Consider the following 72,089-nt stretch of genomic DNA (forward strand, 5'->3'; position numbering starts at 1 on the left):
CTTCGTGACCTCTGGCCAATCTTGTGAAGCTACAACCTGATAATTGGGTTGGTGGACCCAACAAAATGAAATGATAAGTTTCGCGTAGGGCTAAGCTGAAAGAAGAACTTTGTGAATATGAATATTAATTCAGAAGCTAGTTATGAAATAATGAAAGAAAATCATATATTACTGCTGCGATGGAAGGGCTGGAATCTTCCCCTGGATGTGGGTGAGTAACGTCAGCACCAAAGATGATAGTAGGTTTGTCACTGACAAGTGGCATTCTTCTTGATAATGCATCGACTAGCACTGTATTCCTTCCCCCAACCTTGACATTAATCTTAAGAGCTACATTAGCCAGATACTGTTTGCTCATTTTAAAGACATGTTTCGTCAGGCAACACTGGGACACAAGTCCAAGTTCTGTCTCACATATGCGCTTCAAGTCACCTGCAAAAAGGAAATTACAAAAACACGACAAAAGCCAATGAATAGCTTCAGTACTCATTTTAACAAGATAACGATTAGCTAACCAAAACTAACTTGAACAAAAAAAAACTAATAACCAAAAGCTCAGGTAGGGCGGGAGTTCCACACCGTAAAGTGACCCGTTGTTGTCGGGTAAAATCACGATCAGCAAGTTAAGCTCTTTGCCTTGTGGTTTGAGTTTACTCCTTGCTTCATTGTAAAGGGACTTCAAGGCGCGCTCAACATGATCGGGACGAGCACTATAAGCTGGAAGTATTGGCTCAGGGGCAAATGCCTATTACATAAATCAGCCAACATACAAAAGTTGAAAAGACTACCAAGCAAAGCGAAACTAATGTTCATTGAGACATTATAGAAACAAGGATTTTGCACCATGCCAGAGATATAGCACATTTGAGCAAGCTCATGACAGAACCCACGAGCCACACTATCTTGCACATTACGCGAAAAGTTTATGCAGCACCAGTTATTCACAATGCCACCATTAACCATTTTCTGCAATTAAGAGATTGAAAAAAGAATAAGGAACACGACGGTTAAGCGCAAAAACAGACAAATGGTACCATGAGACAAGCAGACGAGCCAAATCAGATACAAAAATAAAATGGTTAATTAATTCTACACAGACAGAACTCCAATCAGTTTAAAATGCAAGGTTTATACACCTTATTCATCATGTTCCATTGGCCAATATGAGGCAAGCAGTCTTTCTCTCTTCCTGTATCATGGTATTTAAGCTGCAGTGAAACAGAGGCCATAATAAGCACCAAAGCAAAACAAAAACATAAGGCAGTTATAGTATACGAGAGCACTGAACAAAGCAATGAAATGAATAATGCTTCTTTACCCGTGGAGGAGGAAGAATGCGTGCTTCAACTGAAGCAAGGTTGGCACTGATTTTGATGCCAAACTCCTTTGCGTAAGGATCATCGTTGTAAGCATTGTGTCGAACAGTCTAAAGGCAAAAAATTATCAATTTGAATAAATAGCGAACAGGAATTACAATAAAATAGATACAACTAAGAAAACAACAAATATGCTCGATCCTCTTGGGAAACTTTTCATATATAGGGGCAAAGCTAGATGTATGTCCCATAGTTTTCAAACAATACAGTGGCGTCCTTAGAGGTCCCATATTTATTTGAAGGCCGAATTATCATTCCTTCATTCTTTTCACCAGAATAGTCAGAAAATCTAAATCAAAGAATGAAAAAAATATAGTCAAATAGCTTCATGCACCTCAAGGCTTACGCCACACAAAGGAATGAAATTTCATCTACCGAAATTTTTTGGTTAGTGGGAAAATTTAACAAAACCACGACATTAATAGAAATATTATGGAATATAACAATAGTTTTAACCATATTGGTGAAATCGTATATAAAAATAGTTGTTAACCATAATGATGCTGTAAGGGTCAAAAATGAGAAAGTTAACGGATTTGTAACAGAACTTGTTATTTTAAGGGGTAATCTGCAATACCACAGTTTGGTCGGGTAAGTTGAATAATTTTAACTTGGACAGTTATTTCAAAGGCCAAGTTACTCAATTAAAAAATTATGTAGAATTAAAGTAAAAAAAAAAAGCCAAGGAATATAAAAAATGATGAACCGTGAATACAACAAAATATGAAAAAAAAACATATAAGGGCCTCGAAGACCAAAATTGTTGCAGTTTCTATCTTCTTCATCGTTCACCTATGCCGTTATTTATCTCTACGGTTTCAACTGTGAACCAGCTTAGAAGACGAATCTCTTCAATTCTCTTAGAGTTTCAATCAAAGAGATGATATATATTCTTTTTATAAAAGAAATGAAGAAGAAATTGACCTCAAATCTTATATTTCCACCATAGTGTCAGCCAATATGCAGTTCAGATTTTATATTATCAAGAAAATTCCATAAGCCCACAAATAAATGAACAGTAACAGGTTACGCGCAGAATATAATACTACAATCACAAACAAACTAAAGTCTACAAATAATACCTGTAATATATCAAGCTCCCGATCACGTGGACGCTGACAGGTCACCTTCAGCAATGCAGTAATCTGCCGCTCATTTAGTCTTTTGGAGTACCTCTGACCCTCCACAATTTTGCAAACCTGAATTAAAGAAATATAAGAAAAAAAAAAACACCAAACTAGTAAAACATAAAAAGCCAAGAAGAATATTTGAAGAAAGTTTTAACCTCCATGGGTAGATAATTAGGTCTCTGCTGGTTCCCCACTTGTAGACAAGGCCAGTGTGTATGCTGAATAACAAACCCATAGGTCTCTTGGAAATATTGGACAACAGATTTCATTGTCCCTCTCTCATCCACTGGGAAGCTATGAATATCAAAACCAAGATGGTAAAACAATTAAAAACATCCAATACTACCACTTTTAAATAAAAGGAATCCAGATACATGAAAATGCAACATAAGAAAGAAGTTAAACATTATTAACACTAGAAAAGTAGAAAAGAAATGACACAGATTGGCTCAAGTTCAAACACAATTTGAAGTAAAGCCAAGAGAAATTGTGACATTACGTCAGCTCACGCGTCGCTTGAGATGTTAAGCCAAATATCCGGTACTTTCTACGCATAGTTCCACGATGAGTTACTTCAACCTTTACACCTCTAAGGGCCTTCTTGATCTGCCAAGTCACCCAGAAAACCGATTATCCAAATGCAGATATCAAAATTTAAAAGAAAATGGCAGTCAACCATTACACACCAGACGCTGCTAAAGCTACTACAATTAGCTTTCAAACCACCCTTTGAGCAGAACATTGCCAAGGGCCGGGCACCTAACCTTTCTGGATTATCTATCTCTTGGGAAGCTTTGATTGCAACATTGGAATTTTGGGTCTAGTTTGAAACTAAGTCTGCTAGGTTAGGATCCTAGCCCTCGTTTTCAATTTCCTTCTCTTTTAATTAAATCAAACAGTTCGAAGAAAAAACAATTCTAAATAAGTTAAACAACAGGAACATCCATTGCAGAAAGAGCATTATTAAGTTAAGTATTGGACACCTTTCAGTCCAAAAAAGCCTCAAACTAACTTGCTTAGTACCAACAGAAACAACAACAGCATACCTTTACACGATCAGCGTCAGATAAAGGTCGTGCCAAGGCATCCCGGTTCAAGAGCTGAGATACAAAGTCAGGGACAGGTAATGGCTCAATGAAAGCTGTGGAAGACATATCTGCAGCATCATAAAGTCAATATCCTCAGCAAAGAAATAAATAAATCAAAAGAAACAAGTATTGACTATCTGCAAAACAAAGAGATGAACCAAAATAAAGAACCAACCAATATTCAGTGAGAGGCCCATCTGAGTAGGGCGAATACTCTGGTAGAAACCCCGCCAACTTTCCAGCCCCTCACCCAGTGATTGTCTTCTCCCCAAGTCAGGGGAATAGAAAGACCGAGCAACAGGGGAATACCTAAAACCAGGCAGGTTTTAGTTCAAACAACGTGACTATCACAATTAAATCCGATCTATACAAAATGAATAAAAAAAAAAGCATATTGAGCACCTTGAGGTTGGAAGCTCTCGCAGAACAATGTCAAGAACTTGAAGAGCTTCTTGTGGGGCATCTGCCTGTTTGCCCTGTAAAAACAATCCTAAGTGGTGTAGATCAGCACGAGCTGCATATTTAATAACAACTCTGAATTGTCTCTCGCGTCTGCACGAAAACGATATGATTAAGTTCTGAAAATGAGAAAATGTTACGAGTAGAGAGATATTGGCTACAACCACAACGTGTACCTAGGCGCACCAGTCCCATCATCCTCGTCAACCAAAGTTATTGAGAAATCTTTAGAAGAAAAAGGTAATGGCCCCGCAGTATAAAGACTCTTTCTACCATCATAAGCGGGAAGACGCCTTCCCAAATGCGAAATTCTGTATAATTTCACAAGTTGCTCCATAACAGCTCGGTTAACACCTCTTGAAGTACCTTCGGGTGTAATTGAGACCTGATAAACCATCAATCAGTCAATACGAAAATATCGAACACCAGTAAATACTAAAGAACTGAACGCTTACATCATATTGATGTAGATCTTTGTCTGGTAACTCAGCAAAAAAATGGTTGGCCTTGACTATGCATCTGACTCCTGTGCTGCCCTTGCCAGGTCTAAGAGGAAACCTCATAGATTTACTAGACGCTGGTTGAATTGCCTGACTGGCCACCACATCCTGCTGAAGCGAAAGTTCTTCGACCTGCTGTGTTATTTCTTCAGTACTCGGCTCCGGCTGCAACTGAGACGGAGAACCAACTTCAAATGATGATTTTGGAGGAGTAGGTGTCGCTTGATACGGGACCTGGGTAGCTTGGTGCAGGTCGGCAGAGGCTCCTCTCGGAGGGCCACCGTAGGAAGGGCCACCGCGACCACCGCCACGGCGCCGACCACCAGATTCATGAGCAGTACCACTGGGTTGTTGAGGCTGTGATCCTCTTAGCTGCTGCTCATGACCTGCATAATTCTGCGTTGCACCACCACGTTGTAGAGGAGCCATTGACTGTTGTCCACGATCTTGATGGTCGTGTGTTTGTCCACCATGTTGTGGACGAACCATTGACTGTTGTTGAGGAGTCATTGATGGTTGTCCACGGCTTTGATATTCCTGCATTTGGCTGCCATATTGTTGAGTCGTACCTCGAGGACCACCACGTCCTTGGGGCTGAGGGTAACCCCTTCCACCACCATATCCTCCTCTTCCACCTTGTTGAGATGGTTGCTGAGCCCAGCCTCTTCCTCCTTGGTATCCTCCACTTCCTCCCTGTTGGTGAGCAGGAGGTGGAACCCTCTCAGTTTGTTGCTGGGGCCCCTGTCCGACACCACTACCCTCTTGAGCACCTGACCCTTCAGCACTTCCCGGACCTTCAGTTCTTCTCTTCCTAGCCATGACGAAACCTAAGCACAGCAGAGACACAAAAACAGCAAAAAAATACTTCTTAAAAATGAAATTATCGAAGGTTCAAAGTGAAAGAAAAAAAAAATCCTGACTCGAACACAAGATAAATGCATCAGAAACTGTTTTAAAACACCAAATACAAACAATAAATCGCCCCCACTTAACTGAACAAAAAAATCTGGTATGCTAAAACTTCGAAGATTTAACAATTGTGACAGAAGCCAAACTCTGAAAACTACCAAGTACTATAATAAAACACGACACAACCGGAAATAAGATTAAATGAAAAATCCCCTACATATACATACCTCAAAACTGCTGGTCAAAAATAGCGGAAGAAACTAAGTCAAAACTTTAATACCAAAAAATTATGAAAATACGAAAGAAACAAAAATTTGATAAAGCCCTAGAAACACATAATCTAAAATCTATGAACTATTGTAAAACTTCGATTTCAAGATAACCGCAAGAAATTAGCAGCATGTAATATCACTAGCCGATTAAAACAATTTATACAGAATGCCGTTCAACAGTAGAGGAGAACAGTAGATCGGCTACAATCGGACCAGAAACGAAGATAAAACTGAAGCACATCTACTGAAACCCTAATCCATACACAAAATCTCAAAGAACATTTGAAAACGAAACGAATCGGACGAAAGAATCACAAAAAAGAATACAAGTAAACGAACTTTTAAGAACTTTGTTACTGATAAACATATCAAAAAGAAGAACTCAAGATGGTTACCAAGAAAACTAAAGAAGACTCACAGTACATAAATACACTAAACGAAGAAGAAAACCAGTAGAGTATGAAGATCAAACCCTAAATCAAACATAGGAAACAGCATTTACCAGAATACCGCTACTGAAACCGCTCTTCTTATCGTAAAACCGCTTTTTCTTTTGGCTTAGTGAAGAAGAAAATGTAATCTGGGTTTTGATTTTCTGAAAACTTATAAAACAAAAGAAGCACAAAGTTATTACGGCCTCTTTATATAGGTGGAGACGTCGAGAAACGACAAAATTTCTCTCTCTTCCGATCTTTCTTCTGATCTGACTCGTGCTGACTGGGATGTTGATGTGGACAAGTTTTACTGATGTGGCAATACCGTCGTGGCATTATATTCCCTCCATTTTTAGAGCAAGAAACGAGGCAAGACTTAATTACATGATTTGGCACGACTGATCTCCATAAAAGACAATTAGGGCTATATTGACTACTTGTAAAGCCTGGTACTACTCCAAAAATTGAAATTAAAATGGGTTAGTCTCAAATGAGATTCTCTTTTTTCTTATTGAGATCATTAAGATCTCCAATTCAAAGACACATATATTGTGCAACATCTAAAAACCTAATAATCACTTAAATTTCATTTTCTAAAAAGATAGATTTGCTTTTATTTAATATATGAAATATGAAATATGAATGGAGAGGCATGACAGTTAAATGATTATGAGCCCTAAAAATTAACATAGTATAAATGCTTGAAATAAAATCTAAATTAAGGCACAAATGTATCTGAAATTGAATTTCATACAAAATTAAAAAAAACATTAAGGGTGTGTTTGGTTGCAAATTCCTACTAGAAATGAAATTTGGTAAGAATCACGATTTCTTGGTATGTTTCGCTACCAAATATTCTCGGACTCCTGAATTCTAAGGATTCGTAAGTCCAAAATTTGTATTGGTCCAAATCTCACTCTACCCTTTAAGATTTGGTAGGATTTTGGTTAATAAACCCCAAAAAAAAATCACACTCTTTTCCCAAAAACCTTTTTATTCAAAAAAGAATTTCTAAAAATCGTTTATTTATTCAAAACCGTTTTTTTTTTTCAAAATTGATTCTTTCCACGTGATGACTTTTGTCATGCCCAGATGATTATGCACTATAAATAAATATTTGTGCACAAGATGTCTATATTCAACAATTTTCTCCACACGATGAAGTATGTTGACAAGCACGGGAATGTGAGCATATCACGCGAAAGAACTTGATCAACTCATCATTTCAACTAAACTACTATCTGCAATCCCCATTTTCTGCAGCATTAAAATTAAAATCACATTTGCTCCTAACCAAAATTTTATTCTCTTTTATTGGCTCCCTAAAGTCATCTTGTGTGCGAGTCTCGTGACATTGTAATGTTCATGTTAAACTTATTATAATAGATAAAATTAGACCCACCTGAGTTGTATAGTCTCTCATCGCTCGCGAGAGTGTCCAGAACCTGGGCTATAAGTGTACGCTCAAGCTTAGTAAGTGTCGAGGTCTTTCGGGGGGTTCGTGGAGCCTTCGCCAAGAACAAAACCCCGTACATGTGTGAAGTGTCTAAAGCGGGGACAATATCGACAACTGCTAGGACTTGGAGCGTCACAAGTGGTATCAGAGCCGAGGGCAGCTCTTCGCTAAGGGTAGGGGATTGTGATAGTCCCATATCACTCACGAGAGTGTCCGGAGGCTGGATTGTAGGTGTACGCTTAAGCTTGGTAAGTGTCAAGGCCTTTTGGGGGGTCTCGTGGAGCCTTCGCCAAGAACAAAACCTCGTACCAGTGTGAAGTGTCTAAAGCGAGGACAATATCGACAATTACTAGGACTTGGGACATCACATAGGTAGCTTGAGTAGCCTAGTAGATACATTGGCCACACTTTCAACAAAAAAAAGACACATTACCCACAATTTACTTATATTAGATGTCATAATCAGTGTTTTCTTAATACTAATATTTATACATATTTAAGATGTCGTAAGTCTCCTTTGTTCCCCTATTTGTGGTCAACATAGCATTTTGGCCCACATACAATTTGTTTTTTACTTTTTAATTTTAGCCTTCTGATTTTTATTTTATCTCTACATTTCTCTTAACAAATCTCAGGGTTGCCCCCTTCTCGAAATATACAATTAGGAGCGTTACCATATTCAATGTTTGAACAAAACACCCCTTACTTGCACATGTGTGATCATACTCACAAATTTTTATCTCTTTCGTCTCCCATCTTTATATTTTTATTCTTTTACGTCCTCTTTATTCCTCTAATCTCTCTTCGTCACAATCTCTCTCTCTTTCTCCGTTTCTCTACTAAAAAGAAACGAGAACTCGAGTAGATTTCTCAAATCAGAAGTTCTCTTCGCTTTAACATTTCTATAGTGAAGCTGTTGATTTCTCGTTTGTCATTAAAGGGATAATCACCCCTTTCACCGATGAAGAGTTCCAGTGAAGAGACCTTCTCATTTTCCAGATGTTGTTGTATTTTTCTTTTTACTAAGAAATAAAGGTGAATAAGATGAAGAGGATGGAGAGAAATATGAATGTGAAAGCAAGTATTACAAAAATGGAGACGAGAGAGGAATCAGACGAAGGCGAGGGCTGAAGATTTGCATCCGCAACCAACTGATGTGCACATAAGGCAGTTCCCCAATTGGACATTATGAGGGTGGTGTCCCTAACTGAACCTTAACAAAATGGTGGCTCTAATTGCACAGTAAGAAGAAGGGGCTATCCTAATTTTTTCTAAATGAAATAAGATAATAATACTACAAAGATAAACTAGGACGTAAAAAATAATTTGGAAGACGGAATAGAAATCATGACACATATAATACCTGTTGGGCAAAAATAACCGGTAAGTCCCAAATTATGGGTTAAAGAACAATTAACCCATTAAAGTTTAGGTTTTGTTTCGGTCTAAGCCAATGGGACATTACGCCTTACCAGTTGAGCTTTGAGACACTTAAAGCCAATGACAAAAATACAAATACAAATGAGTATATAATGGAGATCCTAGTCATGTTCCATTTCTTATAATGTACTAGTATATTATCACAAACAATAGTAATCACAAGTTGTTTAGATTAACAGAATAATGGAAGTCCATGTTTTTTGTCACTTGCTACCAATATCATATCCTCGCTTAAACGAAATATTATGGTGGTTTATTTCACATACAATATCAGGACAACTATTTCGATGCCTAGTGAACAATAAAATATCATGATTTGCCCCTTGTTGTTAAGATTAAAGGCAAAAAGAGTACGGAAGACAAAAATCTATGTTGTAATACCAATACAGAAGAAGAAATTTGGGTTGTTTTTCATCAGTTAAAAGAAGTTTTTTATCGGCTAAGTAAACTTATTGTTTCACAAATTAGATGTTCTTATAAAAAAAAGTATATTTGGGTTTGTTCCTTTATTGTTTAAGCATCTAATATACCTAATGGTTCTCTCAACAAAAAAAAAATATATATACCTAATGGTTGATATTGTGGTTAAACATGCTTCCCTCAGATAATTTGAAGGACAAAATCCACCAACTAGACCATCACTAATAATTCTACCTCTATTATTCTTTTTTATTTGTTTTCTTATCTATCCAATGTTTGATTTTATCTCTTTTTCATATATGATAGATCTTTCATTTTGACAAAAATAAATAAATATTTAATAGATCTTTTAAGACACCGTGTACAAGGAAATTCTTCCTTATAAATTGCTGAATTTGGAGACTGCTATGACGTTTTTGACCAAGTGAAGAGCTATCACATGATAGAAGTACCACTATAGCCCCCACTATACAAAACAAAAAAACAAAAATTTGTTTGGTTCATCTGGAAAGCCTGATGTGGTTACTGCTTCCAACAAACAATAGTTTCACCAAAACATGTCATCAATCAGATTAGCGCGTTCCCGATTTTTAATGATATGCATACCAAGAAACCGAAATGGTCACCCCCTAAGTTCCTTTATGTCAAACTGAACACGTATGCATCATTTACTAACACCAATGAGATAATCGGAACTAGTTGTATTATTCATGATCATAAGGCTCACTTTATTACAGTAAAAATTGTCACCTGTAGAGTTAGAAATGCCGAAGAAAGCGAAGCAAAAGTTATACTCAATAGTATCAAATGGACAACTGATAGTAATTACAAATACATCCAAGTGGAAAGTGATAATCTAACATTGATTAACCATCTTATAGGCGCAAGAAAGACGATTTAGTGGCAATCTATATCACACACCAGAAGCATTAGAAAACTACTTCCTTAATTCCTCAACATCAAATTCTTCTACATCTCAAGAAGAAACAATGCTTTGGCAAAATGGACTAGGATTCACAAAAGCAATAGAAATATAGAATATTTACTGTTATACCTTATTTCCTATTGCAATTATATTGTAACAACACTGTTATTTAGTAATACATTAGTTCTTCTTTTTTGCTGAAAGTAATACATTAGTTCTTGCAACAAAAAAAAGTGACATTCTACTATCTAGCAGTCCATACAAGTCACATGATTAAATGGTGAGACTTTTTTTTTTTTTTTTTTTTTTTCTGCAGCGGTCGCTTCAGCAAATATGTATGAATTTTCAGAGGGAAGTTGTGTATTTAGTCAAAATTTCTAGAGTACAAAACTGTAAAAAAAAAACTGTTTATTAATTGAGAAGATGTAAAACATAAAAGAATTGAAGGAAAAAAATTATGAATTTTCAACTCTTGATAACTACAAAAGTATATCCACAGTGAAGCACCACTGAAGTTTCACGACCAGGTCTGAAGCTTCAAAACCATAGTGATAAATAAAGGAAACACTAAAAGAATGATGTTGACATAAACTCCAAACCCTAGAGGTTTAGGGTCCACTTCTTGGATTTGCACTTCGACCGGATCGAACCTGGAACCTCCGCATTGCGGAGTAGATGCACTTATCAACTGAGCTACCAGTTGTTGTCAGTTATATATTGTTTCTATGTTGTTAGATATGATCTCCCTATTTCAATGTATTTCCTACCCTTTTAATTTTTTTCAACCGTGATTAGAATATAATCTCAAAGCATTATGACAACATACATTTGAATTCTCTATCAACTTATTTTCTTTTCCCTCGAGAAATAAATTTATTTTTATTACTAATTCTTTCCAAACGAATCAAACACAACATGAATGAAATTTCACAAGCACTAAATTCAACAATATCTTACAGAATTATGTTATGTGTATTTCCATTTTTTCTTCATATATCAAAATTCTTTTTCCTTTTATAATGGTAACTACAAATAATATCTAGTTTTTATACAAAAAAAGAAAGAAAGAAACAATGTTGCCTTAAATATCACCGTCGATACACTCTTATGGTTTTTTATGGCCAGCGCTTTGGGGAAAGCTAAATAGTTTCCGGGGTGTGAAGACTTGGTCAAAAATTGGTCAATTTTGTTTGACAATTTTATTTAGGGGGAAAGCAAAATAGCTTATCCACCTCAGCTCTCTCTCTCTCCACCTCACTTCTCTCCCTCCACCTCACTTCTCTCCCTCCACCTCATCTTCTCTCTCCACCTCATCTTCTCTCTCTCTTCTCCGATAGGTCGCCGGCCGAAAAATTTTCCGGGCGGCAACCATGAAAAAAAAAAAAAAAATTCACTCACTCTCTCTCTCTAGAAACTCCGGCGAAGGGGTTTCCCTTCGCCGGAAAACCCCTTCGCCGGAGTTCCGGTCTGTTCTTCAACAGACCGGATCTGGCCTGTTGAAGAACAAACCAGATCGGTCTGTTCTGTTCTTCAACAGACCGGAACTCCGGAAAATTTTCCGGCCGGCGACCTATCGGAGAAGAGAGAGAGAAGATGAGGTGGTGGAAGGTGAGGTGAGGTGGAGGGAGGTGAGGGGGAGAGTTTTTTATTTTGAACCATATTCCCTATAAAATTTATTTCCCCGGAAAATTTCTAAAATTCTACATATTCCCTTTAAAATTTCACACCCCGGAAATTATTTAGCTTTCCCCAAAGCGCTGACCTTTTTTATTTGATTTGTCAGCGGGTTGAAGGGCCCGACCCTTCTAATGGTATATGGTGATTGCATAAGTTGGGAAGCTCTGGGTTTTCGATCTATTGCCTATAATTAAAGTGATTTATAAGTAGTTTGAGCTATTGTTTAGATTAGTTCCTCTTTACGAACATAATGAGTGAAAGTACGAAAATTTTATCTTGCACTATTCATATAAGTTCATCACTGGATCAAATTTTCATCATCTTCCATCTCAAATTCCTGTTTAAACATCTTATTTTATTGTTTTTTTGTTGTTTTGTGAAAATCAAACATCCTATTCAGTGCTAGACTTCTTTCAACAAAACAAAATTTTGGTGCTAGACTAGTTACCCTTGTTGGAGCCCAAGTATCCATACCAAATTGAGCTTTCTTAGTGCCAAAGCTATTGAGCTTTCTTAGTGCCAAAGCTTTTGGCAAGCATCTTCTAGGTATAAGATAATCTTTAAAAAAATAAATAAAGAAGAACACAACTCACTTTATATACTTCTGAATGCCAATAGAAACTTGGACTTGTCAAACACTAAAAAATAGAAGAGAAAAAAGCAAAAATTGGGAGAAGAGTTGTTAAAAGATAGCAAATTAAACATCAATTGTACCCTAAAAGCTGATAACACAAAGAGATGACTGGTTTAATGAAAGTGTAGTTGAGTCATTCTCCACTTGAAAAGTACAATCTTGCCCTTTTTAATTAGGTTATCAAAAGGCTCTACTTTAGAGGTCCCACATTGGATTCCCTTTTCCAATATAATTTCAATTTATTTTGCTATTACAAAGTAACATCTAACAGTAGGAGGGAAAGTTGCATTTATGTTTTCACGCTTTTGAAACTTCATCAAAATCTACCACTTGATTCCGTTATATAAAGAATAAACCTAATGGGTAAACAGAAGTATCTCGGTTTTGTTTTTCATTTAACTTGTTATTTGTTTTTTTTTTTGTTAAAAGAACTTGTTATTTGGTTACCTTTGGTAAAATAAAATGCAAGAATTCATATTTTCATAACAAAAAATTGGGTTGGAGGCTCAATTTTAGAATGTTTTATGTTAACACTAATAGTCGAGTCCTTTGCGAACCGCAGGAGACAGTTGCCCATCATATGACTCACTAACTTCACTTGTCTTTATGGGGAGCTCGCTCCAGCCTCCAGGCAGGTTCGAAAAGAGACAAAAATATAATTTTTTATCTTTAGGTACTAATTATATGTTCAAAATAGGCTTCAACTCCAAAAATTGAGTGGATCCAATGTCCTCCAATGTCCATTTACTAAGCTATTCCGACTATTCTTTCATATTTCATCCTAATCCTAGGTCTCGAGAGAAAGAGAATGATGCGAGCTGAGACTTTCGACCCAATTTTCGAATGAAAATTTGGGTGTATTTATTGATTAGTTGTTCGAAAAACTAATGGACTATACGGTAAAGCTTCATTGCATTGAAAATCGAGTTGTTTACGATTTTTGGTTAAATTATAAAACGATTTTGTAGAGTGAATCTCCAATGAAGCTCTCTTGTTTTATGATTTTATACAATTTGTTTTTAGTTTCGTAGTGGTTTTAGCCTGTAATCAATAACAGAATAAGAATTTTGATTTTTTCAAGGTTTTACGTCAATAGAAATTTCTTGTCTGTTTCCTAATTTCTAGTTGCATAACATTCGAGATCAGTTGCAATTTTCCTGTTATGTTCCTGCCCCGATTTTCAGTTGTATAACATTATAACTTAATTGCAAACTAGTTGCATGTTTTTTCTTATGTTCCTAATTTCCAATTGCAAACATAGCATTTTTTTTTTGTTGAAGCATTTTTTTTTGCTTCAACAAGACATCAAGTGTAACCCTTATGAAAACCATTAAAAACATTTTGCAGGCACTTTGCAAATTATTGCAAAGCATTCGTAAAAGGTCTGCAATCCATTGCACCCTGCAAACAATTGTAAACTCTTTGCAAACTGTTTCCAAAACAAGTGGAGACACTAAGAAAACCACACTAAACCAGTTGCAAACTATTTACAAAACTTCTAGAAAAATTGCAAATTGTTGCAAATACAATGCATACCGCTGCAAAGAGTTCAGAAACTATTGTTAACACTCCATAAACTATTGGAAATAATTTACAAATTTTTCGCAAAAGAATTACAGAACCTTTAAGAGTAAAAAATTTAGTTTCGATTCCCCATGTAGTCGTCATATGAAAATAGAAAGTGTGTTGCGACCATTTTGTTGAAGATTGAAGATCCTTCTTCTTCTTTTCTCATGTTGAAGAAATTGAATCTTAGAGTTTCTTTAAAGAAAAAAAAAATATTTGTTGAAGATTAAAAGGTGTCACGACCAAAAACCATATCAATCTTACTTCGTTTTGATCTTGATCAATCGATTGATATGAATCCCAACAAAAAAATTTATGGCTTCTTCTTTGCTATAAACCTATTTTTTTTTTTTTAAATTGACCAAATTTCCAGTAACACAATTAGATTTTGTGAAGCAGGTCAAATAATAATCAAGAGTTTCTTTAGTTCAAAATTAACCATAAAAAGTTAAAATTAATAGCATACCAAACCAAGGTTTAGACCTACACCCAAATTCCTTCAAACTTTGTTTGGAACCTAACTTTAGAGTGTCATTGGTAATTTGTGCGCCCCCCTTTTGCTTTTTGTTCAAAGTGTCCTTCACCAATAGACAAAGTTGTATAGTGATATTTCAACAAAAAAAAAAAAAAAAAGTTGTATAGTGATAGAGCTACTTTTATTTTTGACTTTTATATTGAGTGAGAGCTCAAACTCCATTAGCCCAACACAAACTGAACTCAATATGTTTGTGGTTTCTTTAATTTACTATCACCACTAGCACCCCCACCATATCAGAGATATTAAAGAAAAAAAAACTTGTACTCTTTTAGTCACTCCCATCACTAGTTCCATGTTGTACCTGCCGGTATCACCAACAACACCGTCAAACCAGGAACATACATACCACATCATCAACACATATATTATACGGCAAAAATTCTAAAATTTTATTATATAATTTCATTGTTTTCCGTTTCAATGAATATGGAAAAGTGGAAGGGGGAATCTAAAAAAAAAAAAATTCAAAACAAAAAAAAAATTGGTCACGACCGTGATAAAAGGAATTGTTATCGAAGCTGGATCCGCTGTGAATAGATGGAATTGTTGTTTCAAATCTTTATTGCAAGTCATAAAGAATGGGCAAACAGAACCCTCCATCCAAACAAGGGCGGATCCATAATTTGGAGGCAAACCTTGCTAGCCTAAAATTGCTACAAAATAAATTCTTACATACGAATACTCACAAAACTATAATCTAAAGAGCATATTTGTTTGTGTGTGTATCTTCTGACATTGACAGATCCTCAGACATAACTGTTCCTGTGTAAAAAGGGGATCTTCGACGCTATCTGACATTCCGTGTCATCATCATTCTTTTTAGGCAGAGATGAGGTTGAGGTGTCAAGTCGACTCCAACCAACCCCTCTACTTTGTCTTTTTGATCAGAGCATGTCCCAAGGTGTTGACCACACTCAGATCCACCTTTGCTATCTCTTCAAGGAAAAGTAAGGCTCAAGGTGCCCAACTGACTTCTGCATACCTCCCTCTTATGTTTCGAGACTAAAACAACGATTAGGGGCAAGCTGCCTCAAATCCGTTTCTTCGCTTGCCTCCGGACCAAAGCGGGATTTAAGGTGCCAAAGAGCCTCGTGTGTTTCTCCCATGTCACGGGTTAGGTGGCATAGCCTTTGGGTCCACCTCCTTTTACAAGGGTCTATTCGTGCACGTGTGGGCTTCGTACGTGCAATCCCAGTCAACCTGTCGACTTATTGACTGGTCAAAGGTGACCGCCAATTTTGACTCAACAAAATCTTACAAACGCTTCATAAAATTTTGTGAAAGCTTCAAAAGACAATCTCACACCGTATGAAGTTTCGTATCACGTTATATTGTTTTGCAAGTACGAAACTTCATAAAACATCATTAAGCACCATTAATAATTATAGACCTCCATAACAAGGTCTTCATAAGATAAAAGTAGTTACAAAAAGAAATTATAGACCTCCGTAACAAAGTCTTCATAAGATAAAAGTGACATAAAAATTATAGACCTCCATAACAAAGTCTTCATAAGATAAAAGTGATATGAAGTTTCGTAAGGTTTACGAAGTTTATGTTTTTGTTCATATTTTATCTAGAATTTGATATTTATGTTATGTAATATAGAGTTTCACATTGTGTTATGAAGCTTCACAGTGCGTTATGATTCTCTACAATGTCTTATGAAACATTCATAATTTGTCATGAAGTTTCACACCTGAGTTGAAATTGTTTGAATTTGATTAGGATAAAAGTTCATCAGGAAACAACAAACATAATCAATACAGGAATAAAATTTGATATATTTCATAATTTAGTGGATTTAGAAACTAATATTGTAGATTCAAACAATTTAGAGATAGAAACTAGGATCGAAAGTTAGATATTATCATGTTTTAAGTCTATAACATCTAAAATTTCTTCAATCTCGAAGCAGAAGCACGAAAGAAAGCGGGTTGGCGTGAAGGGGTAAAACGGTGTTTTAGTTGTTTTAGACTTTCGAGCAAGAGAGATTTTATAGGCAATGACCAAACTAATATTACTTGACACCCGTGGAGGTGGAGGGAAGACCTATTTCCTTGCCCGAAATAGACTTTCCCTCGCTGCCTCTAAAATTGCCAGCCCTTGAAAGGAGTAATCGTGCAAGGGTGCCAAATACTGCCAATAATACGCGCCTTTAGTTCGCTCAAACGGCTATCACCTCTTCCATCATCAGCAATAAAAAGCGGAAAAGAAAAATCAGTTAAAACCAAATAAAAGGTTCAAGTCCAGAGATAGAAAGTTCCCTCAAAACTTGAAGAAAAACCTAAAAAATCCATAGAAAAGAACCAAAAATCTCAAATTTGGTTATAGATTCTGAGGTTGCAGATCTTTCCTGAGATGAGTTCGCACTCAAAGGGATCAGATGGAGCTTCCGATTCTTCAGTTCCTAAACGGAATTCCAAAAAACCCAAATGTTTGTTCCCCTCTCTCCCTTGAGTATTTGAAAATCTTGTTTGTATGATCCTCGTATTTGTTTAGGTTTTCATTTAATGCGGAAACAAAAATGGCCCCTGGAAAATGAATTATTCAAATTTGTGAAAACAAAATCTGTAATCATGGTTGTTGTTGTAGTATCAGAATTACCAATGTCAGTAGAAAACCTCAACTACGTGTTATTAATAAGTTTCTGACGATAGCCAAATTTCTGATTTAGATCTTTGGGTATTGGTAGCTGATGGGCTTTGTTTGTGCCTATATTCCTCGTGGATGGTGTTTATGTACATTGTGATTGTGGGATAATACTCCTGCATGGACCAAAGAAGTTTGATGATTAAGTAATATGGGATCTAAGGATTCTCTGTTGGAACCGGATTCATGCTACGACTTAGCTGGACTCGCATTTCATGATTTTGAGGGACCAAATGTAGTCCAAATCAGTACTAGACAGATCGTGGTTTCGTCTCGTCGAGCTCTTAAATTTAGTCGTAACGAATGAATTATTAATATTTCAAGTTAGTATAAGACGTAATTCAACTAAACCAAAGTGTGAATTAGATAGCCCCACATCGAAAAGTAAACAGTGTTATTCTTTCCTTATAATAAATTGTCAATGTATCTTAGGGTAGTGACTTAAGGAATGATAAAGTGTTTTTATAACTCCCAATTTCTAAGGCAGTTGAAAATCAGACCTCTTTCACAATGCATATAATAAAACTTTGCTTCACTACAAATTGTAGATAGTTGGGATCTTTATCATCTTAATTTATTTCAGTTCAATCCATAGACGATTAGACAGCACCCTAGAATCAAATTTCAATAAACTGTCTTTAATTCCCTTGTGGTCTTTCCCTTTTATGAGGGGATTCTGTGGCTTGAGATTTGAAGTGACTAGATAGAATGGACGAGTCAGAAATGTGAATACCTAAACTAGGACTTCTAATTGAACTAACTCAGTAAACCTCACCCCTATCTAGCTTGAAGGCTAGGAGGTAAACAAAAATCAACTATTAATAAGATAACCATCCTGTTTGGTGCAATTAACTACTTTGCTATGGCAGCCTTAGTTTGACGCAGATGAGTTCACTTATAGTCGTGTTCTACGTCACTTGCACGCTTAAGACTATGGAGTAACTCTCTTATTTAACATCTCTTGTGTAACTGTATATTGTAAATGTTGGTTAATTGAAAAATATAAGTTCTAAATAATATGAAAAACTTAACAACTTAGACGAGAAAATAAATGTGGATAACAGTGTAGTTCTTTTGCCATTTTTCTACTCACCTTGTCACGGCATTTCGTATCAGTACCCATTTTTTGTAATTCTTTTTTCACTGCAAGAATTAAGTTGTTTGATCCTTATTTTATTGTCAGATTCTAGGTTTACACAGCAAGAACTTCCTGCTTGTAAGCCAATTTTAACACCGGGATGGGTAAGTTTGGATTCTATCCTTTTGCATATGACTTTTCAAAGTCTATCAATTTGTTTCTTACTAATTCGGTTATGAAGTTTGTCTCTATTGTGTACGTAAACATTTCAGGTCATTACAACTTTGATAGTCGTGGGCGTTGTTTTCATCCCAATAGGTCTTGCTTCCTTGTTTGCATCACAACGAGTAATATATTCTAGTCCTTATAAGCCCCTCGTAAAAGTTGCTGTTTGTGCACTTTAAAATATTTTGCGATAATTGATTCTTATGCAGGTTGTAGAAATTGTAGAACGTTATGATACAAATTGTGTTCCTCCGAATTTCAACTCGAACAAACTTGCATTTATACAAAGCAGTGAAACTAACAAGAGTTGTACCAGAACTATCATCGTGAGTTCATTGATTCCTATTCATTTGGTGCTAAAATAGATTGGATGTTATTGACATTGTAAACTAAACGAAGAAAAGAGAGGCACTATGAATTTGATCTCCATGTGGTTTTTCACTAACTGCTTCGTCTTTTTTGTACATACACTTTTTCTTCCTTTTAAAAATGCAGTAACTGTGTCTTCAGGTGCCAAAGTACATGCACAAGCCTGTTTATGTTTATTATGAGCTCGATAACTTCTACCAGAACCACCGTCGGTATGTACAATATTCTTCACGTTTAGTTATTTACTCACTTAATGTATTTAAGAGATATCTTTTGTTTGTGTAATATGATGGGGAAATCTGGACGGAAATTTGTCTTTGTAGTCCTTCAGATGTGCAATAATTCTAGGTCAGTGGATCACAAGATATGCTCAAGTCATATGTACTATTTGTGGCTTAAAGTTCACTTTATGGTTGATGCGTCATGCTACTTCTACACCGTAATGCACACCATTCGGATTTGTTCCAAAGGTTTTGTGGAAATATGATGTCAATTCTATTTGGATCCCACATACATATGATATAAGATAATAGTTATTCTGAGGGAATGCTATTCTTACTCTTACTGTTGGCATGTTGCAAGTATAGCAGTCAAGGTTATGGTAACCCTGCAAATTTCTCGGAGTCGTTTGACCATATGCCTAATAGTCAGTTGTAAGCGGTAGGGACTGGGTTTAGCTCGTGAGCTACTACTCCCCTGCAGGCTTTGATCCTGAAGGTGAACTGAACCACACTTCCACCCTTACCCAAGTTACACGGTGAATGACGACTGCTTCGACCAAGTTCCAAGTCCTTTACCCCTTTAGCAATTCGGTTGAATAAAAAAGGGAAACGGGAAAAGGAGAAAATGTATAGAGATAATTGAAACTCAAATCACAAAAGAAGAAGAAGTGGAGAGGAAGAAAAGGAAAATATTTTCTTTTGGGGGAAATTTGACATTCTACTACAGATTTATTGAAACTTGCTCTATTTTCTCAATGCCTTTGGCGTGTCTGAAAACCCAATAGTTGTTAATTCCTCTGAAGGACAATCAAACTTCTCTTGTTCCTAGAGTCTAGAGATTTTAAATACAAAGTAGCATTGTAGCTCCACGAGCTGCCTTCTAGATCGAACATTTTGTCTGCTTGTGTTGGAGGATTCCGGAGGTTTGACGCAGTTCGATAATGTGTCAAATGTTGCCCTACTTTGCCACCTCAGCTGGCCGACACTTGTTTATGTCACTAGCATTGTAGGATGTAGTTTATAATAGTATGCAGTATTCATGGTTATGACATCATTTGGTTCTTGTTCTTATCTATCACTAGAAATCTGTGGGAGACATTAAGTTGTATTTCAAATATTTGTTTGCAGATATGTTAAGAGCAGGAGTGACAAACAACTGCGCAGCAAAGCTTTCGAAGCTGAAACAACTGCATGTGACCCTGAACGCTTTGCTGGTTCAGATAAATCTCCAATTGTTCCTTGTGGCCTCATTGCATGGAGCTTGTTCAATGATACTTACGGGTTTTCAGTTAATAACAAGGCGTTAGAAGTAAGCAAGAAAAATATAGCCTGGAAAAGTGATATAGATAGTAAGTTTGGAAAGGATGTCTATCCTAAAAATTTCCAAAGTGGGGGCTTGATTGGTGGTGCGAAACTTAATGCCAGCAAACCTGTAAGTGAAATTGGTATCTTCTCTCTTCTTTCTTCTAGATTTTGTTGGAACTTGGAAGGATTTATTTAAGTCGTGTACTTTATGTAGTAGTAAACGAAAGCTTTGAGTTGATCTACAGTGAAGTAAAGCTAACATCTGGTAAAACTAAACTAAGGTAGGAAGCTAAAAAGCAGAACAGCCATGGGTTGATGCACTTCATAATAGATAAAAGGGCTGTACTTATAGCTCCTAGGTGGCCTGATGGCCTACACCTTGCTCATCTGGGATGCCTATTTGGAGGCATTTCCTTGAACTTGCTTCCCACAGTTATCTCAAGGCCCATTGCATGAAAAAGACCTAAACCCTGATTGGAAGACAGTTATAAACAGAAAATAGCTTAGTACACTTCCAAGAAACCAAAACTAATATATTGCTTACTCGACCCAGTATTGTGTGTGGACCCATTGAGGGCTGTGCACTGACCCTTGGGGATTCTAGATTTCTGCATCACTGATCTTCTTGTACTTACTGGGTTGCTCCTTACATTTTGGGTTTCTTTCCTAAAATTCTACCTCCTGCTGTATTATTATTCAACTGCATCATTGGTTCCTTGTGTTTGACAGTTGAGCGAGCAAGAGGATCTTATTGTTTGGATGAGAACTGCAGCACTTCCAACTTTCCGAAAGCTTTATGGGAAGATAGAGGAGGACCTTCTAGCTAATGAGAAGATAACAGTGGTAATACAAAACAACTACAACACCTACAGTTTTGGAGGTAAAAAGAAGTTGGTTCTCTCAACCACAAGTTGGATTGGTGGAAAAAATGATTTTCTAGGCGTAGCATATCTCACAGTTGGTGGTCTGTGTTTGTTCTTGGCCATAAGCTTCATCATTGTGTACGTGGTCAAGCCAAGGTGAGTCATTAACTTAATTTCTCATTTATTAAGGCAAGGGTTGTATCCTTCAGTTTACAGAAGTTAAAATACAGCTGATTTCCATATATTAAGATGTCGTTTGGCAACCAAAAATAGAAGTGTTTTTGCTTGTCGTAAAAGTACTTTTGCAAAAATAAAGTAAAAAATTACAGTATCAAAAATTGGTCAAGTAAAAGTTCGGTGAAGTGTGGTGGGGGTTTTGTTGTGATGGTAAAACTGTGGTGGGGAGTTTTGTTGTGATGGTGGAAGTGTGGTGAAGATTTTGTTGTGGTGGAGCGGAAGTAGACGAGGAAAAATGTTTGATCAAGTAAAATTCGCGTATATATTGTAGCTTCATTTCCTTAAAGTCTCTATTCGCGTATAGGCTATCTAAACAATATAACTAGCGTCATAGACCTATAAGTCCTTTTAAAAATACAAAAAGGAGTTCCCATCTTACTTCAAAACATATTTTGGAATGTGTAGAACGTAACGGGACTTTTTTTTTGTCTGATCTATCATTTGTTGTTTATTATCATATTTAGAAACGTATTGAGTGGATCTTTTCTTCGAAATATGCAGGCCTCTAGGGGATCCATCCTTTTTGTCGTGGAACAGAAATCCTGCTGGTCACTTAAATTAGGACTGTAAACCACTTAACTCATAATGGGTATTCCTCTTGGACGAGCGAGGACTGTCTTCTGCTGTGAAGTATTCACACGAGGTTGAGGTTTGTAATCTATCAGAATGTCAGACAAGCTTTACAGTTCTCTGGCCATTCAACTATGTAATCTGTATAAGCTTTCCACTCTTGTCTTTTCCCTTGACATTTCAGAAAGAATTAACAAGCTTAAACATTTATCTACCAAATTGACTTGGATCTTGAAACAGGTCGCCATCTCCATGCTAAAAAAACAAGTTTTTCAGCTATAAAAATGTCTGAACTTGAAAAATGCACCAGCGCGTGTACAACAAGTAATGAAATACTCATAAATATTAATCATTCGCAAACAAGTTCGTTGCGACAGATTGAGGAGGTTCTCTCTTTGCCTCAATCTTTTTCTGTTTCCTTATTTGATCCATCTCTTGTTGTAGCTTTAGGATAGTAGATTGGACCATAACGTCTGCATCCCGTTTGTTTTCTTATTTCAATTGTGCGATTTCTGCTGCTAGATCTTCATCGGAAGACATGGTGATGTCTTGGGTTCAGGAGGCTGAAGGAATTGTAGATTGGTTTGTTGGAAAAACCAAGTTAGTGATAGGCCTAATTCGTGCTTAACGAATGTTTAGGGGGTTGTTGAAGTGTCCCCCTTCCTCTAGCGCATAGTGATGATGGCCGAAAGTATTTTTCTGAGTATCTTCCTGAAAATCAGTCCACTCTGTCTCACTAATGAAGTCTCTTCAACAGATTGACCTGTGGGGCATGTGTCGTCTCCCTTCGTAGGCATAAGCCCACCATCTGAACTCTAACATGGTAGGTACAGACCCTGCGCTTTTTCACGACTTAAAAGGCCAACAGAAAGGTTGATACAAGTCAAGTTTTACCACCAGAACCCTGACACGGGTGTCTGCAGAAGTACGCTCGACACCTTAAGCCGAATAAAACATCCGTCGCTCGGAAACTAGATAACACAGAATATTTGTTTTTCCTGCCCCTAGTTATGCTCGTATCCGTCACGATCAGAAATATAATATTCACAACCCAGCCACTAGGCCTTCTTAAAGCGTACAATTAATGACCCTTTGGTTCAATCCGGGGAGTCACTTGTCGAGCGGTCCCAAGTTTTTTTTTTTTGATGAAATTCGGTCCCAAGTTAGAAAATTAAGTTTTGGGGTTACCTTTTGAAAATTATAGGATATGTCATCCACTAGAATAACACCAAGTCTATATGTTAATTTTATTCCTTGATTTAAGTCAAATAACTTTCCTTTCCATAGAATTCCATTTGGCTCTCCAACAGTAGCTTTGCCAAAAAAAGGGACTTCCACATCTAATGAGGAAGCAAAAGATTGAAGATGATGAAAAGATTGGTAAAAGAGGCAACTTTTACCCTTCATCTACCTTCACCCATGTTAAACAAATCCACAGCCCTAACTCCACTGGGCCTTCAATATCGGAGCCCGGTCTATAAAATCTAGTGGGCCAGAGAGGAGCAATACCTGCCTTTAGACTTTAGACATCCATGGGATCCATGGTTATGTTTCATAGCAATATAGGGAAAGGAAAAAAAATAGAGAAATATTTACTCCGGTTAACATTTTTACCTAGAAGTGAAATTATTATTTTATTTTGTGAGTGGAGCATAATTCAGTACATTGTCATAATTTAGAACATCATAATTTAGTAAGAACTAGCACAGTGAGAGGTGAGTAATTACTTCTTTCTAAACCTATTGTGCCCACGATCAGTTCTACTGCTTCAAGGTTTCAAGAAATCACCCGTTGCTTGTGACTTCATCCAACAGCTTCTGGCACGACATAGTGGCTACGATATATCCCTGTTTTTTGTGAGTGAATCGTAGGTTATGTAGAGGAAGCCTTTACTCAGTTAATGAGAAGCTTTAACTTGGATTTTCCACCGCTCAAACTCTTCACAACTTAACATGAACGAACTCGCATTTCTATGACCACCTCCTCCAAACTTCTGTACAGGAATCACAATAACACCGTGATCGTTTTTCAACATTAACTGAAAAATATTACGTACGTAGAAAGTAAGTTATGCAAATAAGTCGCACAAATCAAACTTAAATAAGCTCAAACCTGAGAGATTGGTGTTGTGTCTTCTGTTGCAATACTCCTGAGACTGATTTTCAGTAATTCGGAGTTTCCAAGCTCAGGAACTTCATATGCAATTGCTCCAATTCCCCTACAAAAAAACAAAAGACAGCTGAACAAAGAAACAGCAAGAGGGTTGTATACCATATTCGAAGCGCGCACATGTAAGCAGATAACGATATTAGAGGATATATATTGAACGATAAAAGTGAAAGACCGCACCTTAAGTTTAGTTGAAGGCTCTTATTAGCTAATTGGTGTCCCAGTTCACTTCTCAACTCTGAAATCGAATCTGCACGTACCGCCTACATATTGGAAATACCAAGAACAGAGTTCATATCCAAAAATGAAATGCTTCAACTTGAATGAGTAAAACATACTAAAATTTCAATGTGGGCAAGAGCGAATAAAAATATGAGGTAAGGAAAGACCTAGGTCTGAAAGAAGGTAAACTGGGAAAGTGAAAAGAAATCAAAGAACGCGGAAAATACTTGGGAAAACCGAAAACGGTAAAGAAATGCTTATGCAGTTCCTACAACTTTATATGGAGACCTTGAAACCAGGAAGCGAAGAATAGACCATGCAGTTGATGTATAATTAGAACTGACTAGTAGAGGTTGACTAGTTGATTGTCATTTCAGAATTTTATGAATTAAATGATGCACCTCAAGTTTGGAACATTAAGAGGCAGTCATTGTGAATGAGTTAAGAGTCATCAAACCATTTATAAGAAAAATAATTACATACAGAATAAAATGAGGAGGGAGTAAATACCAGGCAATGTCCAAATTCTCCACCGCCCAGGGCAATCTCGTATGATTGCTCAAGAACTCCATCAATTAACTTTTGCTTATGTAACAGGCTAGTCATCCCTTGGCATATCACAAACTGAGGGTCCAATTCTAGTAGCTGCGATTAGCCATAAGGCTCATACATATCAGAAGATGCATATGTCATATTGAATGTAGATCACTTATTAACAAAAGAATGAAATGATCCATAGGGGGATCAATGACCATGAATTATTATCTGCTGAATGCAGGACAAATATGAGCTAAAAAGAAAAAAGGTTACGATAATAAACCATCCACAACCAAGGTATACCTGCTGAAACAATGAGGGGTTTGATCTGACATCGAATTCAATATTTAGGTCTTTCAATCCACTGCTGAAAGCTTTGCTATCTGGAAGAACCCACCTCCAGAGATCTCCATCTTCGATGTATTTGAAGAGTTGATTAACCCTTGCAAGTGCATTCTCAACTACCAACTCTTTCCCAAAATTTCCTTCCAAAATCTTATTCTTGAAATAATCATAAGCAATTGTGGCACCACTCCTTTTAATATCTATTACCTTTACCACATTCGCACCAATGGAACTCTCTGCTGCAAACATCTCAACTGCAGTTTTGTGATGATCTAGAATTATGACACTGGAGACAGAGGAAGAAAAAGAATTGAAAAGGTTGTAGAGGTTTGTATTTTGGACCATAACCTCAAAGAAAATGACATTACTCAAACAATATTTCCTATTAGTGCACATCAACAACAAAGATAAAAGATCCATACACAAAAGAAAGAAACATAAAGGATACATTTTTTGTTAATTATGATAACTACGACATTTTTCATGTTAAGCTCATCATTCGAGTAGTGTTAAAAGTATCTAAGAGGGTCAATTCAATTCAAAGTAGACGACAGAGATGTGGCCAATATTTGAGGCCTCGGTGCTAAAATATTGAAGGAATACCCAAAAAAGAATTAAAAAACATTACAAATTACACCTAATGATTCCAAACATAATGTATCGTGGACACTAACACAGTCTATAGTTGCTACTATTACAACAAGAAAATACTTTTCCCACAATGATTTACAAAAACCAGGTACCTTGAGAAATAACAAAGTTACGCTTATTATAAGCGCATAAAAGGTCATTATTGTTGGATGGTTTGGAGCCTTTTTCACCCCAAAAGCCAGTCTCATGAGGTGTGGCTTTCCCTCGCACTTACAAGCTAACCAGATACTCCTTCCATAATCAATGTGGGGTTATCCTAACAATTTCCCACTCACATCAATATTAGCTTCAATAAACTTTTAAGCTGACATTTGTTTTATCTTGGGGTGTGATACCAATGCTCGATGGTCTTAGGCCTCTGGTCTATCTTACTTAAGGTGAATTGGCCACACCTGGTATATTACTTAAAAGTCTTTCCCCCTGTCTTACTTTAAGTGAATTGGGCTGCTCAAAAACTTGTTCATCTTGATGTGTGAGTGGGAAATTGTTAGGATAAACCCATTATATAAAAACACTTATAGTGAGACAGAGGAAACTTTAAGTAATACAATATGCCCAGTAATGTTTTAAGCGAACAAAGGTATATTAACGTATCGACATATCCCAACAAGCCTTAATAGACCGTTTCAAGATCCATCAAGACAAATAATAAGTCCTTAACATATACATAGTGTTCATATAAGTGTTTAAGTTGTGACAATTTTAATAAAGGAAACAACACTTATAACAAGCAACCAAAAGCGATATGATAAGTTGGTGTCCACAGGGAAAAAAAAATCCTTCATTTGAACCCTCCCATAACCCTAGTCATATGATAGTTGGGTCACAAGGCTACCATTCTATTAGCACCGACCTCATATGCTCCATACCTAGGTCGTACCTCAGTACGCCTTACCATGCGAACCCGTCGTTCATCGCAATAAACAATCGATAGAGAGGGTCGGACCAACCACCAAACTCATACAACTTTCCACCAACTCCATCACATAACACAAACATAATAACATCACACCACAACATAATCTTGTTCGTCAATATTTTATTATGACCTACTAGTTCATACCGATAATGTTAGCCAAGTAATGACTGATGTATAACAATAACTTAAACAACATGCATTCTCGTATTATGCTGAATTCTATCACCTATTTATGCATCCACATACAAGGATTTTGTCAATTAGCAAGAGAATCTAATTATAAGAGTTATACACGTAAATCATGTTAAATAAAGAGTTTAAGTAATTATTATCAATGTAATTACTTGTTTAATTTTATGTTCATCACACTAGTTAGAGTTCTACGCATGAATATAACATGAGAATCAACAGTAAAAATTATACGGTTCCATTATATACGTTATTAAGGCAAGTTTTCTTCAAAAATTAGCATTTAGATACAATCCAAAGTTACCTACAATTCTGGTTTCATAAGAGAAATCTTTAACTACATTCTAACATGTATTGATTTCATGAACCCTATCTCTGATAGACTTGCATCGAATTTAGGGTCTCAGAGTGTTCCCTAATTGCTTAAATTTCTCTATGAAAAGGGTTCTTCAAGCCATTGGAAGATAGAAACCTACCTCGAATCCAAAGCAAACAAATATTTTCGATCCCTTCATCTTCTTAGCTTTCTCTCACTAGAACACCCCCACACCTTTCACTCTCTAGAAGATACAACTGCTATTGGGAGAAAAAGAAGAAAAGAAAAGAGGGGGAAGTAGGGTTGAAGGGATTTTAAAAGGGAACTCTATTTACAACCCACTAATATTGTCCTCGAAATTGAACATACCTGACGAGAGGAAAAGATGGGGATGACGAAGCTGCATATCATCATTGCGCTCCCAAGTAACTTCCTTATCATTGTGATGATGCCACTGAACCCTGACCTTGGGTTCAGTTTTGAGGACGACATTTTCTTTTCGGGGAGAGATAGTAGCAGCCCTCACTTTTGGGTCAGGTGTAAATATAGTTTCCCCCTCTTTAAGACCTTTTTAACCCTAACTTTTCCCCCCACTTTTCTTTTCTCTTTTCCTTCCCTAGCGCTGCTGCCGTGAGAATCTAAAGAGAGAGTGTATGTGGGTGTTTTAGAGAGAGAAAGCTAAGAAGAAGAAGATGAATGAGGAATTGATAGTTAATGACTTTTCTTTGTTGGTTATTCGCGTGGGGTTTGCTTTGCTTTGGATTCGAGGTAGGTTTCTACTTTCCTATGGCTTGAATAACCATTTTCATATAGAAATCAAACAATTTGTGAATACAATAAAACTCTAGATTCGATATAATTCAAATGTAAAGTAGGGTTCATGAAAACAATACATGTTAGGATTAGTAAATTAATCACCTATGTACAACCAGAATTTTAGGTCACCTTGAATCGTATTTATATGATAATCTTTGAAGGAAATTTGTCTTAATGATGTATATAATGAACCGTGTAATTTATATTGTCATTTGCATGCCATATTCACGTGTAGGACTCTAATTAGTATGATGATCAGAAAATTCAACAACTATATACATTGGTAATAATAAAGCAAATTACTTATTTAGTATGTCTGATGTTTATGACTCTCATAACCAGACCCATCTTACTAGTTAACATGATTAGTGCATAAATATGCATAATTAGATGATTAAAATTCAGCAATAATATGAAGATAATTCAATGATATTTTGATTACATAATGCATGGTCAATTGCGAATTCTTGTTAAAGTAATGAATTCATTATATGTTAAGGTTGAGCACGAAAGCTACATTTGTATTGTATGACGACTGATTTGTATGCGTGATGTGGTGAGTTGGTGGGAAGTTGATGAGTTTGGTGGTTGGTGCGACCCTCTCTACTGATTATTTGTAAAGATGACCAACGGGTCCGCGTGGTAAGGCGTACTGAGGTATGACCTAGGTATGGAGGGCATGGGGTCGACACTAACACAAGGGTAGACTTGTGGACCACTCTCATGCAACTGAGCTTATGGGAAGGTTGGATGAAGGATCTGATTTTCCTAAATGGACACTAACTTACCACATCACTTGTGTTTGCTTGTTCATTGTTGCTTACTTATACCTCTATTGCCACAATTGTTTATATATATATCGACACCTTTATGAGTTATGGAGAAATCTAGTTGTCTAGAGAGATCTTACCGTCTATTAATGTCCCAGGAATCTGGAAATCTACTTGTTGGGTTTGGATCCAGCCTATTGTTTTTCAGAGCAAGGAAATCAAGAAGTATCACCTGCTTGAGTTGTAGTCAGCCTTTGAGGAGTTTTCTAGCAATTTTCTTTTATTTTAGTAGGTAGGGGTTCAGAGCTTTGTCTTCTAGTTTCTTAGCAGTTTTCTTTTATTTCAGTAGGTAGTGGTGCAATGTTGAATCAGAGGCCACCGACTGAGATGATTTAGATGCAGTATTATCACCCGTTCAAGAAGATGGGACAATATCAATAACTGCTAAGGTTTAGGACGTCACATTAACATTTTGAAAAGGATAATATAATTAAAGGATTCAAATTTAAAAGAATAAGGCTGAGTGGTTACAAAGAATTGTATAAATTGATACACAATTTATAGCTTGTCTCATTACATAAGTTCAAACAATGTGTAATTTCTCACAAAAGAAAATTAGTTAAATCCCAAAACAGAGGCAATAACTACATCTCTGCTTTTTATGCAGAAATTCGATCATTCTTCCCTCAATCTAAACAATTAGAATTTGAAGTGATTATGGAATAACAAGCATACCTCTTTACTTGAGAAGATAATTTCTCAACAAAGCCAGAAGGCCCAACGAAATCAAGAAGATAAACTTCATCAATTTCATTTACTGGAAGATCTTCTACCCTGGAAAGACACAGCAACAACTTTTAGTGTCTTAAGATCAATGAACAGACCAAAGAGAGAGACAGAGAGAGAGGGTAGATACTTGAGGGGAGCATAGACAGTGTTGGGGAAGTAGAGAACGGGATGATTTGCAGATGAGAAGTAAAGATGAGAGGCTAGGGCAGCAAAAGCACCATCAGGACATGGGTAGTGGTACAGCACTGCAGCAGATTTCTTATTCGGAGTGGTTTCCATGGCTGATGTTTTGGTGGTTAAAGTTCTGCTGCTCCTTTTGGGTGCAAAAACAGAATAGCTCTGTATCTTATTCTCTAAAACCCTAGTGAGATGATGAGTTGTAGATGTTGTTGATCTCTTAAACCCTAGCCGTAGAATATTAGTATAACGATGATATACCATGGCAAATGTTGGCGCGGTTTCTGATATAGCCTCTCCGTAGATGAGAATTGAACTATAGGACCACTGATAGAGGTCCTATGCGTAATTGGGACGACTACAACATTTTTGCCCGGGGCCTTTAACCCCCCACATGTGTTTGATTACCAGGTAAAATGATATACAATACAATTCAAACTACGGTTTTTAGGGGGGTAGTGGTTCAAGACATTGGAGGACACTCAGAGACAAAATGTTTCAGAGACATTTTAAGACATTTCGGGACATTTGTCCGTAGACAAAATGTCTTTGTGGACATTTCAGGACATTTGATTCATAGACAAAATGTCTCAGAGACATTTGGTTTATGGACAAAATGTCCTGGGGACATTTCAACATATTGAATCCATGGACAAAATGTGTAGTGGATATTATTATTATTATTATTATTATTATTATTATTATTATTATTATTATTATTATTATTATTATCTCATCATTGAAGGATAATTGGTAGACATTTATTATTTTATTATCATTATTGTCAAACCATATGATATAATATATTTGTACTCATATTTCAATAATATATTTTTCGACTTTTATGGACATCTGTGCATATCTGAGGACATTGAAGGCAGTTGGTAGACGTTTATTATTTTAATGTAATCATTATTGTCTAATCATACGGAATAAATTTGCCCTACTACTTTGAAAATATATTTTTCGACTTTCGTAGACATCCGTGAATATTTATGGACATTGATGGCAATTGGTAGACATTTATTATTTTAATGTAATCATTATTGTCTAATCATACGAAATAAATTTGCCCTACTACTTTCAAAATATATTTTTCGACTTTCGTAGACATCCGTAATATCTGTGGACATTGATAGATATTTAGTTGATATTTATTATTTTTAATATTATTACTGTCTTACCATATGAAATAAAAAAAAATTAATTAATATTTCCAAATATATATTTTTCGACTTTCGTAGACATATGTAGATATCTGTGGACATTGATGGACAATTGGTAAATATTTATTATTTAATATAATTAAATATTAATATAATAATATAATAATAATATAACAATAAATATAATAATATAATCTATATAATAAAATAGGTGGATGGGTGCTGACTGGGACAAACCCCAGATAAATCAGGCTGTCTGTCCCACGTCAGCATTCGTCCACACCGTTGGATTCACCAACTCATTTGAGGAAATTAACATATCTGGACACAGACATCTGATGAAATTTTGATTTCTAGACCGACACATCTGGTTCCAGCCGGACACACCTCTTCTCACTCTTCTCTATTAAAACAATGGTCTCTCAAGTTCGAGAAACTTTTGGCTTCATTTCTCAGATTTTGCAGTGCACAGAGGCAATGTTAGTTTGCTTCTGTTCATCAATTCGAAATGAATATGTAGTAGCATTGATTGTATCCATCTGTTCTCATCTTTGCTTCTGTTCATCTATTTTATTGAAATATTTTATCCAATTTTGGATGATAGATGATAGAAATGAATATGTAGTAGCATTGATTTTATCCAATTTTGGTTTTGATTGTGTTTGAGGTTTGTATTTTCTCCAATTTCGATTTGGGCTTATCTTACTGTTGTTGGTTAGACTAGAGTTCATATGCTCAAAGAGCGTTTGATAAAATGTCTAAAACACTTTAAAATCCAAGTTATCTTAATTTGCAATCAAGAATGTGAAGATATTCTCATTGTTTGATAAAATGTCTCAATAATTTTGGATAATAAACTTGGAAAAAGTCTCATTTATCCAAATGCCATGGCTCTCTTCCCCTCCTTTACAAAATCTGCCTACTATAGTTACGATGCTAATTGTACTGGAACCATATTGGGTAACTGAAAATTTAATGACAAAAGATAGTTCCTTCACTTATGATATACGAAACTGTTCGAATCACGTAGTATGTGTTCACAAACTCCTTTGATTGATTCCAAGCCAGTGAACCTGAAAGAAAAACATATGGTATAAGAAATACCAAAAAAAGGATTACATTTCGAATCTCAAAAAATAATTTTCTGAAACATCAGTATGTGCACAATAGTAATCTGTTTGATAAAATGTCTCAATAATTTTAGATAACAAACTTGGAAAAAGTCTCATATCTGAACCGTCTCCCGATTTTGAAAAGTTGTATATCACCCTTCTCCAACCATTACATTCTCTAAATCTCTTACTCCATTAAATATCTTACTACACTATTTTCTCATTCATGCAATGTCAAAAGTGATTGGATCATCTTTCCTTCTCTTCTCTTCGGCAATAGTTTTGATCAGGATGATGGAGTCTGATCTCCAAAAATTGTTTGATCGGAAGAGGTGAGCCATGTTGATAAACTCTCTCCCATTTGGTTGTATTGAAGGAGAATGAAATTACTCATCAGTAAGATTCAATTGATAAACTCTCTCCCAGTCATTTATTTTTATTATTCATGAGCATTTCAATAGTTAGTCCCCTTTCTTCTTATATTCATTTCAGTTTTTACTTACTCAATAGGTAATTTAATTTACAGCTTAAGGTTCTTTACTGTAGCATTTGTGGAAACAGTCCATTTGGTGGCAACAGTGGATGTGACTGAAAGCGGTGGAATTTCGGTTCTGTGCAGGATCGATTTTCTTTTTTGTTGAACTCTGTGCAGGATCGAATGGGGAAGAAAATGATTCATCTCCATTTCTCTTTCTTTTGAGGAGTTTCAATTGAGGTATTTGTTTTATTTTTATTTCTGGTTTAGGTTCTTAGAAGCCTGAATATAGGTGTTGATTATCATAACATTTAAAGATGTGAATAGAATGCAACAGATTGAATAGAAATGCTTAAGATGAAATGACATCATGGTAGGGAGGTGAAAGGAAATTTGTATCAAAGAAATCTATTAATCATGTCTGTTATTTTATTTCAATGAAATCCAAATTTGGACTTATGTTCACAAGATGTTTGTTATTTTGTTTCAAGGAAATCCAAACTTTGGTTCAACAGTTACCGATACACCGAACTCTTCTACTGCCATGAAGGTTCTTATTTTCTTTTATTCTGGTTCGTCATTAATTGGGAAGTGATGTTTACTGAGGATGATACATGACTAGGCTACCACTAACATTTATTATCAATCAAATGAGTAAATTAAATGCTTAAATAGTCCACTTGGTGGAAGGTTATCTAAGTTGTGTCATCTCATGAAATGACCCATGTGTTCTGTTCACTTTCATGTTTTTCCCTTTCATTGTTCTGGTTCAATCATGGAATATATAAATTATATCATTTTTATATGGCAAAATCAACAATTAGAGAAAGAAGGAAAAGTCAGAAAAAGTTCAATAGTGAGAGTTTGAGGCAAGGAGAAACCTCAGCATTTGTCGGCTTGTTATATGATTAATATAATAAGCATAGCAGCTACATGGTTTTGTTTTGTGAAATTGCTCTCACAGTTTCCTCCCACCCCCAAAACACTGGTAATGAATACCCATAGCCCATCACATATTACCCATGTTTGAGACACTCCCCGAAATGATATTATGATCAACACAGTGCATACTTAGAAGTCCCACAGACACGCACACACATGTATGTATTTGCTTTAGAATGAAGTATTTTGTTTCTATGACAAGATTTGTTTTTCAATCCTTTCTTTCTGCAGACTGGTATAGCACGAGGAGAGTTACAAACGTCGGGTGACCTATATGATTTCCAGTCAATTGCTACATTATTCCTCATTGGGGTTGTCTATGTCAGCCCTACACTAATAAACAAGGCTAATTCATGATTGCACCCGTCCACCCTTTCTGCAGATGCAGAAGAAGAAAATTGCACTTTGTACAGATGGAAAAGAAACATCTAATAAACACCAAGTAGGATGCAGAAGCAGAAGAAGAAGATTGCACTTTGTACAGATGGAAAAGAAACATCTAATAAATACCAAGTAGGATTAAGTTGTGGGTTTCATTGATAATCTCAGTGAGTGTTTGTAGGTGAAGTTTAGGCTTTGAATCAGATTGGCCCTGGTTATTGAAGGGTGGGTCTGTCTTTTGGTGTTCAAAACATAGATTAATAAAACAATATATGACTCCATGTGCCTTATGTTTCAGTTCAACATTAGGAGCAACAGGTAATTGATCAATTTCTTAAGTTGTGTGACTGCATGAATATTTCAACTCTATTTTGGCAATTTTCATTTCTCTTTTCATGGTAACTCGTAGTTGTGTGACTTACAAAGTAGTCACAGATAACTTTTTCGTGCAGAAGTTCATATTTTTCCCTAATATATTTGAATTAACTCATGATTCGATTTCTTCATGAAGTCTAAGTTGGTATTTTTCAAGTGAGATTGTCTTGCGTCAGCTACAGACGTTGTTTTTCTCTCATCTTTCTAATATAAAAACCCTCAGTATAAGAAGAGGAGACATCCTTGAATTTAGAAACCTTGATTATTCCTGCAGGTACAATATTTTTTGCTATTTCCATGACCATGTACAACAGTTACAATCAAGTTATTGCTACAAATTATAGACCATGTAACTACGATTCTCTGTATCTGAGATAAGAAACATTAGAAATATATTTTTATTTCACGTTGATATTCACTTTTTTACATTGTTTCCATAAGCTTCAACATTCATTTCATTTACAATGACCTGTTTTTTTTGTAGCACACATGTAATTTGAAATACAGTTATCTATTGCTTATTTGTTTTATGGAGTACAAAATGAGGGTATCATTAAACAGTTCTTGGTTATATATTGTAGATACCTCTTCTTTCCAAGACCACAACCGGAACATGTAATTATGGAGATCCTTCTTTTCAGATTATGATATGATATTTGAGAGAAGAATATCTCACATTGAAAGAGGTTTTGGGGAGTTTTTTGTCTGAGTACGAAGAAATATTTCCAACAGTGAAATTGGGTTCTTTCCAACAGTGAAATTGTTTGCATTACGTGGAGGAAGGAGCATTGAACCTTATCATTGAATTAATCAATATAGCTTATATGATTAATTTCATTGAACCCTTACTCAAAGTTTGGTTGATTATGGGTTACTTAACACTAACTATAAGGTAATACACATTGTAAAAAAGTAGACAATGATTTACTGAAACAAATGTTGATATTGGAAGTGATTTTGATTATTGTTTAGTTCAATCTTAGGTTTTGATGAAAAGATTGAGTTGGTAAACTATAATACAATATTCATTGTTATACCATTCAAACATATTTACATTAAATGTGTTCAAATGGAGAAAGAGATAAAGGTGTTATGTGAAGGATTTGGAATAAATTTTTATCTTATAGCTTCACTCTTTTATGCATTTTCATCTAGAATATGCATTTTCATATCTCACCGTGCCGGAGGCACGGGTTATACACTAGTATAATATCTATTATATAAAACAGAAGGAAAACGATGACTGGGACAAACATCCTTTTTTAACTATTCATATTGTCTAGAAGCCCTTCTCAAAAATTAAGATATAGTCCTTCGTAGAAATAAAGTTACCTATTTAAAAAACAATAATCCTTTCCTTCTTAGAAATAAAACAACTAACTTAAGAAAAAAGGAAACAAAATAAATTTCAAAAGTTAAAAAAAGAAATTAAAATCTCTCTCTTTCTCAATAAAATAATACTAACTAATTTAAGAGAAAAGAAACAAAAAAATAATAACTAATAAAAATTCTAATTTAAGAAAAAAGAAACAAAATAAATTTCAAGGGTTAAAACCTATTTAAAAAACAATAATCTTTTCCTTATTAGAAATAAAAATTCTAATTTAAGAAAAAAAGAAACAAAATAAATTTCAAGGGTTAAAAAAAGAAATTAAAATTGCCCCTCTCAATAAAATAATTATTAATTTAAGATAAAATAAACAAAAAAATAATACAAAAAAATAATAACTAATAAAAATCTCTCTCTCTCAATAAAATAATAACTAATTAAAATTTCTCTCAAGTGTCCGTGCCCTAGGGCACGGGATATATCCTAGTAATATAATATAATATAATATAATATAATAATAATACACTAATATAGTAATAAGATAATATTATAATAATATGATTTGATAATAATAATTATTTTTATTACCTTCCTTACTCAAATATATAATAATAATAATAATAATAATAATAATAATAATAATAATAATATAATAATAATAATACAATAATGTAGTAATATAATAATAAGATAATATTATTATAATATGATTTGATAATAATAATTATTTTTATTATCTTCCTTACTCAAATGTCCCCAAGTATCCACAAGTGTCTTCCATATTTTGAGAGACATTTTCTCTCCAAAAGCTCTTCAAAGTTACACTAAAATGTCTCCAAGTGTCCCCAAAATCAATTTGTCTTGAAATGTCCCTAATTTCGTGTCCCGAACGAATAACACAGACATTTGGGGACATTTGAAATGTCCCCAACCAATAACACGGACATTTGGGGACATTTAAAATGTCCCCAACCAATAACACGGACATTTGGGGACATTTCAAATGTCCCCAACCAATAACACGGACATTGGGGGACATGAAAATGTCCCCCAATGTCCCCAACCACTACCCCCCCTAATATAGTAATAAGATAATATTATAATAATATGATTTGATAATAATAATTATTTTTATTACCTTCCTTACTTAAATATATAATAATAATAATAATAATAATAATAATAATAATATAATAATAATAATACAATAATGTAGTAATATAATAATAAGATAATATTATTATAATATGATTTGATAATAATAATTATTTTTATTATCTTCCTTACTCAAATGTCCCCAAGTATCCACAAGTGTCTTCCATATTTTGAGAGACATTTTCTCTCCAAAAGCTCTTCAAATTTACACTAAAATGTCTCCAAGTGTCCCCAAAATCAATTTGTCTTGAAATGTCCCTAATTTCGTGTCCCGAACGAATAACACAGACATTTGGGGACATTTGAAATGTCCCCAACCAATAACACGGACATTTGGGGACATTTAAAATGTCCCCAACCAATAACACGGACATTTGGGGACATTTAAAATGTCCCCAACCAATAACACGGACATTTGGGGACATTTCAAATGTCCCCAACCAATAACACGGACATTGGGGGACATGAAAATGTCCCCCAATGTCCCCAACCACTACCCCCCCCCCCCCCCCCCCCCCCAGTTGGAGAGGAATTAGGTAGGTCCGGAAAAAATGAGTGAAAAATCCAAAAATCTAGACCCTTATAGGAAAAAAACTCACTCAAAAATAATAATGTCAAAAAAACTCATTTTTAACAGGACAACATATTTTTCATAATTTCATTCTTACCTTTATGTGTTGACAACATATATCATTTTGTTGTTATAACATTTTGACAATATCTATAATAATGTCCTGACTTATTATAAAATGTTGGCGTCATATATAATTATGTTCTTAACGACATATATAATGTATTAGTCAAAATATTATTTGTTCGTTAACGGATTTGTAAATACAAAGGATAATATGCATAACATTTTAATTTTTGTAAAGGACAAATAAAAAAATGTTTTAGTCTTAATATTTATGTCGAAAGCAAAACAAAAAAATGCGGAAATCATTTATTTTTTCACAAGACAAATAAAAAAATGTTGTAGCCAAAATGTTTGTGTCAGTTTGTCTATTTGAAATGCAAAAGAAAAAAATGCGAAGTATTTTGGCAAAACAATGTCTAAGCAAAAACGAATTTGTTCAGAAATTTACAAATTGTTGAGACAAACTAAGATTTGTTCAGAAATTTACAAAATTGTTGAGAGCAAACCAAGAATTGTTCAAAATTATTTTTGACGTTGATTTGGGCGGAAATTTTCATTTTGGAGGGTAAATTTGTAATTTTACCTACTGAGTTTTTTCCTCATTATTATACTATTGAGCCTGATTCTCTTTAACTTCCCCATTTTGGGGCTTATAATTACCGCCCCTTAGGTCCGAGGGCTTTTATCCTCGAAAGTGATTCTAAGGTTATAACCCAACTTTTATCTAACGGTGAACAAGTGGCCCTGTGGCAGCTAACCAACGAATCTGAAGATCTCGCTTACTGGCGACATCTCTCCACGTCAAGGTTCAATTTTTTAATCAAATTTTCAATCAAGTGGCTCATACACTTGCTGCGACTAACGCCTTAACACCGTGATACTTCCATCTCACCTAAATCACCCCTAAGCAGATAACTTGTTCGACAGTTTGGTCCTTTTTGTAACTTCGTATTTACTTCTTCCAAAAAAGAACTTCGTATTTACTTTTGAAGGGTCCTATATGGACACTTTATTGGTAATGGTATGGTTTATTAAAAAAAGAATACAATTCTCAAAGTAGTAAATTATTCAATTTCAACACTAAAAAAAGAATAAGAAGCTCTTGGTCTAAGGTTCAAATGGTGGACCTTAATAGCACTAAAAAAATATGAGTCTCATATTAATATAAAATTTATAAATTTTTAAAAGAATTTTTGGGCTTACGGTTCAAAAATCTACCCTTAAACACACTTTTAATCCTCTCTAATCTTAAAATAGGGTTATAAACCAAAATATTAACATAAATGGACATCTAGTCCTTTTGTATCCATCTCTAGAGAAAACAAAAATCCCTAGAATTTATATTAAATTATAATACCCAATCTAACCTTCTATATAAACAAAAATTGTTTTTCTTTCAAAATCCCCAAATACCCGTTTTCTATCTTTATCTCTCACTTTCTCTCTCCAATCACGATCATATTAACAGAAACTTTATCTTCATTCTTCTCCAAAACGGAAACCATTAATGTTCTCTTTCTAAAATTGAATCCTCTTTTCAACCTCCATTATTAAGTCTCGGAATCTGCTTCATCTTCATTAGACCAGCTGAAAACTCCATTGTTTATTATGATTTCCATCATCAAACATTCAGGTTCGTACCTTTGTTAAGATCCACAGTTGCTTATGAGGTTAAAGTAACAAGTTTAATCTTTCTTTTAATGTTTTTCATCATCATCTTTAAAGATATTTATGATTTTCATTATAATCGATTTCATCTCTGTAGCTTCTTTACAAATATTCATCATTATTCATGATTTTCTCTCTCTAAGATCTTCATAACCGATTTATGATGTTAATGTTAAATCCTTGTTTACTAATTCATTATCTTCGATTATGTTATTTTTGTGTCCATGTATTATTTTATTTTTTCATTAGATTAAGGTTTCAGATCTTGATGTTTAGAACATTTCTTGATATCAGATCCGGTAACGATACCATTTCTGATCTAGAGAAGATTCCGTACGTTTTTTGTAACAGAATGTAAACGATGTGTAATTTATACGAAATTATGTGTACTATATTGAACATGACACATTTTAACCAGAGAACATTCCGTACAATGTTATTGTAACAGAATGTAAACAATTTGTATTGTTCAAATCATGATATGTACTTTATTGCGCTTTATACATTTGAACCAGTGAAGATTCCGTATAACTTTTTTGTAACAGAACGTAAACAATGTGTAATGTTCCAAAAATTATATGTAATTTATTGCACTTTACATATATTTTTTTACATAACAGTAGCTTTGTTATTCTAACTAAAGTTCTGTTGTCTCCAACACATAATGAATTTTATAAAACATTATACATAATTTACTGTATTATACATGTCGTTTCTAGTAAATTATATGTTTTGTTGACTAATGTATATGTTTTTCTTTTTGTAGTTTTGCTGTTAGTGGTGGAATTTCCTACAGAATCATCCAACCTAAGTAAGACTACGAAACTAAAATATGATGGTTGGGATAAAATATTTACTAAAGTTTGTCAGTTGTTTCGATTTCCATCAGAAAATATTCGGTTCGTTTGTCAAGAATGATTTAAAGCGTGTAATTGTTGTTTGTTGAATGACTCAGATAGTTGAGAAGATACTGCAGTGTACCTGTGTAAAAAACATTAAGTTCTAGTATAAATAATGTGAAATATTGGATAAGTTAAGTTGTATACATGACAAATGATGGTTTCCTCGTAATAAATAACAAATAATTTACGAACTTGTTTCATAATTTGTATTTGATGTGTGGTTATGTATGAGTAAAAACGAAAACAAACGCTGCTCAAATGTTCGTAAATTGTACATAATTTATGAACATGTTTCATAATTTGTAAGGGATGGTTGGTTATGTATAAGTAAAAAAACGAAAATTAAATGAGAGAAAGTGATATATACGTTATGTATATTAACCCCCAAATCACGCTAAATTGATCCTAGAAAAATATACTCTTTCCAAATCTGAAAGTTAAGTGAGAGAAAATTGATTTGAATCGAAAAAAGAATTACATAGTATGAGAGAGAAAATTGATTTGGTTTCCAAATCTGTAAATATGAGAGAGAAAATTGATTTGGAAATATCTATTATTTCCTATTCAATCCCCCCAATCATGCAACAAAAATGTCGTTTCAATTTTGGTCCGACTCCAATTAAAAAAAAAGCGAAATCTGTACGGGGATATGGCCGCGATTTGGTTTTATATGGTAAGGGTCTTTATGTCCAAATTGCAAAAGGACTAAAACCCCATTTTTTGGGAAGATTGGACCCTAAATCCTTTTTGAACATTATTTTGGGCCTTATATCCATACATATCACGATTTACGTCAGTCATTACATGACATTGACCTAAGTTAAACTTTTTCATTGTTTGATTTGCTAAGAAAAAGTTTATATCTTTCAACAAAAAAAGAAAAGAAAAAGTTTATGTTTTCTAAAATGCAAAAGTTTCCATATGTTGTTTTATTTCAAGGTAAAGTTCAACGGGCTTACATAATTCAAGGTGCTTCGTTAGGGTTCATCATCAGGAACTCACAAACAGATGTCGTCTACCAAGAAGGAAGAAGTATAAACGCAAGATCTGCTTTAGATAGCCAAGACACTCCTTCAAGCGGGAACGAAAGCGGCAGATATAGGGTTTCAAAAGCTATTTATAGAGGGTGATGCAAGTCAGGTCATCTACGATGTAACGGACAGTGGGGATTCAATCCCTTGGCGCTTCAAATCTACGGTCACCGAGATTCAAGCCCAACTGGCGCGCCTTGAGGCCTATCAGTTTAATTTGGTCCCACGTGGCTCTAACATGCAAGCCCACAACCTGGCTGAATCGAAATTTAACCCTTTTAGTTGTTGTATTTCTTGCTCAGTACCCATGTGATGCAGGGGCGCCCGGCGTGGAGACTAATTCCATGACCGGACCCGGTCATGGTCCAATTGGCCAAAGAGAGAAGATTTAGAAAGTTCTTATTTTAGTATATTTATTAATTAATTTGGTTTAGGAATTATGCTATTTTAATAATTGGAAAGGTCCAGAGTTAGTCCAGTTATTTAGGTAAGTTGCAGTATTTAATTATTTAGGAATTCTTATTCAAGTCTATCTAGGAAAGTCCAAACCCTATAAGAGGGATAACTAGTTTGTCTATTATCTTCAGATTTGAGAGAAAAACCCCATTGAAGTTTTAATAAAGTTTATTATTTAGAGTTATTTGATCTTTAATTTCATTGTTCTTAGTTAGTTATTTTATATCTTTAATTCCGCTGCGTTTCTACATCAAGTGGTATCTAGAGCCATATTTTTTTTCTTAATCAATCTTCTCATCATGGTTAATACTACTATCTCTACTACACCAACTAAGGAGAAATCACCAACTTTCTCTTCTGAATGGGACAACATCAAAGAAGGGTTATCTGCAGGAAGAAAATTGGAAGAAGGGTTCAATGAGTATAAGAAGGAAACAACAGAAAAATTCAACAACATCGATAAAAGATTCGATCAACTCAATGAATCAATCACCATCATCTCCAAGCAACTTGAAGGTATGTGTAAAAACCAATCTCCACCTCCCACCACTATCACACATCACACTCCCACACATCTATCGGGCACCACCACCACCACCACACGTGTTCCCTCTCTAGGTTTCCCACCCGAGCCAACAACACCACTATTCGGCCACACCATTAGCCACCCTCCACCAATTATCACACCACCGTTCATCAACCCCTATTCCCCACACTCGACTTTTCCAACAACCCCATACCACCATTACACACACACGTCAACCCCACCATCATTCTCTTTCACCGAACCAACAACGACTCAAAACCGACCACCACCCGAGAGCCTCTACTCGGCCGAACACCACCTCCAACCCAACCACCAAACCATCAACCGAATCATACCCGGACCAACCCAACCGGTTACACCTTTCGGCACAATCACAACTTATCAAGAAACAAGTAACCCATACCCATATACCCGATTCCCTCCTTCCACTACTAACCAAACCGAACACCCAATTTACCAACAACATCACAACCACCCCAATCCCCATTCCGAGACACGACCAACCACGTCGGTTATGGACCCGGTTCTACAACCCTCACTTCAACGCCGCCCACTAGAAACCGAGCCCCCCATCCACCGTGACCAACCCGACAACAACACAAACATTCGTAACCGAGACCAATACCATCCCCTCACCCGAAACCGAGAACATAACCTAACCCATTCCCATTCCCAAAACCGCGACTCTACTCCTCCCTCAAACCGTCCTACAAACACACCTCAACGACATCCTTTGGTAGGCCATTACACTCAAACCAATCGTGAGAATTACACTTCTCTTTCCGACACCGAATATTCAAACACTAATTCTTCATACCGTATTCGAATGGAAGTACCTTCGTATGATGGTTCGATTAATATTGAAGACTTCTTGGATTATGTGTCTAGACTTGAGATTTTTTTTGATGTTATGCAAGTTGAAGGCCCTGAACAGGTACGTTGTGTAACTGGTTATTTATCTAAAACCGCTCTTACTTGGTGGAAACAAGAATCTGAGAATCGACGTTTATTACACCTCCCTCCTATTTCTTCATGGTTAGAATTGAAACCATTAATGTTCTCCCGTTTCCTCCCTCCGGATTATGAGAACCAATTATGTGTTGATTATTTACGTTGTCGCCAAGGAAGACGTTCCGTTGAGGAATATGCTTCGGAATTCCAACGACTTATTACTAGACTCAATCTTCCAGATTCTGAGTCAATGAAAGTAGAAAAATTCAAGGATGGACTTCGTAATGATATTAAAGATTTGGTTAATTTGAGAGCTTTTACTTCGGTTTCTGAATGTATTAGTGTAGCTAGGTCTTTTGAATCTGATTCACGTTCAATTTTCCGAGGACATAGTACAAGAAATCACACTGTCAGAACTCTACCAGATGAATTAGATCAATCAAAGCAGGCGGAAGACGGTACTAAATCACTACCAGAAAATCCATATAAAAAGCCTCCTCCCGTTAAGTGTTATCGTTGTTTTGAAACAGGCCACTATTCTAATGCTTGCCCCTCTCGCGGTAAGGCTACTTTGGTTGAAAAGAAATCTGATTCGGATTCAGATGAGGATCAATTTGAAAGAATTGACACTAGTCCCGACAATGGTGATAGAGTTATGTTACTAACTCGACGAGTTCTTTTCACACCTTTCAAAAGGAATTTATCTCAACGAAAGAATTTGTTCGTTACACGAGGAACAGTACTGAATAAGGTTTGTACTATTGTGATTGACAATGGTTGTGTAGAGAATTTGATTTCTACTAAACTAGTCAATTTCTTGGGTATTCCTACAGTGATTAAATCTTCACCATACAAAACTGCTTGGATTCAGTCCGGTACTACTACAAAAGTTGATCATATGTGTACCATTAACCTTTCTATTGGTTCTTCTTATGTGTCTGCAGTTAATTGTGATGTTACAGATATGGATTTATGCCACATCATCTTAGGACGTCCATGGCAATCTGATGTTGATGCCACTTACCGTGGTCGTTTGAATGTTTATGAATTTCCATGGAAGAAGAAAATTGTGACATTGTTACCAATTGAAGATGGATCGGAGGAACTACATTCTCTTCACAAACGGTTCGGGACGAACCTCTTGGGGGAAGAGGATGCTGATGCAGGGGCGCCCGGCGTGGAGACTAATTCCATGACCGGACCCGGTCATGGTCCAATTGGCCAAAGAGAGAAGATTTAGAAAGTTCTTATTTTAGTATATTTATTAATTAATTTGGTTTAGGAATTATGCTATTTTAATAATTGGAAAGGTCCAGAGTTAGTCCAGTTATTTAGGTAAGTTGCAGTATTTAATTATTTAGGAATTCTTATTCAAGTCTATCTAGGAAAGTCCAAACCCTATAAGAGGGATAACTAGTTTGTCTATTATCTTCAGATTTGAGAGAAAAACCCCATTGAAGTTTTAATAAAGTTTATTATTTAGAGTTATTTGATCTTTAATTTCATTGTTCTTAGTTAGTTATTTTAGATCTTTAATTCCGCTGCGTTTCTACATCACCATGTTTGTGCAGTTTGGCGTTCTGTTAAATTCATTGTATTCTCGCACTAGCCATTTGGCATTAATGAAGTTGATCTTTAAAAAAAGAAAATGTTTACACCTGTTAGGAGGGTGCCCGTCATTTTGGAATATTTAACGTAAGATTTGTAGACAATTTAGCAATGATAGAATTTTAGCCAATGAACGGTGTCGACGGCAGAGGCAGGTTGTTGGCAGGGACATAAAAAGAAATTGGGCTGAAGAACAATTTTTTTTTTAACTTAAAAGACAAGTTACATTTTGTTTGGCTAAAACCCCAAATATTTGTATTTTATTTAGTTAAAAATCAAATATTTTTTGTAAACTCTTGCAAACTGTTGCAAACCCCTCTTACAAATTGCTGCAAACTTCTTGCAAACTACTACAAACCTCTTGCAAGTTGTTGCAAACTTCTTGCAATTGTTGTTACAAACTTCTTACAAGTTGTTGCAAATTACGAAAATAGAGTGTAGAATGATAGAAGAGAAAAAAATGATTGATCAATTGTAACAAAACAAAAAATTTTGACCAAATTTCCTAGTTGGATTTTCAAGAAGTCACATCTTTTGAGTTTCAAGTAAATCTTCAACAAAAAAGAAAGTAAATCTGAAACAGAGTTTTTATAGAAATAGAAGATATTATAGAAAATTATCTATATTATTTTTTTTTTGTGAAACTTCACAAAATTTCAGAAATGGATGCCCAAAAATTAAGGAGAACCCATCTCCTACATCAATATTAGGGTGGAAATTGATGTCAGATTAGAAAATTAATGTCCATCTCTGAATTTTTAGTCGATAACGTGAACAATATATTTAGAGTTTTATCAACACCATGGTTAATACATAATCTTTTTATCAAAAAATACAATTAGGCATAATTAATCTCTTGTAAAGATTAATAAACTTTACAAACCCTCCCAACACTGTATCCCTTATTATTACACAAAAGTTACACCCAGTTACATAATACACTCCAACTAATAACAAAGCGTTCGAAGAATTATTTTAATTTGTGAAGGCCATGCATGTCGAATCATTGCCTACTAGAGGAGCACTATTATTAGACGAACCCCATGCATCTTCTGTAATAAATTGCATCCACGCATCGTCTTTATCTTCCTCATCCATACCTTGTGATGATTCTACTGGTACATCCGGTGACATGGTTTCATAGTCATAAATATTAATAACCGGAGGGCTTTCAACGAATGTTAGACTACATTGCCCTTGCTCTTCGACTTCAGTCGAGCATACACTGTTCTTCTTAAATACTCGACATAATGCATAAGAATCCTGAGATCAGAGTATTTTTCTTACATTAGTTAGATAATCCATTATATATATTATATATATTAAGATAGTTAAGTCATATAGGTCTCAGCCTTTAACCACATTTCTTTCTTTCTTTCTTTTTTTTTTTTATTTTTTTTTTATTTCATTTCATGAAAAACTAAAATGGTAGAAACTCTAATGTTAATATTTTATGTCTCAAATAAAACAATATCCTAAGGTCTTAAAAGATAGGTGTTTTTTTTTCCAATTTATAAAATTAGACTCAAGTTGTTGATTGACTCAAGTCACATTTCAGAATATTTATTTTTCATCAGACTCTTGTGTGTGACTCATTTGCCTTACTAATTCAAATTCGTTTAGAGTTCATTTGAGATAAATAAAGTAAGTGAGAATTAAGAACTTATTGTCAGAATAAAGTGAAATAACAATTGTCCTCTTGACTAAAATAAGTCAGAACTAGACGACATACTCTCAGACAAGTAGACCTCAAACAAGTGATCAGATTCAGACAATCGAAAATCATATGACACCTAAATATTGCTCGTTCGTGCCACACTATATATATTTTCCTTTTAGAGAAGAAGCATCTAAGTCTAACTAGAAATGTAGTTTGTTACTAGAGAAACACAAAAAGAGATATTGATGATAACATTGACAAAGCAAATTGGTGTGAGAAATTGTTGTAATTGTAAAGGAAAAGGTCAATATTCAACATAATACAAAATCTTGATTCCTGCATGTATTGATGACAAAAGTAACATACAGTTGTTTAAGTGGTTAATTTTATGAGCCAGAGATGATAATGTGGGAGGGAATAAAGTGCACAATTGAGTAGAGAAGGGGTAGTTAGGGAATAAAGTGAAAAGCTACCGACATCTTCTCAAACCATAAGTAAAGACTTAAAAGGGATATAGGATGCATCTATGGCTACCTTTATTACTACTCATGATTTGTGTACATCAACCACCCTAAATAATCCCCAAAAAAACCCACTCAAGTAGCCCGAAAAGTAGGTCGTCTATAGGTCGAACGCAGGCACGACATAATCTCATTAGACGGACTCTGTTAAAAAGAAATTATCGTCTAATGAGAATCGACCACATCAAACACGAACTCCATTAAAAAAAAATGATCCCTCTCATCGACATTCAACCTGTGGTTGGGGCCCTTTAACACTTTTCTTTATATATGGTGGTCCCTGGTCATGGATCAATCAATAAAGATGGGTTTCTCTATATATATATCTATAATAGAGAGCTAGAGAGATAAAGAATTGAACTTTTGTCTTATTTAGAATAGAATATACAAAATTAATTGGAGATAAATAAGAGGACAAAGTGAGAGTCACGTTGGGATCTTACACCAGTCCAAGCAAAGAATACCTAAAACCCTAACTTTTCATGCACCTATTCACGACATGCATAATTAATTAACACCCAATTACTTCTATTATTTGTCCAAAGTCTCTTTCTAGCTATGTTAATTTACCTCCCAAAGTCATTTTCAGGAAAAATTTTCATCCATTCTACCCTTTTTTTCCCTCCAAGTAAAGTCAATAAATCTAATTCCTCTTTTGACCAAGTCAATCTTTCCTTGACTCACATTAGACTCTCTTTTCTCATCTTTTAACTAACAAGACAATGCCACACTCTACACCAAACACTCTCAAATATAAATGAAAACAAAAAACCGTTATACGGTTTTGCATTTTTATATATTCACATCGGCCGTGGATACAAATAATGTGATAGTACGAATATTCTAACAACTTGAACTCTAGTGGTTATCGACATCAAAATACTATCTTTGCCTTCTAACAAACGCGTACATCTATTTGACATTTTCATAAAATTAGGTTTTTTTTTTGAGTCAGATTATGTCTCAATCAAAGTTTAAGTAATTATCGTAATTCTCAGACATTTGTGCATGAATATATAATATAAGAGATGGAGTTTTAAGTTAAGTGACCTGAACTCCGGAGGTATCTTCGAAATCCTTATCATCAAGTCGATATTCATGCATGACCCAATCAGTTCTGATACCTTGAGGAGCTCTTCCTCTATAATAAACCAATGTTTTCTTCATTCCAATTGCTTTATTTTGACTACTTACCTTTCGATCTTTACCAGTCGATTTCCAATATCCAGCACGAGTTGCTCGATTCGTTCTGAACCCATTCGGATATTTTCTATCGCGAGGTCCAAAGAAATACCACTCTGGATCTCTACTTGGCAAGAAGGATTTGTCTACAAGTAATGTAATCAGTAAACTAAAACCATTAGAAAGATGGATATACTGAGCTTTAAATAATATTCTAGGATGCCAAGAAATGATGATGAAAACTTCTACGAGAGAAAAACTGAAATCAAAGATAACCACAAAAAGAAGATTGTAATTGTTTTGGCCTGAAAATGGGTCACAACTACTGTCTGAAAGCTGATGTGACTGACTCCCATTAGTCGTCGAGACATGTGGAGAGGAAAAGGATCAGACCAAGTGGAATTCACGAAATATGGACACAAAATGCATGAATGCAAGTTGGTGCACAATGAGGATGAATAAGCTACATCAAATAGGAAAGCCAGAGAGAGAGGAGAGAAGAAGAAGAACCTGCCAAGTCCCAAGGCTCGCATTTGTAGAGATCGACTTCGGGAATTATATCAAGCTCGATTTTTAGGCCATGAATTTTTCTCTTGAGATAATAATTGACGAGTTCTTCGTCTGTCGGATGGAACCGGAAACCCGGAGGCAATCCGACCGGTGCCATTACTAGATAATCGTTTTGATCTATCTTTAACTTTCTGGCGTTTCCCTTGTCCTTGCCTGGCTGAGTATATCTGAAGTTCAGAACTGATATTGATCGATCTATGATCAATATCAGTTGTTGTATATGTATATATGAATGATATAGTATACTAGCTTGCTCCTGTTATATATATATAGAGATGGTAGTAAATCTAGAGAGAGATGGGGGGAGAGAGAGAGAGAGAGAGAGAGAGAAGTGAGTATGGGTCTGTGATCTCTAAATATTCAAAGTCCCTTGTTTTTGAGTCATTTTTCACTTTTTCTTTTTGTGATTCGTCAGACAAACGTTTGCTTCAAGCCCATCAAAATATTCATTCATGCATGCACTCCTCATCATCCGTCCCACCAGTTTCACTTCCAAACATTACTTACCTCATTTTAAAGGTAAATAGATAATGGTTCTACAAAAAAGTTAAACACTTAATGGGTTAATCAAGCCAAAGGCATGTCTCCCAATCTTTGACTATTGAATATGATAAGGTTTTTTTTTTTTTTTTTTTGGAAGTCGCCTACGATCTACGTATGTCGTTACATTTGGCACTTGATACATCATAGATGTGATAAGCTCGATAACCGCCCACTCAAACACTAACAAGACCGGGCCTGTAACCCAGCTAGACAAGGCCTAAAGCCCAACAACATTATTTACACCCTAACAATCCCAACTCAAATAACCAAAGATTCCACCTTCTCTGGGATTCGAACCTAGGACCTCCAGGGATTTCTGGAGTTTATGTCAACACCTTGGAACCACTTGGGCTACCAACCGTTGACATATGATAAGGTTGTTTAAAGGTGGCTTTTAAATCAAATTTGGGTTTGGGCTCAATATAAAATGTGGGCTTGAGTAAATGGTTTTATCAAACTACAAAGGGTAAATAAGTAAAATTGCCTCATGAAATTAATTAAAAGAGTGTAGAGTCTTTTGTTTGACTAGTTTAAGAACAATCTAGAGAGAGAAAGTAAAAGGAGAATAATATAGAAGAAACTTGAAGAAAAAGAAGAAATAGATCTAGTATAAATATTGTGTTTAAGGTAAGAAGTAACTTCAAATCTAGTTAAATATTGTGACAAAACTTTGTGTGTTATGTTTATGAGATTGTGTAGATCTAAAGAAACTTTATTATGTGAAGTATGTTGATGTGAATCTTTTGAGTTTATTTGAGTTTATTGAAGTATCTATACCTTTAATCTCCAACAAAGGTTCTCCAAGAGTGGGCTTGAACCTACTTATATTTATTAAGGGTCTGTTTGATACGTGTCATACGTGTGAAAACATTTGATGTGAAAACCATTTTTTTCTTGATAGGAAAAAAACCCAAGTTTTTCTATACAAATTTAGTTTTTTGTGTTTGGTATGGTAGGAAAGTATTTGAGAGAAACATTGAAGGGCACCCATAGATATTACACTTGGCGCCCTTAATTTTACACCTAAAGAGCCGCCAATTATAAATAAAAGTCAGGCACCTTTACTCGTTCCCAATGCTATCCCCCCTTCCTAGCTGTATCTCTCTCGTTATCAGTTCAAGTCTATCTCGTTCTTAGTTCTAACATCTCTCCATCCTCGATTTAGGGTTACAACACATTAACGATCTCTTCTCGTTCCCAATTCTATCTCTCGTGATGTCTTGTTGTTCATGTGGAAAATTTAGGTTTACAAAAATTAGGTTTCTTCTTATTCAAACAAAATGGGACGAGGGTTTTAACAAATGAGGGAAAGACAGAGAAAGAAAGATAGAGGTCAATTTGCTTCCTACAAATACCTTCAATTATGGGTCTACGATTTTTTTTGGGTCAAACAAATTAGGCAATTACAGAGAGAGAGAGAGTTCGATTTGGTCCCTCCTGATTTTATCAAGCTTAAACCCATTTCATCAAGCTTCAACCGATTTCGTCCAGCTTCACCAAATTTCGTCAAGCTTCAACCGATTTCATTAAGCTTCAATTCGAGTTTATGTTTTTCAAGGTTTGCGTTTTCAATTTGAGGTTGGTGAATTGAGTCGATTCAGTGATGGAGATAGAATATTTAGAAAGTAAAGAGAGTTACAAGAGTTATGACAAAAGCGCTTTATTGAACACTAACGAAAGAAATTAATTTTACCATCTGAAAGGTGGTAAATTATTTTGGACCATTTCTACACCTATTTTTCTTTTAGGGAATCGATTTTCGCATCTAAATGACCTACCAAACAGTAAAAAATCAATTTTCTTACGAAAATCAATTTTCTTACGAAAATCAATTTTCTTACTAGAATTTCTTATGTAACAAATAGACCCTAAAAGAAAAATAGTGGCAATTTTTTTAAACAAATTGTTATGATTTTTATAGAATTGCTCTCGAGGGTATTTTTAAGAAAATAAATAAATTTGTTTAGTCTTTTGTGACCAAATCAAACTGCGAGATATTTATAAGAGCTAAAACAATAAGTTAGTCACAAATGAGAGGTCAAAACATGACAATTCTTTTCTTTAAACAATGAAAAACTCACATGCTAGTTAATTAGTTAGTTTAGCACGGTACCGGAACAAGATCACTAATTAGTAGATCGGAAAATGCAGAGATCGACCGGAAAGAGAGTCGTGAAGGTGAAGAGTAGAGAGAGAGAGAGAGAAAACCGTGATATTGTGATATGTGGGTGGACCAGGTATTTATCTTTATCTTTATTTACCAACACCATCTTTTTAAGTAATAATTGCTCAACAAAAATATGTTTTTTTATCTTAAAAAATGATTCAATCTTCCATCTTTCTTATCTTTTCTTTCTTTCTTCTCTTTTCTTTCTTTCTTCTCTTTGTTAGATCTTTCTTTCTCTCTCTCACACATTTCATCATGCAATTCACATGCATGAATCTCTAATTCTCTATCATATTTTGTATTTTTGAGTAGGACTATCTCTCAATGATTTTGATAACTTTATAATGATAATTTTGTCCAATAATAGGAGTATGTTTGTTAGCTTTAATGCATGAAAAATCGACTACTAGTCTTGATGGTTGCCATCGAACCTAAGACGACTTCACAATGAAAATATATATTGCTAGCGACATCCTACACTTTTAACTAAACTAGATAGAACTTACAAATTGAAGAGAATTAAAAAAAGGGAAATCATAAAGTTACAAAAGATTTTGACAAAAAAAGGTTCCCAGCTGATGTGGCGGGAGTGGTTTCAAACTTTGACCAAATCTAGACCGTTGAGAGATGAAAATCACAACCGCCACATCAGCTGGGAACTTTTTTTTGTCAAAATCTTTTGTGATTCTAGCATCTCTCTTAAAAAAATCACGTCAAAAATACAAAATTTATAGCAAAACTTTTGCATGTGACATTTTTAATCGAAGAGACACATGGAGATAACAAACAACATAATTTAAGTGCACTCAAATGTAAATGTGAAGTTTTCCTATGATTTCACATAAAAAGAAGAATGCCACCAACGTAATAGAGAGTATTGAAGGCTGGAGTAGCATTGCTCAATCCAGAGTGCATAACCTTAAGTTCATACTTCCCGCAGTATGAAAAACTGTCATCATTAAGAACAACAATCTCATAATGTGATCCATACTAGTTGCAACACCTTACTTTACTGTGGTCATGAATAGGATTTGTAGGAGAGATTGATTTTATCCACAGAATATATGAATTGCGATTCTTCAATGGAAACCTCATGGATTTATCCCATGTAATTTAGGTACTAAATAAAGTAGATGTTGTTGGACTTTAGGCTCTTTGTTGTCGGGTTTTAGGCTTCTTTAATTATTGGTTTAGCGTAAGCGGTTATCGTGCTCATCACATCTTTATGATGTATCAATGTCTTCTAACGACTAACGTAGATCGTAATTGATTTCTCAAAAAAAAAAATGAAATTATATTCCTCTAGAATGTGAATCCTTACATATTCCCGTATACACGCCATTTTAGGACTTCAATTCGGAATTCAAGTGAATTGAATTTGGGACCTTTCGGTATGCGGAGTAGATGCCCAATTACTTCACCAAAAAATGATGGACTAGAATAACTCATACTGAAATAACAAATTTAGAGCAATTTATACAATAGATTCTAATGGTTTGATTGGATTATTTGCAAGAAGTTTTAGACTTGTACAAACTAAATTTTTTGAAAAAAATATGCATAATTGTTGAATTTATATTGGTATCTCTTTTGAAAAACAGTAAATGACGTGACTTTCGAAGATGACCACAACCCGAAATGAGATGTGCCTAGCTCCTATTGGCCGTGAGGAATGAGAAACAACCGGACACCACCTTTTTGGGGCGTTGTCAGTCTCGAAAATTGTACCATTTAGAACGGTTGATTTCTTTTACGTTTAAGACACCTTACAAACACAAATTGGTAAAGGAGGAGCTAAAGGCTCCCAATTGGTAACTGCCACAGGGGGTTTTCACACATAGTTTAAACAGAATACTTCTTATGAAATTTTGACAAACTCAGTTTCCAGAGTACTTTAATTAATGCTTTAGTTATGAAAAGAGTAAAAGACAAAAAGAAAGAAAAATAATAGAGGCTATAGATGATCATAACAAACTTTACAAACATGGCATCTAAGTTGTCAGCTTTTTGGATTAATTGTGGTTCCCATAGAATGAAATTTAGAAATGGAAGAGGTAAAAGAGTAGTTTATGATTATACAAATTGAATCTTAACAAACACAAAATTACATGGGAAAAAGGTAGATGAAAGAAAGATCATGCATGTGATTTGCTATGTAATAAAATAAGATCTAAGATCAATCAATCAGAGAAAGGCTTAGGAACTCATCTCTTTTTTTTTTTTTCTACCCATCTTATCACTAACACTTTAGTGTCTTTGGTTACTTTACAGAGTGACTCTTCTTATTAGAGATTAACATCTAATGTCTGCAAGATATCCATATAAGGGAAGTGTTGTTGTTATTTGCGTATATATAACAAAATAGTTTTTGGGCTTATAGTCCAAAAAACGGCTCTAAACACACATTTAATCCTCTCTAATCTTATAAAGAGTTTGTAAACCAAAATATTAATGTAAATGGATATCTAGTCCATTTGTATCCATCTCGAGAGAAAACACAAACCTCTAAAATACATATTAAATCATAATACCTATTTGTTTGAAGGTCGCCGGAGTGGTCTTTTCTTAAATTTTTAATTTTTAATTTTTTTTGTTTGAAGGTCGCCGACCGGAAAGTTGACCGGCCGGCGACCTCTGTCGGAGAAGGTGATGAGGTGGCGTAACAGATGATGTGGCGTGAGTTGGCAGAGAGAGAAAACATGATGGAGGAGAGAGAGTGACGCTGTTATAACGGAAGGGGCCATATGGGTATTTCTCGTAAAGTAGGGGGGTCAGGCGGGAAGCTGGTCACAAAGTTGGGGGCCATTAGGGAAATAACCCTATATAAAAACTGAGTTACCTTCAAAATCCCCAATTATTTTTTTTCATTTTTATCTCTCACCTTCTCTCTCCAATCACGTTTCTATTCAAAGTAACCATTATCTTCATTATCCTCCATAACGGAAACCTGTTTATTTTCTCTCTCTAAAACCGAATCATCTAATAAACCTCCATTAAACTCAGAAATCTTGTTTCATCTTCATTAGAGCAGCTGAAACCTCCATCGTTTATCAGGTTTTACATTGTGAAAGTCTTTGTTTGTACCATTGATAAGATCTAATATTACTTCTCAGGTTAAAGTAACAGATTCTCTCTATCTAAAATTAAACATAACAGATTTTGATTTTGTTCTCAAAGATTTGTTTACTAACTCATTAACTTCGAATGTCTGAGGTTTATTTTCTCTCTCTAAGATTTTCATTACTGTTTATGATCTTTATGTTTAATCCTTCTTTACTGATTCCTTCAAATCGAGTATGTTATGTTTGCATCCAATTATCATATCATTTTTCTTTAGATTTAGGTTTAATCTTCTTGATTTTCTGATATTTCTTCACATCCGTACAATTTATGAACCAGGTGTTATTCCGTACGGTTTCTCATAACAGAATATAAAATATAGTTAGTTTACAATACATTTTCATACTTTCTAGTACATTACGCAAACATCTTTTGTACGATGTTTTTATAACAGAATGTAAAATATATGTATTTTGTTACAAATTATACATACTTATAAATAATATCAAAAACATCTTATAAATCTACGTACATTATATATAATTTATTCAAAATTATGCGTACTTTTTTCCCAAAACAGTTGTTGTTTATAGTACAATAAATGTTCCAAAAATTATATGTAACTTATTGCACATTATACATATTTGTTCACATAACAGTGACCTTGTGATTCAAAAAGTATGTTTCCTGGTGGTGCAAAAGTATGCATAATTTATTCCATTATATATGTCGTTTCTAGTAAATTATATTTTTTGTTGACAAATGTATATGTTTTCTTTTTGTAGTTTTGCTGTTACTTGTGGAATTTCCTACAGAATCATCCAATCTAAGTAAGACCACAAAACTAAAATCTGAAGTTGGTCAGTTGTTTCCTGGTGGTGCAAAAGTATTTCGATATGCTCTTCGACAATATAGTGTAACTGTTGTTTGTCCTGCTCAAGACTACAAATGGAGAGTACATGGATGGGCACCATTTTTGAACCAGAGAAGATTTTGTACGTTTTTTTTGTAACAGAATGTAAACGATGTGTAATGTAAAAGAAATTATGTTTAATTTATCGAACATGACACACATACAATTGATAAATTACGTTATATACATGACAAATGATGGCTTCCTCGTCATAAATAACACATAATTTACGTATTTGTTTCATAATTTGTATTCGATGTGTATTTATGTATGAGTAAAAAGGAAAACAAATGTTATTGTAATGTTCCCAGAAAAATATACTATTTCCAAATCTGAAAAATTAAGTGAGAGAAAGTGATAAATACGTTTTGTATATTAACCCGAAAATCACGCTAAATTGATCCCAAAAGATACACTCTTTTCAAATCTGAAAGTTAAGTGAGAGAAACATGATTTGAATCGAAAAAAAAATTACATAGTTAGATAGAGAAAATTGATTTGGTTTCCAAATCTGTAAAGAAGAGAAAGAAAATTGATTTGGAAATATCCGTGGTGATCATGGCGTTTCGTTTTGGTTTCTGATTGATTCGAGTAATAAGAAAGAAAAAATTTGATTTCCAAATCTGTTTAGAGGAGAGAGAAATTATGATTTGTTTCTATCCGTTTTTTGCTAATAAATCCCCCAAATCACGCCCAAATCCGTCTTTTCAGATTACGTCACCCCCCAAAATTCAAAACGCGCGAAATGATGAGACGTGAAAATGTCTCATTTGAATCTCTTAACTCCGGTTAGTTAGTCCAGTTCGAGCTGTTACTCTGATGATTTGCTTGATTTTCTTTCTCAGGTGTCTTTTACGGAGTTCAGGGTGAAAAACAGATGAAATCGGGAGAAATTGATGTCAGGGGTATTTTGGTCATTTTTATGACAAGGGTATTCTGGTCACTATTAGTGCTCATGTGAAAGAAGAATCCAAGACAAACCCACTGGTGAAAACAGAGGTCGAATCGGAGTTCAAATAGGAAAGTTATGCTAAGTCAAAGATCGGAGTTGGCTACTGTTGACTAAATCTGCTCTAGGACGCGTGGCGGAAGGATGTGGTATGATCCGACGGAAGTGGGATACTTTCGGTAAAAGTGTTGGGCCCAGGTGGTATACTACGGAATGGCAAGGAGTTGGTGATCTAGTACATCGAGGTATAGGCTCCTACGATGATCCAGGGGATCGCGTCTCTTCATCTCTGCGCCCTCATTGATCTGACGGTTCCTGTGCCACCCGTTCCAGTCAGCGATTGTGATGTGGGCGAGTTACCTTCTTATGCTGTTTCCGGTACAGTGTATCTTTCTCATCACCTTCTCTTGTTTCTTTATTTGAGAAACTTTTCTATACAGAGAAGGTTATATACAGAGAAGGTTATTTAAGATAGACCGAGAGAGAAGAAAGGAAAGAAATCGAGAGATGGAAAGTGAGTGAGCTGGGATTGTGAGATCGATTGGGAGAGATATACCTTCATATTCGATTGAGAAAGAAAGAAGGAAAGAGGAGGAGCTAACCGGAGCATCTATTTTAGAGAGAGAAAGCTCTCGGATTTCTTTCCATATGAAGAGAAAGAAATTACATGGAGAGAAGGAAAGAGTAAAAGAGGGATGAGATTTTATTTTGGCTCTTTATAAACAGAGACAGAGGCCACGGTTAGATATCTCCAGACAGCTGAAAAAAAAGAAACAAACAAAAAAAAATAGTGGAGACAGAGAGAAAAAGGAGAATCATATACTCGGTTATAAGAAGAACAGAAAGAAGGAAGATACGATTATCAAAAGAAAAGCTTAGTTTCTCCATTTTTTTTATCATCACTCGATTGTTAAGAAAGAAGGAGATCACTGGTTTAGTAGAGAAAAACAGAGAGGGATATTGTAGAGAGAGAAAACCGATCATCATCATCATCTTCTATCTTTCTTCTTCTTCTTTTGATTGTAACTTTTTGGTGAGAGAAAAGATTACAGAGAGAGAGATTGTAGAGAGAGAGAGAAATTCCAAAACTCGGTTTTATGCAAATTCATGATATTTAGTTTTTTTTTCTTTGTGTAATCTGTTTCTTTGTGAGAAAGAGAGTGATTACAGAGAAAGTGAAAGATATTGTTGAGTTTACAGAGAGAGAAAGAAAACAGTAGAGGGAGAAATTAATTGAGGAAGACGAGAAAATCGTTTTCCCAGAGGGTGCGTTTGGCAGAACAAAGGAAAATCAGCAGGAAATCCTTTCCCTAAGGTTCTGTTTGGCTGCGCAGAAGGAAAAAAAAGCGAAAAAAGGTTGTTTTCTCTCCGATTCTTTACTTTATTTTCCAATTCTTTTTACACAATGCCTATGAGTAACTAATTTTTCTATCTAGGGTTTTAGATGAAGTTTCAATAACTATTCTAATGATTAATTTATTACAGTTTTTATTATTTTAACGATAATATCTTCCGGGTTTTTAGACCATCCATGGACTGAAAACCTGAGTTATACAAAGAACAATCGAATTAGACCAAATTAATTTGTCCTTAGAATTGTTAGGAAAACGGATTCGAAAAACCCTAGGTTCCCTTTATCTGAATATCAACTTTAGCATTATTTAAATTTTAATTGTTATTTATCTTATTAAAGAAAAAAATATTATCAATCAAACCATTTCGTGAAAACCTAATAGTTTTAAGATTAGAATTGAAATTCGACTTAGTCTCTGAGGAACGAACCGGTCTTACCGGAAAAATTACAACTTGACACCCGTGCACTTGCGGGTGTAGACCTATTTAGGGTAACCTTTTAGGCCCATCAAGTTTTTGGCGCCGCTGCCGGGGACTTAGTTTGAATTGAATCTAACTTTATTTCTATTTTTGGTAAGTTTTTATTTTTGGACACTTTGACTTGCTTTTCCATTTTGGTGTGTAGGACGCTAAGGAGCGAAGGAAAAGGCGCAACAAGGAGAGGAGCTCAAGAAGGAAGATTTACATTTTATTTTTAGTAATTTTTTATTTTTGGTGAGAGAGAGACTTTTAGACTTTCTAATTTTTATTTTTGGTATTAAAGTTTTGACCCTAAATTGGAGGGCTTTATAAATTGTAACCGAAAACCAAATCGAAGCCTCGGGTTGGAACACTCAAGGGGAGAGTGGCCCGGGTCGTCTGCAAGGGTCATCGCCCGTCTGGAACGGGAGGTAATTTCTCTAAATCACCCACGAAGCCCCTGTCAGTGGGTAATTGTGTGTTTTGTGTGCCTAATTGCTTGATCGAATTGCTTAGTGTAAGCATTCTAGTAAGGGCAATAACCCAATTGAAAGATAGGAGACGGATTTCATCACCGTTCTCTTGCCCAAATAGGTAACAACATTCACGATCCCAAACTTCACCTAAAATCTAAAATCTGAATTAGACATCAGCCCCTAAGGTGACGAGCTCATAGGATCTTTGACACAATTCAGGGACTTAATTTTTATTTGGGCATTCCTAAAGGGAAAGTTCATTCAACTCTTTATAAGGTCGCCTCGAGAAGAGGAAACGTTACCAGGTTGGACGGCTATCACAACGTTTATCGTTGGTCGTCTCCAAGAGTTGTTTGATCGTAGTACTTGAACGGAGTAACCCTCATAAACATTATAGTTCAAGCTTTGTAACGAAGTAGGAGCTGTCTAGAATTTTAGGGTGAATCTGACCAACTTGTATTTCGTCTAGATTCTGTTTAGGTTGCTTGGTGGAGTCAGACTGATTGTGTTTGCTTTCCTCTAGGATCTTCGTAGTGATTCCTCGGTTTTCGATTTAAAAAAAAAAAAAAAAAAAAAAAAAGTTTTTGAGAATATCCTTGGTCATTGGGCTCTAGTTTATGCCCGATAGATATCGTGATAAGAGAGGTCGTTTCATTAGTAGAGAAACTCATCTAAGTAATCTTCTAGCCAATCTCTCTTTGAGTGACACTATGGGTGAAAATCCGAACCAAGCCAGGGAAGGAAATCCACCTATGACACTCAGGGATTACATGAACCCTACTAGAACATGTCAACCATCATGCATACAGTTACCCCACTCCACGGCTCACTTTGAGTTAAAGCCGAGCATTATCCAAATGCTCCCACTCTTTCGTGGAGTTGAGAACGAGAATCCCTACCACCATATTAGGGATTTTGAAGAAATCTGTGGGACTATAAGATTCCCCAATATGTCTGATGAAATAGTGAAGCTTAGGTTGTTCCCTTTCTCTTTGAGAGAGAAAGCAAAATCTTGGTTGTATGCCTTACAACCTCATTCCATCACCACATGGGAAGAATTAACCAGTTTATTCCTTCTGAAATTCTTTCCCAAGCACAAAACCACCGCTTTAAGGCAAAGTCTTAATAATTTTGTGCAACAAGAAGGAGAGTCTCTCTACAATTATCTAGAGAGATTTAAAGAACTGGAACTACAGTGTCCACACCATGGTTATGAAAAGAGTAGACTAGTCCAATTTCTCTATGACGGACTAAACTATCCCACTACATCCATGGTAGAGTCATTCTGTGGTGGCGGATTTACTTATAAATCCGTCGATGACTGCATGGCGTTTCTAGAAGATCTAGCTGAGAAATCCCACCAATGGGAAACTTCTAGAGGACCTCCTACTAGGGCAAATCCTACTCCAAATAAAGGCGGCATCTATAGAGTTGATGAGTCCGAACTTAAACTCGCCGCCATGACGAGAAGGATAGAAGCCCTAGAGCTTGGTCAACCTAAGGCAGTTAGGGAGGATCCCACTCAGGTCATGAGTGTTGGAAATGAATCCATCTCTTATCCGTGCTCCGTCTGTGGAGACCCATCTCATACAGGGAATAAGTGTACCCTATTCTTTGTTTCTGACAAAAAAGAGCAAGCTAATGCTCTTTATCTAAACTCTAGGCAAGATAACCGTCAGAAATATGATCCTTATTCGAACACTTATAATCCGGGTTGGAGAAATCACCCCAATTTTGCTTGGTCCAAGGGTCAAAATCAGGGTCAGGTTAGTAGCTCCATGAACCCTCCTGGGTTTAATGCTCCTAGGAATCCTTTTGCTCAAAATCAGGGTCAATCTAGTACCCAATATCCTTCTCAAAACAGTGAGTCTTTAGAGGAAATCATGAAGCAACTAGCTAAAGCCCATAAAGAGTCTTTGCAACAGACCAACCAGTCTATACAACAGACCAACCAGGCTTTACAACAGACTAACCAGACTGTACAAGAGACCAACCAAGCTGTAACTAGTTTAAGAACCGAGGTAGGTCAACTTAGAGAAGCCCTTAGGCAAATAGAACAGGGTAGGTTTCCTAGTCAACCAGAACCAAACCCGAGGGGTAAACAGTCGATGGACCAGGCCAATGCAGTAACCACCCTTAGAAGTGGTAGGGTAATTGATAATAAGGTAGGAGTTCCCGAAGATAGTGAACCAAACTCTGAACAACCCACCTTATCAACTAGTATCCCTAGTAAAGAGCCTGAGAAGGCTTCTGAGTCTGAAAACCCACCCATTGTACCTGAGCCATATGTTCCTAGAGCCCCATATCCTCAGCGTTTGGTAGAACTAAAGAAGAAGACTCAGTTTGAGGAGATAATGGAAATGTTCAAACAGGTTAGCATTAACATTCCATTACTAGATGCTATTAAACAAATCCCAGCTTACGCTAAGTTCCTTAAAGACCTATGTACTAGGAAGCGTAAGATGAATGTGCATAAGAAAGTCTTCTTGACTAATCAAGTCAGTTTTATTCTCCAGCAAACCCTTCCAACTAAGTATAAAGACCCAGGAAGCCCTACCTTACCATGCACCATAGGGGAACATGAGATCGAACGAGCATTGTTAGATCTAGGTGCCAGTGTTAACTTACTTCCTTACTCGGTTTACTTACAGTTAGGGTTAGGAGAAATAAAACCCACTTCTATAGTTCTCTAGTTGGCAGATCGGTCTGTTAGGCGTCCACGTGGGATAGTGGAAGATGTTTTGATAAAAGTTGGTGAATTCATCTTTCCAGTAGATTTCATCATCTTAGATACTGAACCAGTTAGTGATACCCAAAACCAAATTCCCGTCATTTTAGGACGACCATTCTTAGCTACATCTGATGCTGTCATATCCTGTAGGAGTGGAATTATAAAATTATCTTTTGGAAACATGACTGTAGAGATGAACATCTTTAAGGCTGGACTTTTCCCTGATGATGTTAATGATTTTAGTGAGATGAATCTAATAGATATGTTCGTTCAGGATTCTTTACCTGAGACTTTATCCGAGGATCCTTTAGAAACATTGTTGGCTCATTTTGGCTTAGACTTTGATGAGGAGGGAAGTATCAATGAGGTGAATGCTTTGTTGGATTCTACCCCATTATTGGATACTAATAAGTGGAAAGCAAAAGCTGAACTCCTCATTGAGTCCGAGCCAATTGACTCGTCAACTGTAGAGACGAACCAACTATCATCCACCAGTGAGTCCAGTGGTCCTTCTATCCCAGAGTTGCCTCCATCCACAGAGAAACAACCTTCCTTAGAATTGAAACCCTTGCCTGAGAACTTAAAGTATTCGTTTCTAGACCCATCTGAAACTTTACCTGTCATTATTGCTTCTGAGTTAGAAAAAGAACAGGAAAGTAGATTGCTAGATGTCCTTAGAAACCACAAAGAGGCTTTAGGGTGGTCAATAGCCGATTTAAAGGGTATAAGTCCTTCTGTTTGCAAGCACAATATCTACCTAGAGGAAGATGCTAAACCGTCTAGGGAAATGCAACGTAGACTTAACCCTCACATGAAGGAGGTTGTTAGAGCAGAAGTCCTGAAATTGTTAGGAGCGGGTATCATATACCCTATTTCAGATAGTACTTGGGTCAGTCCTGTTCAAACTGTACCCAAGAAATCAGGCATTACTGTAATCAAGAACGAATCAAATGAGTTAATACCCACCAGGATGACCACTGGGTGGCGTGTTTGTGTTGACTACAGGAAATTGAACACGGTCACGAGGAAAGACCATTTTCCTCTTCCTTTCATTGATCAGATGCTAGAAAGACTAGCTGGGCATAGCTACTATTGTTTCTTAGATGGCTATTCTGGCTATAATCAGATCCCAATAGCCCCTGAAGACCAAGAGAAAACCACTTTCACTTGTCCATTTGGAACTTATGCTTATCGTCGGATGCCTTTTGGGTTGTGTAATGCACCCGCTACATTTCAACGATGCATGATGAGCATATTTTCAGATATGGTAGAGAGGTTTCTCGAGGTCTTTATGGATGATTTTTCAGTCTTTGGCTCATCATTCGATCAGTGTCTGCATCACCTCACACTCGTGTTGGTTCGATGCAAAGAGAAGAACCTAGTTCTAAATTGGGAGAAATGTCATTTTATGGTTCGCTCAGGAATAGTCTTAGGGCATGTCATTTCTGAAAAGGGCATTGAAGTAGATAAGGCTAAAGTAGAGTTGATAAAGAGCCTTCCAGTCCCTAAAACGGTCAAAGATATTCGATCGTTTTTAGGACATGCTGGATTTTATCGACGGTTTATTAAAGATTTCAGCAAGATATCTAGACCTCTTTGTAATCTTTTGGCAAAAGAGAACAAATTTGTCTTCGATGAGCCTTGTTTAGAAGCCTTTGAGAAACTCAAACTTATGCTTACTTCCGCCCCTATTGTTCAACCTCCCAACTGGAGTACTCCATTTGAGATCATGTGCGATGCATCTGATTATGCCATTGGAGTCGTGTTAGGTCAACGTGAGAATAAACTTCTTCACGTTATATACTATGCCAGTAAGACGTTGAACGATGCACAGCTAAACTACTCTACCACTGAAAAAGAGTTGTTAGCTGTAGTGTATGCCCTAGAGAAATTTAGATCATATCTTGTGGGTTCTAAGGTCATCATATTCTCTGATCACGCTGCATTAAAATATCTCCTTTCTAAAAAGGATGCAAAACCTAGGCTGATTAGATGGATACTCTTGCTACAGGAATTTGACATAGAGATTCGGGACAAAAAGGGTTCCGAGAATCTAGTAGCAGACCACTTGTCTAGACTTGTAGTCGAGTCTGTAGAAGACAAGTTACCCATGAGAGAGAGCTTTCCTGATGAGCAACTTTTTAGTGTCTCCCAATTACCTTGGTTTGCTGATATAGTGAACTATCTTGCTACTGGTCAAATACCCAAACACTGGACCAAGCAAGATCGTGATAAATTTCTATCCGAGGTAAAACGGTTCTTCTGGGACGATCCATACTTGTTCAAGTATTGTCCCGATCAGATCATTAGGAGGTGTGTTCCTGATAGTGAACAGTCCAAAATCATTTCCTTTTGTCATGATCATGCATGTGGAGGGCATTTTAGTGGTAAGAAGACGGCCGCAAAAATTCTACAATGTGGTTTTTACTGGCCGTCTATCTTTAAGGATACCCATGCATATTGTCTGGCATGTGAACGATGCCAGAAGTTGGGAAGCATTTCACGTAGGAACATGATGCCCCTTAATCCTATATTGGTAGTTGAGGTCTTCGATGTGTGGGGCATCGATTTCATGGGTCCCTTCCCAAATTCATTTGGAAATCTGTACATTCTAGTTGCAGTTGACTATGTGTCAAAGTGGATTGAGGCGGTTGCTTCCAAAACGAATGATCACAAAGTTGTGATCAATTTCTTGAAGGAAAACATATTTTCACGTTTTGGTACACCGCGGGCAATCATTAGTGATGGGGGCACACACTTTTGTAATAGGCAGTTTGAGCTTTTAATGAAAAAATATGGTATTACCCATAAAGTGTCTACCCCATATCATCCACAGACTAGTGGTCAAGTCGAGGTATCAAATAGGGAGATTAAACGCATCCTGGAGAAAACGGTTAACACCAATAGGAAGGATTGGTCTTTACGACTAACTGATGCACTATGGGCTTACCGTACAGCGTTTAAGACCCCTATTGGAATGTCTCCATATAGACTAGTGTATGGCAGAGCATGTCACCTACCTGTTGAGTTAGAGCATAGAGCATATTGGGCTATCAAGCAATTGAATTTTTCGCTTGACAAGGCGGGTAGAGAGAGAAAGTTGCAACTCAGTGAGTTGGAGGAGTTAAGAAATGATGCATATGAGAGTGCTAGGTTGTATAAGCATAAAATGAAAATGTTTCATGATAAAAATATTTTAAGAAAAACATTTTCACCGGGTCAGAAAGTTTTATTATATAACACACGCTTGCATTTATTTCCTGGGAAACTCCGTTCTAGGTGGTCAGGACCTTTCACGGTCAAGTTTGTTTATCCTTATGGTGCGGTCGACATTGAAGACAAAAATGGTAGTGTGTCCAAAGTGAATGGACAACGGCTAAAACCATTTTTAGAGATGTTGAACGATACAGAGGATGTTTCTATCGAAGATCCTGTCTATCCAGACTGATCCGCAATGATCAGTGTCGTCTGGCTGAAGACGTTAAACTTAGCGCTTTTTGGGAGGCAACCCATGCATAGGACTTCCGAATCTGGTAACATCTTTCCTTACATCTTATTATTTTTTCATAGTCTTCAGAACATTGAGGACAATGTTCGGTTTAAGTTTGGGGATAGGGGATTGAATTTTTAGTCCTTATTTCAAAAATTCAAAAGGGTTCAAAATTTTAAATTTTTTTGATTGAAAATGTCAGTCTAGTTGTTTTTGCTTGTTAATAGTTATAGAGTCTAGTTCGTCAGACTATCCGTTTGCTAAAGGTTTTTCCATGAATTTCGAGTCTTGAAGTTGTCTGTGCACTAGCCAAGCGAGTGTTAGATAGGTGAAGAGTGGATTTTTCTGAGAGAACCTGATCGATCATTAGTGGAGACTGAACCCATGTGAGATTCTGAGCCTTTCTTGTTGTTTTGAGTGATCTCTTCTGTGATAACTCCGAGTAGAATGAAGAGCTACTCAACCTCGCAATATTCATTAGAGCTCAGTTGATCTCTTGAGTTCACATTTTACAACCACTAGGGATGTCATCAGGAAGTAAACCCTTCTCTTGTAGTCTGAGAAACTTGAAAGCAATGTCAACTAGAGAAAAATAGATATCGTCCATCATTTAGAACCCTGAGAATAAGACATGAAGCAAAGTGGAGAAAAGTATACCCAAGGAAATTGTTGAGAAAGTAAGTTGTGTATTTTGAGTTGTATTACCAGAGGTGAAAAAAAAAAAAAAAAAAAAAGAAAGAAAAAGAAAAAGAAAAAAAAAAATGTGTTTATGTAGTTTTGTTTAAGTGTTTATCCCTTGAAGTAGTTTTTGAAGATTTGAAGACGTCGAGTTCTCTGGAGTTCTAGTGACATCATCATTATAGTCTATTAACCTCTAGGAAGCATTGTTAGATAGTTGATCAGGTGAGAAGAGTTGGTTAACTTCCCCATTTCGTATTAGTGGTTGTTTCCTTCTTTGAGATCAGTCGTTTACCAAAAATTTAGTCCGTCTTTTGTAATGTGTTGAGTTTTTCTTCATACTCATACTCGCACATTGAGTGAAACATTTCTGAGTGACTTTAATTTTTGAGTGTATGACCGTGAGGCAGCAGTCGAGGCGAAATGTATTGAGAAGGTAATCGAGGTCTTGTCTGTTTGGAACCGAAATGATACTCATATTGGCTGGTCATGTGCACTTTAGGTCTTGATTACTAGTGAAGGGATTTTTAGCATTTGTATGGTTTGGTCAACTTTGATTTCATTTCTATTAACTTTCGAAAACTTACCGGATAAACATTTTTAGTCCATACCATATTTAGACCCTTCTGCATTTTTGAAATTTTTGAATTTTGTGGGTATATTCACTGCAAACCCTCACGAGACAAAACTCGTCCTTTAGGGTAACCTAGAGGTTTAACGGCTTGTTGCACGTGCTAAGTGCAATCGTGATTCCCTACGAAAGTGGTGAACTGGGCTTGGTTCTATTTTTCTGTTTTGCTCGAGGACTAGCAAAATCTAAGTTTGGGGATGTTTGATGAGACGTGAAAATGTCTCATTTGAATCTCTTAACTCCGGTTAGTTAGTCCAGTTCGAGCTGTTACTCTGATGATTTGCTTGATTTTCTTTCTCAGGTGTCTTTTACGGAGTTCAGGGTGAAAAACAGATGAAATCGGGAGAAATTGATGTCAGGGGTATTTTGGTCATTTTTATGACAAGGGTATTCTGGTCACTATTAGTGCTCATGTGAAAGAAGAATCCAAGACAAACCCACTGGTGAAAACAGAGGTCGAATCGGAGTTCAAATAGGAAAGTTATGCTAAGTCAAAGATCGGAGTTGGCTACTGTTGACTAAATCTGCTCTAGGACGCGTGGCGGAAGGATGTGGTATGATCCGACGGAAGTGGGATACTTTCGGTAAAAGTGTTGGGCCCAGGTGGTATACTACGGAATGGCAAGGAGTTGGTGATCTAGTACATCGAGGTATAGGCTCCTACGATGATCCAGGGGATCGCGTCTCTTCATCTCTGCGCCCTCATTGATCTGACGGTTCCTGTGCCACCCGTTCCAGTCAGCGATTGTGATGTGGGCGAGTTACATTCTTATGCTGTTTCCGGTACAGTGTATCTTTCTCATCACCTTCTCTTGTTTCTTTATTTGAGAAACTTTTCTATACAGAGAAGGTTATATACAGAGAAGGTTATTTAAGATAGACCGAGAGAGAAGAAAGGAAAGAAATCGAGAGATGGAAAGTGAGTGAGCTGGGATTGTGAGATCGATTGGGAGAGATATACCTTCATATTCGATTGAGAAAGAAAGAAGGAAAGAGGAGGAGCTAACCGGAGCATCTATTTTAGAGAGAGAAAGCTCTCGGATTTCTTTCCATATGAAGAGAAAGAAATTACATGGAGAGAAGGAAAGAGTAAAAGAGGGATGAGATTTTATTTTGGCTCTTTATAAACAGAGACAGAGGCCACGGTTAGATATCTCCAGACAGCTGAAAAAAAAGAAACAAACAAAAAAAAATAGTGGAGACAGAGAGAAAAAGGAGAATCATATACTCGGTTATAAGAAGAACAGAAAGAAGGAAGATACGATTATCAAAAGAAAAGCTTAGTTTCTCCATTTTTTTTATCATCACTCGATTGTTAAGAAAGAAGGAGATCACTGGTTTAGTAGAGAAAAACAGAGAGGGATATTGTAGAGAGAGAAAACCGATCATCATCATCATCTTCTATCTTTCTTCTTCTTCTTTTGATTGTAACTTTTTGGTGAGAGAAAAGATTACAGAGAGAGAGATTGTAGAGAGAGAGAGAAATTCCAAAACTCGGTTTTATGCAAATTCATTATATTTAGTTTTTTTTTCTTTGTGTAATCTGTTTCTTTGTGAGAAAGAGAGTGATTACAGAGAAAGTGAAAGATATTGTTGAGTTTACAGAGAGAGAAAGAAAACAGTAGAGGGAGAAATTAATTGAGGAAGACGAGAAAATCGTTTTCCCAGAGGGTGCGTTTGGCAGAACAAAGGAAAATCAGCAGGAAATCCTTTCCCTAAGGTTCTGTTTGGCTGCGCAGAAGGAAAAAAAAGCGAAAAAAGGTTGTTTTCTCTCCGATTCTTTACTTTATTTTCCAATTCTTTTTACACAATGCCTATGAGTAACTAATTTTTCTATCTAGGGTTTTAGATGAAGTTTCAATAACTATTCTAATGATTAATTTATTACAGTTTTTATTATTTTAACGATAATATCTTCCGGGTTTTTAGACCATCCATGGACTGAAAACCTGAGTTATACAAAGAACAATCGAATTAGACCAAATTAATTTGTCCTTAGAATTGTTAGGAAAACGGATTCGAAAAACCCTAGGTTCCCTTTATCTGAATATCAACTTTAGCATTATTTAAATTTTAATTGTTATTTATCTTATTAAAGAAAAAAATATTATCAATCAAACCATTTCGTGAAAACCTAATAGTTTTAAGATTAGAATTGAAATTCGACTTAGTCTCTGAGGAACGAACCGGTCTTACCGGAAAAATTACAACTTGACACCCGTGCACTTGCGGGTGTAGACCTATTTAGGGTAACCTTTTAGGCCCATCACGAAATTTGAGCGTGGGACATTGACGGTACTCTGTTTAGAAAGTGGGGTTTTTATGTGCATATGGTAAAAGGACTAAAAATCCATTTTTTGGGAAAATTGGACCCTAAACCCTTTTTGAACATTATTTTGGACTATATGTCCATGAACCCGATACAAAATTCATAAAAGAAAAGAAGTCGACGCGATAAAATCTCTTGGTTTAAGATGAATTACGCCTTTTGTGTATCCAAAAATCAACGACGAAAGAGAAGACGACACTGGTATTATGATTTTCAAAACGACTTGTGAAGGACTGAATTTTATGAAAGAATTTCGTCTAGAAATCTGGAAATTTTTCTTCATTATTACCGCTCAAAAACGATGGCCTAACCATTCTCTGAACACTAGAAAAAACCAATTAAAAATCACAGTTGATTTGGGTCTCTTCGTAGGAATCGAATAGGTGAGATATAGTAGGGACACGTCTGTTGATTTAGGGACGTATCTGCGACAGTTTGGGCCAAAAGATGCAACGCTTATGTCTAAGCAAATGTTGGTTGCCTTTCAAATCGTTGGATTAGAAAAGAACTCGTGGGAAGAACGCGACCGTTGGATTTTATGATGCTCAGAAAGAGATCTTGGGTAGGGAAAAATCTTGCATGTTAGATTGGGGCTCTTAGGTCCTTTAAGAAGGCGTCCAGAAGCACGACCGACAATGTCTCATTCATCCGAAATCGGATTTGAGTGATGCTTGACTCTAATATTAAGAGTTCAATGAAACAAACCCAATGATAAGTCTACCTCTTTAGTTTGATGAGTCGAACCATGTTGTAGTTCTAATTATCTTGTAATCAAAATTTATTTTGGCTTTCGAAATTAATATTCCGATTATGTGCATGTTTGATATTAATACATGTAACCATTTGAGTGTTGAGGGAATGCCTTTGTTAGATTTTATCAACATTTTAAGTCTCTCTTAGTCTCTCTCACTTTAGTTCCAAGTTTCTCTTAATCACTTTTTTAGAAATATTTGCATTGAGTTTGAAAAGGATTGCACTGCATTGCATTAGAGGTATAATAGTGAGTTTTATAAAATATATCTATTGGTTTTGAAAAAATGTTTGCATTGTATCACGGTATAATGTTTAATTTTAAAAAATATTTACATTGGATTTGCAAGGATTTGCATTGCATTGCATTGGAGATATGATTGTTATTTCTACAAAAAAAACTATGATGCTTGCAAAAAAATGCAATTGAGTTGTAAAATACTCGCATTAAATTAGGTTGTATTAAAATTACAATAAGACAATCACATTGTTTTTTATGAAAATCGACTAAATAATACATACACTAACAACTGATAGCTCAGTTGTTAGCAAACACAATTACATTGGTTTTATATTAGTTTGCAATGGATTGCATTAAGGTTAACATTTTCTGGTTATTTCCTCAATGGCCCCCAACTTTGTGACCAGCGTCCTGTCTAGCTCCTACTTTATCAATAGTTCTCATATGGTCCCCTTTTTCAGTTACCGTTAACTTTCCGTTAACTAGTCATATTCTCTCTCTCCTCCATCTCATCTCTTCTCTCTGCCACCTCATCTTCTCGCCACCTCATCATCTTCTCCGGCGAAGGTCGCCGGCTGACCAATTTTTCGGCCGACGACCTTCAAACATTAAAAAAAATATTTTTTTTTCTCTCTCTTGTCTCTCTCTAATTTTTCCCCCCTCTCCCTCTAGAATAGATCTAGAGAGAGGGAAAGGGTCTGTTCTCACGAACAGACTTTCAACAGTATGCTCTCATGAACAGACGATTGAAGGTCTGCTCTCATGAAAGACCATTGAAGGTCTGCTCTCACGAACAGACCATTGAAGGTCTGTTCGTGAGAACGGACCAGACCTCCGGCGAAGGTTTCCCTTCGTCGGAGTGTTAGAGAGATAGAGAGAGAGGAGAGAAATAAAAAAAAAATATTTAGAGAGAGAGAAAAAAAAAAGTTTGAAGGTCGCCGGTTGGCCGACCGGCGACCCTTGCCCGGAAAAGACGATGATTTGGCGTGATCAATGTTGTGGCAGAGAGAGGTGATGAGATGGAGGAGAGAGAGTAACGGAAAGTTAAAGGTAACTGAAAAGGGGGTCATACGGGAATTATTGATAAAGTAGGGGGCTAGGCAGGAAGCTGGTCACAAAGTTGGGGGCCATTTGGGAAATAACCCTAACTCTCTCTTTATCTCTCTCTCTCTACTCTCTCTCTAACTCTCTATCTCTCTAAAAATCTCTCTCTAACTCTCTTTCAAGCCAAAGTTAAAAAGTCTCGCTCTCATGAATGTATCTTGTAGTACTACACCTATATATCTTGTTTTTGTCCCTCTAAAATTGAGATGACTTGACATTCAAACTCCAACCATAATGTGTAAAATTTGTCAACTATATTACAATAAGCAAACCATTCACTTCATGTATTTACAATCCCATTTTGATTCAGTTTTTCTCTCAGTACAAAAATATTGACACCAATAATCTTGAAAAAATTGATTCACTTGTTTTTGATTCACTTCAAGTAAACCCAAAAAGGAACTCATGCTTTAAGAAAGAACTAGGTTCCCTCCCCGTCCTGCGGACGGGGAAGATCCCTTTTGGCTAACGCCTTCGAGGAAAAGAAAATAAATTTAATCACAACATAAATCAGATAAAATTACAGGGGAGAGTGATAACCATGTGTTTGAAGAGTAGAGAGGGAGAACCGTATTTATACAATTTTGAACTGACTTACAAGTCTAACCGAATCACTAAAATTAAGGGGAAAGTGGATGTGCAATCGTGAGTGAAAAGATGCCTAAGATATAGTTATTTTAGGGAGATTGTAACCGAATATTCAAAATAATTAATTGTTTACACTAATACCCTTATTTTTTAAGTCAAATTACATTAAAAAGGATTTTATATTAGTCGTTCGATCTAATTAAAGGTAAATCTCGTAGAGAAAATGAACGGTCAGACTTATCCCCTGTATAACCGACTGAGCTGTTTTAATATAATAGATTGATGAAAACCATTTTCCAGTGAACAATCTTGATGAGAAATAGATCGAGTTGGTCGGATTGGTGACACCTACCGCCACAAGACAAGAATGGTCCAGATTACTCCACTGATGGATATTCTCACACTATTACCTAAACAAATGTGGAGTTTTTGTTGGAAAATTTCATACACAAGGGAGTTATAGATATAAACACCCGGTGTGCTTAGTCGTGGATTCATGTGATAAATGGAGAAATTGGAAATTTTTTTCTCTATACGGAACCAAACAGTAGAAAATGTAGAAAGTGTTACGGAGAAAATATTTCTTGATGAAAAAATTTCTTGGAGTAAATTTTTCTCTATTTTTTTATTTTCTCCAAGTTACTATCAAACACAACCAAAATGTAGTTCAACAAAAAAAAAAAAAAAAAAAAAAAAAAAAACACAACCAAAATG

The 72,089-nt window shown here is 35.7% G+C and overlaps 4 protein-coding genes across 5 annotated transcripts in view; 1 reads left to right on the plus strand and 3 right to left on the minus strand.

The window, feature by feature from the left end:
* LOC147566497 (protein argonaute 1-like) overlaps positions 1 to 6,346 on the minus strand; it is an 8,456-nt gene extending 2,110 nt beyond the window's left edge. Inside the window, exons 1-15 of the mRNA XM_086652997.1 lie at positions 6,237 to 6,346; positions 4,509 to 5,380; positions 4,230 to 4,438; positions 3,997 to 4,146; positions 3,770 to 3,903; positions 3,553 to 3,662; positions 3,006 to 3,112; positions 2,662 to 2,800; positions 2,459 to 2,575; positions 1,319 to 1,426; positions 1,137 to 1,208; positions 844 to 966; positions 580 to 745; positions 173 to 432; positions 1 to 36 (exon numbers count right to left, since the gene is read on the minus strand). The exon at positions 1 to 36 is cut by the window's left edge and continues 107 nt beyond it. Of these exons, the coding sequence (XP_086509123.1) occupies positions 1 to 36; positions 173 to 432; positions 580 to 745; positions 844 to 966; positions 1,137 to 1,208; positions 1,319 to 1,426; positions 2,459 to 2,575; positions 2,662 to 2,800; positions 3,006 to 3,112; positions 3,553 to 3,662; positions 3,770 to 3,903; positions 3,997 to 4,146; positions 4,230 to 4,438; positions 4,509 to 5,372 (2,595 nt within the window). The 5' untranslated portion in view covers positions 5,373 to 5,380; positions 6,237 to 6,346. The remainder of the gene's footprint in view (positions 37 to 172; positions 433 to 579; positions 746 to 843; positions 967 to 1,136; positions 1,209 to 1,318; positions 1,427 to 2,458; positions 2,576 to 2,661; positions 2,801 to 3,005; positions 3,113 to 3,552; positions 3,663 to 3,769; positions 3,904 to 3,996; positions 4,147 to 4,229; positions 4,439 to 4,508; positions 5,381 to 6,236) is intronic.
* Positions 6,347 to 16,735: 10,389 nt separating this feature from the next.
* On the plus strand, positions 16,736 to 22,563 carry LOC147566498 (ALA-interacting subunit 1-like). The gene is made up of 8 exons (XM_086652994.1): positions 16,736 to 17,261; positions 18,660 to 18,718; positions 18,827 to 18,901; positions 18,989 to 19,105; positions 19,290 to 19,360; positions 20,498 to 20,801; positions 21,404 to 21,693; positions 22,276 to 22,563. The coding sequence occupies exons 1-8, from the start codon at positions 17,186 to 17,188 to the stop codon at positions 22,334 to 22,336; spliced, it is 1,053 nt and encodes a 350-aa protein (XP_086509120.1). The 5' UTR covers positions 16,736 to 17,185; the 3' UTR covers positions 22,337 to 22,563.
* A 1,372-nt stretch (positions 22,564 to 23,935) lies between these two features.
* On the minus strand, positions 23,936 to 30,646 carry LOC147566499 (DHHA1 domain protein). Of its 2 annotated transcripts, XM_086652996.1 has the most exons (7): positions 30,195 to 30,646; positions 30,014 to 30,112; positions 25,576 to 25,903; positions 25,246 to 25,380; positions 24,694 to 24,776; positions 24,457 to 24,562; positions 23,936 to 24,337 (listed from the first exon to the last, which is right to left on the minus strand). In XM_086652996.1, the coding sequence occupies exons 1-7, from the start codon at positions 30,506 to 30,508 to the stop codon at positions 24,242 to 24,244; spliced, it is 1,161 nt and encodes a 386-aa protein (XP_086509122.1). In that variant the 5' UTR covers positions 30,509 to 30,646; the 3' UTR covers positions 23,936 to 24,241. The 2 variants fall into 2 exon arrangements, with proteins under 2 accessions (XP_086509122.1, XP_086509121.1); XM_086652995.1 differs by lacking the exon at positions 25,246 to 25,380 and having other exon boundaries at positions 30,195 to 30,556.
* A 15,140-nt stretch (positions 30,647 to 45,786) lies between these two features.
* NAC057 (NAC domain containing protein 57) lies at positions 45,787 to 49,283 on the minus strand. The gene is made up of 3 exons (XM_086652998.1): positions 48,854 to 49,283; positions 48,212 to 48,489; positions 45,787 to 46,243 (listed from the first exon to the last, which is right to left on the minus strand). The coding sequence occupies exons 1-3, from the start codon at positions 49,008 to 49,010 to the stop codon at positions 45,956 to 45,958; spliced, it is 723 nt and encodes a 240-aa protein (XP_086509124.1). The 5' UTR covers positions 49,011 to 49,283; the 3' UTR covers positions 45,787 to 45,955.
* Between the last annotated feature and the right edge of the window lie 22,806 nt (positions 49,284 to 72,089).

Source organism: Eschscholzia californica, unplaced genomic scaffold, assembly GCF_041429995.1.
Source record: "Eschscholzia californica isolate CP2 unplaced genomic scaffold, dmEscCali1.0.p SCAF_1, whole genome shotgun sequence".
Taxonomy (NCBI): domain Eukaryota; kingdom Viridiplantae; phylum Streptophyta; class Magnoliopsida; order Ranunculales; family Papaveraceae; genus Eschscholzia; species Eschscholzia californica.

Bases quoted from the DNA above. Each gene is read 5' to 3' on its own strand.
- NAC057 (XM_086652998.1), bottom strand. From the start codon at position 49,010: ATGGCACCGGTCGGATTGCCTCCGGGTTTCCGGTTCCATCCGACAGAC. The intron at 48,490-48,853 runs GTTCTTCTTCTT...CATTACTTGTAG, and splicing joins CGAGCCTTGGGACTTGGCAG to ACAAATCCTTCTTGCCAAGT. The intron at 46,244-48,211 runs GTCACTTAACTT...CTCTGATCTCAG, and splicing joins AAGATACCTCCGGAGTTCAG to GATTCTTATGCATTATGTCG.
- LOC147566499 (XM_086652996.1), bottom strand. From the start codon at position 30,508: ATGGTATATCATCGTTATACTAATATTCTACGGCTAGGGTTTAAGAGA. The intron at 30,113-30,194 runs GTATCTACCCTC...GTGTCTTTCCAG, and splicing joins ACTGTCTATGCTCCCCTCAA to GGTAGAAGATCTTCCAGTAA. The intron at 25,904-30,013 runs GTATGCTTGTTA...CTCTGTCTCCAG, and splicing joins TTATCTTCTCAAGTAAAGAG to TGTCATAATTCTAGATCATC.
- LOC147566498 (XM_086652994.1), top strand. From the start codon at position 17,186: ATGAGTTCGCACTCAAAGGGATCAGATGGAGCTTCCGATTCTTCAGTT. The intron at 19,361-20,497 runs GTATGTACAATA...ATTTGTTTGCAG, and splicing joins TTCTACCAGAACCACCGTCG to ATATGTTAAGAGCAGGAGTG. The intron at 21,694-22,275 runs GTGAGTCATTAA...CGAAATATGCAG, and splicing joins GTGTACGTGGTCAAGCCAAG to GCCTCTAGGGGATCCATCCT.